This window comes from Tigriopus californicus, chromosome 6 (assembly GCF_007210705.1).
Source record: "Tigriopus californicus strain San Diego chromosome 6, Tcal_SD_v2.1, whole genome shotgun sequence".
In the NCBI taxonomy this organism is placed as follows: Eukaryota; Metazoa; Arthropoda; class Copepoda; order Harpacticoida; family Harpacticidae; genus Tigriopus; species Tigriopus californicus.
The window spans coordinates 8,051,717-8,120,487 of NC_081445.1; the positions used below are offsets into that span (position 1 = coordinate 8,051,717).

Consider the following 68,771-nt stretch of genomic DNA (forward strand, 5'->3'; position numbering starts at 1 on the left):
AATCTCGATTAGATACGGATACGGGTCACGTCTGGATAAACGTAGACCGAGAATGTAATCGAATTTCATGTACGTACACTCCCTACTTCATAGATCAAGCACCCAAATAACAAAAACAGTTACATGGTCAGGTACGTTCGGAGAAGAGGCAACAACTACAAGCTCTGTACTGTTTTTGTACATGGAAGAGAGCATTGAAAAACGAACTTGCAAGAGGTCTAAGAGGTAGCTCGAAGCATTGCCGGAATTGACAGATGGAAGGTAGTATCCTTCTCATTTCATGATTGGGCCACATCCACAACGAATAATCCACATCATAGGGACCATGTAAGGTACAAGGCCCTTCCGCAAGAGCAACAAAGCACAATTAGTATAGCTTTTTCTTTAGAGGACCGTCTGCTCAGGCAAGAATAAAATGACTGTTGCTCTATTTAAGAAAGCATTAGTATTGCCTTGAATAAGAAGTATTGTTCCAAAACAAGGCAATATAAGAACCATGTAGCTTAATTATTGCTCTTTAATATTGCCTTCATCTGTGCTCTTTTTCAGTCAAAACTAGACTGAAATAACTGCAGCGATAGAAGTTTATTGGTATAATTTATACACTGTCCTTGAGCATAACAATTTTTCTCATCAAATTTGAATAAGTTTGATTGGAGCTTTTTCACTTAGGGCAACTCTTGTGTGATCTACTGAAAACAAAATTGTGAAAAAGCCTTAACCAATTTCAAAAAGTACGGAGTATCTTAAGTAAGTAAAGCGTAGAGCGTATGGCGTTTCATTCAAGATCTGATGTAGCATTCTTAAATTGCTTGACATCATCCAATAAAACTAGATTACCAAAGAATCGTGTTATCTTCTAAAATTCTCAAAAAAGAAAGCAAGATCTGTCTCAAACCAAGCATGAAAATGCTTTTTGCAAACATAACTTTGAGGCATTGAATTTTGCATTTTCCCGAGGTAAGACAGGCCATTCTACGATAATGGCAATATCTTGAAACAAATTTAGAAATATTGCACCTTGCACCATCATTTTACGAGTTCCTACCTATAAATTTCAATCTAACAAAAAAGTTAGTAGATCTCGGTGTCTTGCACACTTTTGGCTATATTTATCCATCAGGCGTTGTTGCAACAACGTGAATATCGTGCACTAAAAGTTCAAGCATGCAAAAGCGGGCCAAACATAACATGTCAGTTTGCAAATGAACTTATTGTGGCTATCATGAATAGAATATTGATAAAAAGGTGATGAGCCCTTCATGTGTTTGTGAACAGTCTTGGTTGTAAGACTTTGAAAGCTATTCCTTGTGACAAAGCACAATGGAAAAATGTGGAATAGTCTACAGACATGAGAAATTTCCCATGACAACTGATTTCCCTTCAAAACTAAGAGAGCGTACTATTTCGTTATGTGTACCGCAAGTACCGTGTAAATAGGGCATGTGAAGCAAACGAAATTTCAAGAAAAATGTCGCGCGGCAACACTGATTTTCAGCATTTTGAGGAGGGAGAAATAAGACAAACGTTTTTTTTCGCGAGCTGATCATTGGGCCACCCTGGTTTTCTAGGGTACTCTTCCCCCCGTTACCTCTGATGGGCAAATAATCCCCGACTTATGCCATTGAATTTTTAATCATATTTTTGTGTAAGCTATGCTACAAAACTCAAAAATATGTCATTTTTGTGAAATCAGAATACTCTTTGCTTCAACAACCCGGCTAATTGAAATAAGCGACAAATTCAGTCTTTGTCTGGTACAGGTTGGCTGTAATGTTTGTCTTCCTTAAAATGCTCACAATTAGGGTGGCCGCACTACATTTTTCTTGAATTTCCTTCACTTAACATGCCCAAAGGGCCGTGCAAAGTACAGGCTCGGATATTGGGGTAGCCAATCTGTTCAGGAACTAACTTGATTGAAGCTCCTACAATTTCTCCCACACACCATTCAGCAATGATGACAGAAAAAAAAATGCTTCACTGGTCAAATAAAGGTAAATGAAAACGATATGGGCAAGGGAACAGGATGATTTGGAGTAACATATGGCCATAAGTAAAAGGTGTAGAGACACTTACTTGAGAGGACATTCTAGTATGAATTCCTGTAGCTTTACACCTTTTTATAGCCAAATAAAGACTATTAATCCGCTTTGAAATACAGTTTGCCGTCATTTGTCTATGTAAGAACCTGAATGGAATAAAATCCTTACCCTGTTGTAGTCTAAAGGATAATGAACGGCTATGTAGCGTTCAAGGGCAATTGCCACGGTCATAAAAATTGAGGCCGTAAGAGCAATGGAGTTGAGCGGGTATAAAAAGTAGGGAAACATCACAAGTTGAAGGTCACTCTCCACGTGGAACCGTTTCCGAAGGCTCTCCAAGATTGCCCCTACCAAATAGGTGGAGTCAATGAGCGCCAATGTCACCAACAGGAGATTAAACGAATTTCGCATGGACACGCGGGTTAACACCCGAATGGCTACTATGTTCCCGATGATGCCAAGGATGGCCACAATTGTTTTGGTGACGCCATCTGTCCAGAAAGCCCACTGTTTGATGAAATGATCATCACTTGGCTCAAACTTGGGACAGTCCAACTGGTTGAAGGACACATTGACTTCCATGTCTTGCGACCTTGCCGATCTGTTTAACACTGATCCGGGAGAGCCCCAGCGTTCCATTCGAAATGTTCTTTAGCGCTCTTCAGTGGTCCGCGGCACTTGTTCGTTCTCTTAACCTTAAACCGGCTTTTCTCCTTCGATAAAAGGCAAGGACGTACGTATCTTGCTTTATGACGGTTGTAAGCCGGACTTTTGAAATTTCATCCCTAGATGACATTGTAACAAGGGCAAATGATGATATGATGTCGAATCGACCAGAGCCTGGCTAAGATCTGATAGAGTTTAGGAGTCTCATATTCACTCTGGTTAGTTCATAAAATGAGCCGAGCCCAAAGCTTGTGTCAAAGAATTGATTTTTTTGCTGTTTGACCTGATTGGCATTACGAATATAGCTTTTTCAATTTCTAGACATGCCTGACTTTTCAATTAGTTTTAGATAATTTAAAACTCAAATCTTCCTTTAACTGTTTAAGGAGAAAAGCACTAGTTTTCACAAAAAAAAATTCCAATATTTTATTTCAAAGAAATTTAAAATCTTTTTGGTTGATTTTTACAACCCAAGTAATCTATAAGTAGAATACCGATTCCAATAAAATGGCGCTTTTACCAGGAGATACATATCAGGATGCTACTATAACTTAAGCATTGTAACGAGATTTCAATGTATTGGCCCATGAAGTAGACTCAAACCAAAAAAGGGTTTGCTCACCAAAATTGAACCAACATTTTAGCTAGTGTTTGATCCAAATCCACTAGAAGGAAAACGTCATGTACTTTTGGTTTCCTATGAAGAGGTGCTTACGGTAGAGAAGTTTCATCAAACTAGCTCAAATTTGAACCCAATTAATTTTTCTGCTACAGCAACTACAGAAAAAGTGCTCCTTTGTTGAAGCATATCCCAAAATAATTTTTGCTGATAGTGAAGAAAAGCAGGCATTTTCCGAAAAAAATAAAATTGACGGTCAGTGTCTCCAGTTCTTGACATCAAAAGAAACAAAGAGACAGGCTTTTCATATCATAAGCCCTTGCCAACGCGAATAGTTCCTTGAATGCCATGAATGGTTAGGAGATTGAGAGCCTGCTGGGGTCAAATCAAATTAGGCCCATTCCTTTTATGCCACCAATTCCTGTTCGGACCACATAGCTATGGCGGTTGGGGAAGAAACCTTTCCTCGGTTTTGGATGATTGATAAGTAAAGCCTATGAAACAAGGAAAATTTCCCTTGATATCATAGCTCACTCTTGCTCTAAGTGGAAACTTGCCAAAGGAAAATTATCATCAGTGAATTATGAATGTAATCCTTGGTACTATTATAATGGAAGATTGAGATTCGTCGAATTGTCATAAGTTTTATATAATATCGGTCTACCCACGAACTCGAATTTCAAATATTACTCCATGCTTTCTTTGCATTTGGAAAAAATAAGCAATAACAGGAACTCCAGTTGAGCTGGCCATAACTGCAATCATGGGTTTGATCCAATCAAAAACCAAAACTATTTAATGAATAAAAATGCCCTGAGCAATAACGCTGGGCCTCAGAAGATCAATAAAAGAAGGGTCCTTATGTCGAACATTGCAATAATGATTTTTTTAAGTAAAAAAAAGAAACTCAAAAAATACCTTGTAGATGCAGTTGTGTGCTTAGGATTTTGTAATTGAAACAGCTAAAGTTGCATCTTTTCAATTTTCTTACACCTTTTTTCGCATTTTTCCAAAATTAAAACAAATTATTTAGGCCAAAAAGGTATTTTTTTAGATCTATTCATCTGTTCTAATCATAATAATTTGCTTTGGGAGTTAATGTCACTTTCGGGCCACCGTGAGCTTCCCCGATTCGAGCATTTTGTCCAAAATGTTATTCTTGTAGTTAGTTGAGTGCCCAATTTTTATGTATCATTTAGAAGAGGGTTTGTTGCACAACAGGAGTTCATGCAGGCAATATTTTTCAAGACTATAAAACAAGTAAGCGCGATAAATTTAACTTTATTCTACATTCTATCGTGACATATAGGTCATTGGATTGTTAATATATTTGCAGGTTTGCATGATGGTATTTGCTACCTACGTACTACTCTCTCTTCTTTATTGAAGTGTTGGGTCATCCTAGGGATAGCTTAGATCTTCAAAGATTGAGGGTACATATTTTTCTTGTCCAATTTCGTAAAAAATGCCTCTTCCTGTAAACTTGATGGTTCATAAATATCCTAATATACAAAGGTCTCCTAATGATAAAAAGACCACCTCTGGGTATTATCCCGCTTTTATTGGCTCCATTTCCTACAATGTAGTTCGGGATCTTGAACATCACAAATTGGATTATGAAAGGGTAGGTTTGTGGGTATATTTGTGAAGCACAAAATCAAATATCATTTTAATGTGATCAAATAAGCCAGGAGAAACGTTGAAGCTTACAAAAAGGGTCCACATTATTCTAATTTAAGAGAGCTCATAAAACTTAAAGATGACGCAATTAGCATTTTTATTCGCTGAGATGCCGAAGATCGCAATTGAAGTTCATGTTTTGCTGGAAAGCTAACAAGAAAACGTTTTGAGTACTTGACTTGCCTTAAAGTAATATAAAGAGTGAAAAGCAGTTTTTCAAAAAAAATGTTCTTTGTGACCTTGCTTAGTATGTAAGTTCAAAATGTGTAGTACTGGAAATAAATACAAGGAATCCATCAGAAGATATAGAGTAATGGAAGATTATATGAAAAATCAGATTCCATTCTTCACCTCCGTCAAATTTGCCTTGTGATCGACTAATGCTACACGAAAAAACCTGTAACTAATATTTCTTTAATTTTACGACAAAATGCGTAAAGACCTTAAAAAGCAAACAACAACAATAGAATAGCGGTAAATAGTTACAAAACCACTTTAAAAGATATTATAATTGTTTTGATTTATCCAGGAGTGCGTAGGCTAAAACAAGTTTGTTCCTCATAACCCAGACTCTGAAAAATGTCCCCAAATACTTATAACAATAAACTTGATCCGCTAAGATTCTATCAAAACCATGTTGCTGTTGTTTTGTAGACATTGCGAAACCCATTCTCAAGAAACTCTGTCTTTTTGGTATCTAAAGAACTCGTTGTTGTCTAGAAACCCTCTCTCGGGATGAAGTTTGAAATGAAGGAACCTCGGCTTCCATCCATCCACTCGAAAGCAACCACCGCTCTCAAATCCAGCACCAAAACCGGATCTAAAAGAGACCTAATCTTGAAATGTTACTTTTGATCTTGATGTAGTTTCTTTACCCACTCCAGGATTTCGAACTCATTGGTAGACCAAATATTGTGTAAAGATTGAAAGGTAATAAATAAACGAATTGTAACCTTTCATTTTAAAAGTACTGGGGATTACATTCCCTGTGGCGGTTTAAAGAGCCCGTGAAAAAAACAAACAAAAAAAAAAGAAATCCAATTCTGTTTTCGAGAATTTTTTTTATAATGAACCGGAAAACATTGCACTAATGTTAAAAGTCTGACTTAAAAGCAAGTGAAAGATTTTCATACAAACCCCAAAGTTTGAGATTTTGAGTCTTGTTTTTCCTTAAATCCAAAATGCCAGCTTTTGTCGAATCATTTTGTTCCCATAAAGCATGCTTCACATTTTCTCACAACCAACAAAAAATTATTGTCCCAGTTGTGAACATGATATTCATAGAATGCAGTAAAAAGCTAGCTTGAACACTTCACTTCAGATTGATCTGTTTCTTTTTCTTCCTTGACAATCAAAAAATTGTCCACTAATACCCATTATTAATGCCTTGTTCTCTGGCTTCTCACACAAGCAAACGCTTTGGAATTATTAGACTCCCAAGACAAATGAATGTCTTGAAACAAAACGACAGATTTATGTGGCCTTTTCTGTAGTTACATGCTTTTGATCCACATTTGTTCTCGGTACAACGTTTGTGCAAGGTGGAATATGTCCCATGATCAATACCTTCGAATAGAAAACTTGTTAAAGTTTGCTCTGAGAACCACGTTTTTGAAGTTACCACATCACATCCAAAGTAGTGATTAGACCTTTTTGAAATAGAGGAAACTAGGGTAACAACATAGGTTTCTTCAAGGCTTTGCTGTTATCACGACATAGTGATAGTGTCAACGGGAAACACGATGTTCTGAGAACCTACTCAATATGGTATGGTATGCTAACGACTACAGGGTGTAAAGAAATTAAGGGCCTCCATGGCTGTTTTTCATAACATTTCTCCCTCCTCAAAGATTTTTTTGACATTAAACCACAAGCATTCATTAAGAGGAACTGTTAAGTACCTAGTGACATATTACAAATGGTCTAACGATATTCTGGAGGCGATGGGTAACCCTCTGATAAAGTGCCGTCAAAACAATGTCTGAAAATTCAAGTGAGCGCAGTCTGAAGGTCAGAACCAAGGNACCCTCATGGAAATGCCATAAATCCTTTTTGAACAGACCGGGCCGACGACCGAAATCTGGATTTTCAAGACTCAATCTTTAGGTAGCCAAACGTCAGAAGGTTACCAATCTCCTTTGGAGTAAAATCGGATCATTCGTGGTATGGTGTTAGGTTTTCCAATAATCCTTGTTAATGAAAACTGGAGATTCAATCTGACCAAATCATTCTTTGAATTAGGGGGTAGGATTTTCAGAAGCGACAAAGAGCGGCCCTTAATTTCTTTCCACCCTGTATGATGTATATTCATGATACATGCATCGACATTTCCAATTCCGCCGTTATTGCTCTTGTTGTTTACACCGTATATGCATACACCAAGCCATGAACCACTGGAGTATGGACGGGGATGGTAAGGTTGAAAATTAGCAACTCCAATTCGAGTCAATGAATTAAATTCTTCTTCAAATAAGGCTGGCCCCAGATCCCTGCGATTGCGTATTTCAAATGTCAGCTCGATCGAGCGACTGGGTCCAAAGTTATGCCCTCTCAAAGTGCAGTACATAACAAAGCACAGAATGAATGGCTTAGCCCTCTTCTGGTAATCAATTACCACAAGAGGGCTAGTTCGTTCATTCATTGAAGAGCTTTGTAGTGCCTTTTGAGACGGCATAACTTTTGATGCAGTGACTCGATCAAGCTGAAAATTGAAATGAGTAATTGTTGTAGCCTGGGATCATTCTCATTTGAAGAAGAATATAATGCATTAACTCAATCGCGAAAAGCTAATTCCCAAACCAAGCGTCCCCGTCCATATTCCAGTTGTTCATGACCAAGCTCATAGCCCCCTTACGTTACGCTGCACGAAATATGTTTTACGTTCTGCACTTCAGAGGGCGCTTTGTCATTCAGCCTCTACCGAAAAAAGGGCCAATTCCTTTTTATTGAATTATAATGCGTTTGTGTTGTTTTTGGCAATGGCAAATATTATCTATAATTAGTGCCCCGCGTCACATAATGTCCGGAAAAGAAATTGCTAAACTTCAATGGAAGGCAAGAGCAGTTTATTTAGCAATCTACCGTGCCTCTTCCCGTTTTCTTTGGGCCGTGTGACGTTGCAAATAAGGGCCCTTATTGAGGTCATGAATCAATAAACTGGATATGGTTACAGAGAATTATCTGACGACCTAACGATATTGTAATCTCTGGGTCTTTCATATATATGATAGTAACTGATATGTTAGGTAGAAATACAGTCTAAATGTCCTCTTCACTTTTCGTTTTACTCAACGCAGTCAAGATTTTGGCTTCGGTATGGTTCCTTAAACGGGAAAAATTAGCAAAAAACATGTGTGAATAAGGCAGAAGCAAAAGATGTTGAAGACACTCTTTCAACTTACACAAGCTGCACAAAAATCGGCCTTATTTTAAGAAACGTTCCTAATACTGTACTTAATCAGTTAATTTTCTGGAACTTTCAATTCGTTCTCATAGTATGAAAAACAAAGCAGCGAGTCAAAAAATAGAATTCTGTCCAAAACTGAAAATTACCTGTTTGGGCAAAAAAGAGATCAGTAATTCCAAGCCACGTCAATTATCAACGTACAATATCAAATAAAAAATTGACAAAGAAAAGTCCGAGGAAATTCAACCCCTAGCTCAATGCTGAATTTTCTATGAATGAGGCTTACCCTTAAATAAGATCTTCCGTTTCATAAAACTATATTCATATGTGTCATAATTACATAAACGAACTTTTATGATGCAGCAAACTCCAAAACCCTTCCAGTCATGAGGAGGGCTCGGAAAACGGTCATTCAAAATAACAAAAAAAAAACTTTAAAAAAATGTTTTTCCTTAAATCATATAACAACACATTTTTTCAATCAGTATGGCCTATTGTTTGGCTTTGCTTACTCTTGCACGTTAATGTAATCCCAAGAGTCGTTTCCAATAGTTTGGACTAAATTTGGATACTGTTTGCTAGTATCATTAATGTTACCAGCAAGAACAGACGATTTCGAGAAATATTGCCGTCGTGATGTCAGTAGCAACTATGGAGTCCAAAACTCAGTTAATTTTACTTTTAAATGATTAGGTAAGCTCTGACAAGCACGTTTGGTTGTTGATATCAATTATTAAAACTTTGCACTTCATTCAAACATAGTTTAAGAAGTTCACTTTTCTTCGTTAAACCTTAAAGGGTGGTCAGCTTCGAAAAATATGTTTCAACTATCAGTTCGCAACAAATTTTCATGTCAAAGCCTTCAGGAGGGTGGATTTGAAATTTTCTTCGTTTTAGAGAATAGTCGTATGGGCTAGCAACTCTCCAGACTGGTCTCCAATCGAAAAACTGTAAGTATACCTCAATAAGGATAGGAGTTAAATACTTTAAAACTTGAAATCAATCTCAATGCTCTGAAAAAAAAACGTTAAAAGGGTGGAGACCAATTTTGGCTCATATCAAAGTGCGACCAATCGCATCAGAAATCGGATTGAGCTTGGTGTGGCTACTTATGTATATGAAATCCTAACTTAGGGGACCTTTCCTGACAGTTTTAGACCAAATCAAACAGAAGGAACTCAATTTCTAGACACACTACTCGTTTTAAGTCAGACATGGACAAGTTTTTGACCAAAATTACAAGTCAACGCTATGTTCAATGCCTAGCCAGAGAACCACTTAAACACATATTTGTAAGCACAGTTTTTTGAATGCATCTCTTTCAAGTGCCCTTCCTAGCACTAAAATCTGATTTCATATATTTCTACACCCGTAGAATTTTGCTTCGACTTCAGATTGTCTAATCTACACTAACATACGTACATTACTTCAGTCATTAAAGGGCGACATTGACGAATTGGATGGGCTTTCTTTTTAAGACCAGCCCTACGATCGCGACATTTGGAGATGGACAAATAAAGCATGAAAATGCATAAGTACTTGAAACCCCAAGAAGAAGAATTTTATTTTGCATATACCCGTGGTCTATATCATTTATACGTGGCTTGTATCTTCTTAATGCTAAATACCAGGTAGTATTCAGCTATAGGTCAATTTATGCGACATACATAAAGCGTACGTTATTGGGACATTTTTCACCGAAATTCAAATTGACATGATTGACGTCATGAAAGTAAATTAGGGTAGTTCATTGAACCAAAAGTTTTTAAGTCTGCAATTCCATGCAAATGAGGAAGTTATGCATCACCAAATTTTTGTACGTTTATTCAACTTCTTCTTTTCGTACTGAACATCAGAAAATGGACAAAAAAATGGACAAAAGATTTTTTCTCTTTTAATCACAATGGAAAGATCCCATGGTAAGCTTGTATAAGAACGGTTTTTTTCTCTCTAGCTTTTCAAAACTTCAGTTGTTATCTTTAATACTCATTACATAACAGACGACTTAGATAATAGATAGTTCCCTCTCGATAATAAAAGTACCAGTGCTACACATATCTGGTCTCTAGAATACCCTCTGACCCTACGTTCATTGAAATTTCGCGTCGTCAAGAGCTCATTGCCATTGGAAGTTCTTGGAAGCAGAAAGTTTGAGTCATGTTCTAGGAACAATGAGTGCAATCTATCCACCTATTATGAGGGAAAGGTCCAGTGTCGATTTTCACAAACATCGATGGGATTCAAGAGAAGTACCTTCTCGTTGCTATTCAAAGTACCAAAAGATGTATTCTTTATAGAGATCTTCATCACGAAACCAAAACGTACTTGAGGGGAAAAGCTCCAACCCATATCATTATATGTCATTTCTCAACTAAAAGTAGGCCAAACACGCATTACTGTTGGTAGGTACATTACATGCATGGTTAAAACACAGCTTACGAAGTACTTATCGGTGTCATCATGCTAAGTTCTGTGACGAACATTATCTATTGCATGATTCAAAATACTCTATCTTGCGGGTTCCTCGTTCAATGCTCAATCTGAAAAACAATTGCTTGGATGAAAAAACACTCTAAAGCATTAAACCGTTTCATCCCCAATATGGCCGTCGCAAATTCGATAAGTGTGAGTTCTGTGGCCTTTATTTGCTTTTTGACCTTAGAGACTGGAAATGTTCACGCTCATGTGAAGGTAAGTGTTTGCAGAATCGCCCACAACCTAACCCTTCATTCCCCCCAAAGACCACGATTTAAACGGGTTTCTCCTCTACCTTAGTCTCCATACCTCCCCAAAAAGTAACTCCACATTCATAAAACACAATTTATGTTGTGTATAATGTTCCAACAGGGTACTTTAAAGATGTAATTAATGTGTGTTTATAGGTTCTTTCATCCACTTGCATGATCCAATTGGATACATTTGCTTCGTGGTTAAAATGTCCCAACGATGACTTAGCCCAAGGACATGATGGTCTTCGAAATTCGCTGGAAAAAGTATTTTGTTGTGGACCGTTGAGAAACAGGTAATCATGTTCTGATGAATCATTGCAGGCCTTTTTGGGAGGAAAGGTGCATATTTGGATCCAGCTTTGACAGCAAAATCCCATCGCAAAATGTTCACGTCACTCATTTCGTTCATTCCACCAAGTAATAGTACGTGGTACATTGATAATTAAACTAGTCCATTCTAGAGACCCTGGATTCAGAGCCGAGCGAGGTTTGACAAGTGGCTCCACTTCAAAAATGTAACCAATCAGCAGAACTAAAAAGTTTCCAAACAGATTTTGAACTGATGCGCTGTATAAGAAAGAGTTCTATCATGAGAAGGATCATTAAACATTTTCTTCAAGGTCAATGTCAAATTTTACTTGAAGACAAGTTGATTCATGGATATGGCATGTTAGATTGTTACTACTATTTTGCTACTTTCAAAATCCTTTCTGAACCCATTTTTTCGTAAGATGAGATTGCGATAATATCTCATTAGGTTATTCAGATTAACATTATCACACGTGAGCTTCCTGAGTCTATTAAGAAACAAGTCCCCTATACTTTACAACGTACTTTGTTGAATATGGATGTACTTTCTTTTTTTGAGGTGCTTTAGTCCAACTTGAGATTGGCAGCATGCAAAAGATCAGTGTGTCAACTACATTTTATTGAAAAATACCACACTAATACCATTGTCATGACAAAAGATACTCTTAGCCCTATGGAATGAGTTGATTAAATCCATGGTGGATCAAATTTGTCATAAATCATTCAAAGCTTTGCCCTATTATGCGATGCAAATGTGCAACCTCTTTTTAGAAGCAAGTGCCTCCCTGTTGAGAAGGTTTCCAAACAAAGCCCATGTTCGCTGATAATTGGCAGCCAATCAGATCGGTCGAATTTGATGACGTTAACTCAACCTCGCGTATCTATACTTAGAGCATCTATAGTCAATTCTTGTTTTTTCAAGTGGAAATGCTTTTTAAGGCATTAGATGCTTTCACTGTTAGTGCTCTAAATCTGAAACGATAAAAGATGTAAGTGATTGATAGGTAAGGCCAAAATGCCCTAAGAAATCCGTATAAGGACCTGTAATATCTGTTATTATTGGTCACTGCTTTAAAAATCAAAATTTTTATCAATTGCAAATAAAGAGCAGAATCAATGATCCAGGTCAGAGAGAATGATTGAGAATGCAATAAAAATGGCAAAAAGAGACAGGTACGCAACAGTACTAATCATATGTCCTAAAGTGTGGAATATAATTTACATCAAATGTTAAAAACACTTGTTCTTGAGAACACAGCAGATTACACATGTTTTATGTACATGTTATGAAATGCAGTTGAACCATCAGAAACTGCCATTTCATACCTTTTGCAAAAACGCAGTATAACTTCGTGTTTTCCATATTTTCATATTTGTACCGGGTGCAGTGAGTTAAAGCGGTACAGTCTTTTGATTCTTATATCTTAAGTATTCGAATTCAATAGTATGTGTGTAACTCACTCACTACATTGCTTTCAAACCTCCTGTTCAGTTTACTCCATCAAGATACAAAAAGATACATCAAGAAACTAAAAACCTTTTTGCTCCTCATTCAACCTTTAATCAGCCGAAACAACAATACCAAACCATAGTAAGAAAAGGTTTTCATTTGGCTAGCAATATTTCCTCGGTTTCTCCTCTTTGTGTTAAAATGACATGTTTACAAAAAGCTGCTTAAAACCATTCGTTCCAGCGTGTCACATGGAAAAGTTCTTTCCATACACTTTAATGGCCACGTTAAGGTGAATTGGGGCCCAAGGCTAATAGGTGTTGGTTTAAAGGTAGTCACTGGACCTTAGTGTTTTGAGCTAAATGTCCAAATAATAGGGCCAACGATATAAAGGTTGATTGTTCTGTAGGGTAAAAAATGAATGGCTGGCCTTCACCGCTTGTTCCAGAAACGAGTTGGGAGCGGCTTTTTGAATTAACATTTGGGTTTACTTATTTTGACTAGACTTTCAAACCCGTTGTCTATCAGCTTCAAATCTTTGGAGATGGTGACCATTTAAGAATGTTGGAAAGGCACAATTGCACGCAATTGAAGCCCAATGAATCGAGATTTATTGCGGAGGATCTGACATTAGCAGGCTGATGGTTCTGATGGCTTTTTTTCTCTAAAAGTTTCTAAAAATGAAAAAACTGTTGCCCAAAATTTAGTTAGATAGTTTGGCGAATCAAAGAGTCGCTCCGTATCGTTGATGTTTTCGTAGGTGTTGACTAAAGTAACTTGCTCCCTTGCAGGCATTGTTGCCCTTTGAGCGAGAAAATGTCAGAAGACCCACGATTTGATCCTCAGAACTATCGGGAAGACTTGGCCTTTGAAGACAAATATGACGTTTATGTGGACAAGAACCATGATGATATCCCCGTTGATCGCCGTGGGGGCAGATTTTGGATGTACCTATTGGCCTTTTCCCTCATCCTGTCTTTTACTGCCATAAGCATGTACTTCTTTGGGGCGGTTATTTGGATGGTGAGTATGAATACAAAATGGCTCTCAATTTGAATGGGAATTGAAATCTGCGGCAAAAAATATCCTTAGCCCAAATTTGCAACGTGTAACATATTTTTTATTGATCTCACCTTTTTGCCAGGGTGTTTTATATGCAGCTTATCCACTTATGTTTTAGGTAGCTTTTTTGCTTTCTTTAATGTTCTGCAAATACGTGTTACTTTAATGAGCTCGTGCCCATTCTCAATTTTTTTTGGTTGGAGTCACATATCTTAGAATAATGCCAGAGCAAATAATGCAAAAGTGTGCCAAAAGATGCAAGCTCTAATGAAACTGACCAAAAAAGAAAGATGAGTTTCGATAATATTTTTCATCTACTGTAGCAATACCTATTGGAAATCAAACTCAATCATCAGAAGTTAAAGATATGATTATGTAGTACTTATACCAACATATTTCAAGGGCTTTGTAACCTTTTTCGAATCAAAAATCTAAGTGCTGGGCTTCAAATATTCTGAGATTTGAAAAAAAACAGACAAAACTGTTTTTTGGTTCGCAATTGAAGTAAAGATATACAATATAAATATAAAAAAGACCAGTAAAAAAACACCAGTAACGCCAAAAAGTTTTTCTTGATATCTCTTTGACCTAATTTATGACCTCATTTTGTGACCAAACTGAGTGACTAAGATACTCCGAAACTTCATTGATTAAAGGCCAGGCCTCAGTCGATTCAAAATCCAATAGTGAATTGAGTTGAAACCATCAATGAGGAAGCAAAATCAAAATGTTCAATTCTATATTTGCGCATTTTTTTACCTTGTATGGAAGGATCAACCCCCTCGAATTTCTGCTCGACATGCAAATCACAGTTTTTGTCGTAGTCTAGTAATGAGTGTCTGCGGCAACACAAATCCATTCATTGCATGTCAAAAGAAGTGTATTTAGCATTGTGGCGTGGGTCTTCTTTTCTCTATTACTTTGAACTGCTCAATGAGCCATGTGAAATAACGAAGATGCAAGGAAAAATGTGGGTTGGCATACAATTTTTGGGCCTTTGTAGTAAAGCCAAAATGTCCCACTTTTAGTTTGAATTTCGCGCGCTTTTTTATACGTCGATTCTGAGCACATGTCCCAAAAATGCAAAGTCCAATGATGTAACCATTTTTATCATTTATGATATCAATTTCAATGACTATTGGTCTGGAAACTTCATCAATTTCATTATGAAATATGAGAAATGCATCATCTTTTCTTTGAAATATGTTGCTTTGAGAGAAAGGTACCTGCCTCAAAAAGAAAATTGGTTTTCCTAGCCACAGTTATTTTAATCATTGTAAGAAAAATAATTTCTGATGTTATCTAGTGGAGTCAAAAACTCATGTTTTGACATAATTATGGCTTGATGTAATTATTTCACAATTTTCAACTTTCGAAAAAGCAAAGAATGTTAAGTGTCTAGGAACTAAGTTAGAACGTAGGTCAAGGCGTTACTTGCTATTTTGAGTAACGCTTTCGCTAGCGCGTTAAACTTTGGCAAAAGTAACGGTATCCATAATGGAACGTTTTTTGAGCTCCTCCCGATACCGCTACTTTTTTCTTTTGAACGTGAGAAAATGAAAATATACAAAGGTTTCCTTCCCGATGAAATGTCATAGATTTTTGGAAAAAACAGAAAATATATGAAAACCAATGAACTCCTAGGATCTAGTAGTACTTTCTGACCCAAGGAAAACAATCAGGGACCAATCTCAGTAACACTGAATTCCAATCTACCTGCAATCTGCCTGCGCATTGTAGATTGGTTCCGAGACTTTAAAGATATGGACTTCAAACGAACTTCCCGCCAAATCTTGGTCATAGACTCTGAGCCACTTTTCGAACAAAGGAGAAAAATAAGAAACGTAGATCTCCTTAATCAGATCATTGGGTCATTTTTATATTATTTCATTGTAAAGTGCTCGTTTCAAACATATGGTGAAGCTGACCAAGAGCGGGCCAAAAAAATTAATTTCATAATGCATTTTTTCATGTAAGAAATTGAATTTGTCTATTCACTCCATGCAAACAGGAAGCTTTACTTTTTAAGGTATTTTTTACCAATTCAAATTGGCCCCCTAACAATAACAAACAATTCAAGTGTTTAACAGTTGCTTCAATAATGACTCATTCAAGAGAGAGTTAGGGGCCTATTTCTGACGTGTTTTAAGCAATTATCCAAGTACCGGATGCATAATAATTAATCCAACACTCAATTATTGATGACTAATGCCAAGCTCTTAGTCTCTATTGCTTTTTGGCTCTGCGCATGCGCTAGCTTTACCAATACGACAACTGTTTCTTATGAAATTTTTCAAATCGGATGAAGGATGGCTTTGCAATTGCAAAATTGAATCGAGGTGTCCACCTTTCTCCGTGCGGGTCAAACTTCCACCGAAATTGCAAAGATGACCAACATGAACAGGAGCACGGTTTACGACGTCAAGAAGAGGCTGGAAGTGGGCAGGGGCCTTGAGAGGAAGCTCAGTCAGAGTCCCAAGGGCATGATTACACCAGATGCCATCAAGAACACCATTGAGGCCGAGTTGCTCAAGTCCATGCGTGCCGACGCCAAGGACATTGGGGTCCCTGAAGGTATGGTGAGAAACGCTGTCAAGGCCATGGGCGGCAAGACCTTAGTGAGGGTGGAGAGCCCTCTGTTGACTCCAAAGATCAAGGAGACCCATCTCCAACGTTGCCAAGGACTTGTCAACAACCTGAAGTCGGCCCCACTGGCAGCATCATCATCTTCTCCAATGAGAAGACGTGGACCGTTGATCCAGTGAGAAACCGCAAGAATGACAGGTACATCAGCTTTAATGGAGACGTGGATGAAGACGTGCCTACTCTGGCGTCTACAAAGCACCCACTAAGTGTGATGTCATTGGGCTTTGTGGCCTCCAATGGCGCAATCATGCCTTTGATCTGGTTCCCAACGGGTTACCGCCTCACGGCTATGGATTACATCAACATCCTGGAGTCCAAGTTCACCCCGTGGGTCAGAGCCACATTACCTGGCAAGAATGTGGTTTACAGCAAGATGGCGCCCCGGCACACACAGCAAGAAGGCCCAGGAATTTCTCTTGGCCAACATTTCCTTCTGGGACAAGACCATGTGGCCGCCCTACTTGCCGGATGCAAATTTCCTTGATTGATTTTTTTGTCTGCATGTTGAGTCCAAAGCCTGTCGCGTCCGGCACCCAAAATTTAAGCTCTCAAGGCCGCCGTTAATGAGAACTGGGACTCCATGGATCCGGACTTCATCAGGAAGATCTGCAATGCCTTCTTGTTGCGGCTTAAGGCCATCGTGGTCGTTGGCGAGGGCTACATCGAAAATAAAGGGAGGTCAGACCTGACCAAATATCATCGTCAAATGTCAAATGTATGCAATAAATGGTTAGCAAATCATACGTTGCTAAACGCGGAAAATGTGTGTGTTGGATTGATTTTTACGCACCCGGTACTTCTTCCCTTTTTGAGGCTAGCATTGACAGTCAGAGGTACGAGAGGATAAACGGCTCCTTAATACATTGCCATGCTGCCGGCGTTTCACATGGCGTAGCTTAATATAGATTAAGCCCAGTGCCGGTTGGATGCAACGTTTGTCCGAATTCTTCCTCCACAAAAGGCCCAAAATCAGGGTCCCGCACTACATTTTCTCCGAATTTCCTTTACTTCTCTTGGCTAATGGGTTTACTGTGAGAGGTCATTTAGTCCCCATAGTGGACGTTCTAATTCATTCAAAGCTTGAGCTTACCAAGTGATGAGAGATTCGATGAGCAAAAATACATCCTATTATTATGGGCATGACCCATGTCAATCGATACTTTCCTTGTCTAACGAGGCGTATGAAAGATGTGAAATATCATGGCATTACTCAATTCTAACGGTATGATTGTAATGGAAAAGTAACCAATTACTCTGATGATTAAAGGAGAAATCTAAAATGTGAAATTTTACACCAAAGCTGTGCGAAGTAAAACAATTTGATTTTATTATAATATGCTCAAAGGCCAGATGTAAAAGTAGCAAGGAAATTCCTGACTTAGAAGAAACCTCCTGAATATTTTTGACAATAAGCCGGATCAAATAGATTTCATCTTTACCACTAAAACTGTACCTACAGCCTCAAATTCCTTGTCTCGCCTACTGAATATCTCTTTGAATATCTTTATTTCCAATATCTACCAGTGGAGTTTTCAATGGCATCGATCCCAAAGCCATTGAAAATTATTCCATTCCAACCATCGAGAACTCACTCGATTTGGTAGTATCCTTGATCACATGGTCATGTCTTTTTGACACGGAAGCTTTACGTGCTTTATAGAAATGGGGAACCATTAGTTGATCCGTCAGTTTCTTCTCACACTGCATAATATACCATCATGGTTTCGTTTAGGCTATAATTGAAGTTCGGAACAAGGTGTACTCGTACATAACGCCTGAGAAAGTTCACCCAAAACTAAAATTCCTCCAATACACTTGAGGTGCCATTTGCTAAAGTGAATTTTAGTTTTGGCCGCGAAAGGATATTTGTGACATCAGAGCCATAAGTTCGGCCTCTAAGTGGACATTATTGTGGCTCAATCGGGATGAAAAAAATCCTGGAATGCCTTTCTATGATTTGTCACTTACATAATGTCGATCATTGGTCTAAGTTTTGCCTTCAAAATGAATGACTTGAATCATAAGTAGAGTATTCCTATTGTAAAAACCAACCTGATTGTTTTTCCAGCTGTGTGTTAGACAAAACAAAATTTTTAATGTTTGAAGAATATTACGTCAAGTTTTTTTTTTCTATTTAATCGAAAAAGATCCTAATCAATATCTCCTATAAAGGGACATTTTCATAATGAAGAAAAGTTCAATGGCTTACTGCATCATATGGTAAAGATGATCTTTGTGCATTAGGCCAACCAAAATATGTGGTTTTCAGTGTAGGTTTGTGAATACGGAAGTATTTCCAGCATTGCTGCAATGTAAAAAATGTGGAAGAAGGTTTCATTTGCCATTGGCTCATTGCACAGTAGGCAGGCATGTTAATAACCTGTTCACGTGTTTAAAAACTGACACTGGTACTATAGTGACATAGGGGTGCAATACTCACAGTATAAGCTAGCAGGCGAAGGGTTAGATTTTAAGGGAGTAAATGTGGCTGTTTTTGAAAATAAAACGACCTCCAAATGGCTACATTGGAACACAAGCTTGGCAAGTTGTCATGTCACTGACCTCACAATTCTGCTCTAAGCTACATAAATCAAATGCGACCTTAATAAAAAAAAACCGTGGGTTTTTACAATCAATATATTCCCCATTTGTGAATAGAAGGTTTTCAATTCAACAAATCAGGATTACCAGATCTGACATGCTCTTGAAAATGGGGTGGTATATTACATTCAATCTAACTTTTCGTGTGTTTTTTCAGACCATCACAGCAGCTTTGTGGTGCTGCTTTGGGTGTAAAGAATCCTCGAAAATGGAGTCAAACGAAACTGGATTCAAACGAAACAAGCAAAGTAAGCAGGAGGAGGAGCAATTGGTCCACGTGGTTCCAAGGAAAACGTACAATACCATTCGAGCTACTTCCCACGTGGATTTGTACACTCAGGCTCCACCAAAGTACGAGTATCAAGTGTGATACGGGAAAAAACGAAGCCATGAGTTATGCTTTTATGTCCCTTATCTCTTTCTTATGCATGCTTTCAACAAAACTGATGAACATTAACTCAAAATAGGTACTGGGATCACTGCATCGGCAGGAAAATTAAGTCTCTCCCGTAGATCACCAGTTTTTATACCTGAGGAAACCTACTTTCTATTTATCCTGTTCATATCTCCTCTACAAACATTACCCCTTATATCGTCAATCTCGTCGTAGGCTGATGATACCAAGTTAGTTTTTGGAAGAAATTATGGTCACACATCAAGACATACAAAACGAATTAGACAAGGTTTATGATTGGGTGTCTGGAAAAAACACGAAGTTGAACGGTGAAAAGTATAAAGCCATGGCGTTTGATCCCAAGAGCATCAAACAACCGACCTATGGGGACATTTAGGCAAGCTCTGGCAGGTTCGTTTGTTTGCTGGTACCAGAGTCAGGGATGCAAGTTTGGGGCTTCAAACACGTTTTTGAGAAGCTGACCCTTCTTTCGCATTGCTATATGAGGAAAGGTCAGCTTCTTTAAAACCAGTTTGAAACGCCAATTTTGCATCACTGGCATTGACAGGCAAGTTTGTTTGCTGGTACCAACGCTTGCCTAAATGTCCGAATAGGAGGTCAGCAGCTTCGAAAATTCATTATTTTTTGCTTATGGCCAATTCTTTAGTGAAGTCATGTTAGGTAAAACATTCTCTTTTGGATTAATCTTAGCCACTAATTTTTGTTTGATAAATGATCATTCAATGAAAGAAGCGGCAATCTCTTGTGAAATCTAGCGTAGGGGCAATTTGGAGTTTTTTTTACATTCGGGCCATCATCAAGTTTACAGTATTTACACTACAGTATACAGTATAAGGGATTTGCCGACATTAGCTTGAGATTTATGTACTGGTCTGAAGGTTTTTTCCTTGTAGCCCAGAGTATGATGCAAAAAGGCTTCTAATTGTGATTGATTCTGAAACGGCTACAAAAATGTCGTGTTGTAGTAACATTTTTGGACAAAATTATTGACTGGAACATATGAAACTTCGACCATGAAAATGACGATTTTCGATCAGTTTGAATTTCCCGCCTTTTTACTTTGACAGGGATTGCTCTCATTGCTCCTTCGACTTTGCTTATCCGTATTTTCAACTAATGACAAACCTTGTTTACATTTTGCTGGCATTTTGTGACATAAGGCCGCAGAATGGTCGCCTTTGTCAAATATCTGGGAATAGTTGTTGCGAATGATGGAAAGTTCGAGGAACATATCCAAATTAAAGTGAGTAAGGCCTTTCAGACATGCTGATGGATATATTGCATCTTCAAATCCTGAGACCCATTTACTATGAAAACTTTATATAAATCAATTCTACAGTCGCAATTGGAGTATACATCCCCCGTTTGGGCCCCCATGACCGCAGCAGGTCTAAATGCGATTGAAAGAGTGCAGAGGAGTTTCACGCAAAATATTGCAGGCATGAGCCATTTAAGTTATTGGGATCGGCTCAAACCCTTGGAACTATACAGTACTCAAAGAAGATACAAGCGATATATGATTATCTACATGTTTAAATGCCTCCATGGTCTTTGCCACAACCTGGGAGTTGTACTCACATTGAGATTTGTACCATTCGACATCAAGTGAATTCGATGGACAATAAGATCTTGAAAACTCTTAAAGCCGGTTTTGTCTTGAACAGAGGCCCTGTCCTGTTTAACCTTTTACCAGTAACGCTTCGACGATTCTACGATTTAGATGAACCTTTGTTAAGTTTTAAGCGCGATCTTGATCAACTTTTGCAATCGATACCTGACCAACCTTACGTCCAAGTAAGTTTCAGAGCGGCATTATCGGACCATGTTTTTTGATCAAACATGACTTGATGGGAAATCACTTCCAAGCCTCGGTTAGAAACTCTTAAAGAAATTGATTTTTTTTTTCAAATCGACCTCAACTAATGCCATTCTTTGAAAGTGCTCAGTTGGCTGCTGATTGTGCGATTTTGTTTAATAGAATATGCTCATTCAATGTTTCAAGTGTGTCCTAGGAAAGAAATGGCAGGCGTCACCCTGAATTGTCAAGTGCACCTGGTCAAGTGCAGACTGCAGACATGCGTTATAGGTGCCGATTTTTCAAAATAGTGAAAGCATATTATTTGGGCCTAAACAAAATCAGCCAAAAAATACCTAAAACGCAGGAAAATGCGAAAACAGCCCAAAGATGAAAAAGCTGCAAATAAATGTCCAGGATGCAAATGATTATCATTTGCATAACTTTGAGAATACTAGTCATTATAATATATTCAAAATGAAGACCGTACATCAAATGTGGATATATGGTTTGGATGTGCCACTTAATTTGTGTTTGATTAATGCACCCAATCAACTCATTTACTAAGGCATTTCAAATCAAATCGTTAAACGACTGACGTTGAAGTTAGAAGGTCAAAATATTTCGATGCCACTGGTTGTGAACAGATCTAGTTTTTAAACACCAAATTAAAAGTATTGAAGGTATTGAAGGAAGTAGAGAAGGTAGGTCCTAAATTGGCTTAAGGTAAAATTTATAACTCTACATTGATCTTGGAATGAACTGATGGTGATTGCATTTGTTGGGCTCGTTCGTGATTGGTTAATCTTATGTTGAAAGTGTGCATCAATTCATACCGGATCAACATAGAGAACAGCACTGAGACAGACGGTCTCGAATCAAAATAGAAATGAATTCAATCCCAAATTTCTAGTTGGCCCAAGTTTGTTTTCCATAAGGTTTAGTGGCCTTGGTACCGTTCACCTCAAAAACTCTCCCTGCTCTGTGTTTCTGTAACATCAATCACGGATGAGGGGATTGATTCTGCTTGACCGCAATGGACTTACAAAATGCCATACTTGGGGGATTGATAGTAATCCACTGACCCTTTGTCATGGAGCCCGCTGACACGGCAGTTTCCAAACGTCAGTACACTCTTAATATACTTGCTTCTACGAGTCCTCGAAAGTTACGAGATCAAAAAAGAAAGAAAATTGTCGGCTTCAGTTTTTGTATGTTCTCGATGAAAAGACTGAAATGACTTTCTGGAAAGTTTGAATAACACTGCAAGAATTGGTCTTTTTCCATGTGAAGCAAACAGATTTCAAACAAGATGCCTAGTAGCATGTATATCATCACCTTTAACATTAGGACAAAATACCTTCCTCAAAAGCTGTAGATTTCGGTCAAAAATTAGCCTGAAAACGAAACAAAAAGTGGCAAATAGATTGACCAAAAACAACAAAAGTGGTAAATGAGTTGGAAAATGTAAACAAAAGAGGTAGAAAATTGGCAAATGATATTTGAAAAAGTCTCGAGAAATTATGCAAGCAAGAAAATCAACAAGCTTGACTGATCTAGTAAAGTCTTCATGGACTAGTTTTGAATAAGTCAAATACATTTTACTTAATGTCTCTTTGCCCTGAATATTTTATCAACTGAGTTGCGTTACAGCGAAAACATCTCTAAGATCTGTAAACTAAGGTAGAGGGTAAGGATGATGCAAACTTAAGCAGAATCGAATTTAAAAATGGAGGTTCGCTGATTCGAAGCTCTTAGAAACACCATTGTAACGCAAAGCTCAGATCTTAGATCGAGAAAAGATCCAACCTAAGTAGTATAGTACTCTCTTTTCTCGATCCAAGATTCACTCTTTCACTTAAAAAGATTGGGCTCAGATTCGTTCTTTGAAGGATCCTGAAGTCATGACCAACGACGTGTACGAGAAGTCGGACTGGTACGAATCTTCTGATTTTCTCAAGTTTTTGCTGGACTCGAATCCGGCAGAGAACTCGAGTCTTTTATTAGTCAGGTTAGGCAAAATATATCGTCTTGCGAAATTTAAAAAAAAAATCAATATTTTTTTTTTTTGAAGACAGCCAATTCTTCCAAAATCGAGTAAAAGACTCGAGTCCGGACTCGTCCCAGCATTAGTTTTAGGCCTGTCAGGTAAAGTGTATTTTAACTTGATATGCCAATCAATATCAAGTGACACCCATCACATGTTTCTATAATGGCCTTTACTTCTTCTCTTTTCACTAGCTCAAAGAGAGCAAAAATAACGTTGGAGCCTGGTCGACGTCAGTCTCATCAGCCTTAATCGAAAAAGTCTCAAGCATATCACAAATAATGAATACTGAAGTAAAAATGAAGCATGTTTTCTGGGGTGTTTATGTCAAAGGCTGACAACAAAAATATTTTGAGTGGATCATTACTGGTCGTCCATGTTAGGCTCATTGGGAAGCAAGGTAAAGAGCGTCATGAAACATATGCGTATAGTCGTAAGACGAAAATATTAGAGAATCATTAATTTTCAATGGTATATACTTGTGGCGTGTTGGAAAGCCGTTGGTTAGCCTCAAAATGTAATTCTGATTTTGCTTACGTCAAACCAGGGTTGCCTTTTGGCTTAAACTTAAAATTTTGCGTTACGTTGGAATCCGTTGGTGCACTTACTTCCCAAGTTTTTTAACAACTTTGATTTTGGAAATTCATGTGATCCCATCACTACAATGAACTTTTCAAGTACAATGGAATTATGCCTTTGAGTTTCCTTATTTTCAAAAGTGCTCTCATTTGTCTGGTGTAGCAAAAGGCTACAAATCGAGCTTTTGCTCGGATGGATTTAGAACGCGTTTACTAAATATGTTCGGTTTTGAAATGAGATGGATATGCTCTACTTCAACTGGAATGATAAACAATACTATACAAGTTACACTGGGCATTTTTTTGGCAAAATACAGTCAGGACTTCCCTTGTACACCCACACACTTTTTGTTTGCCTGTTTCTTTAGATTTGAATTTGAAACCTTGATTTATGTTTGCCTTGAGAACTTAAACTACAACGGCAGGTGAATCACCCTAGTAACCGTACAGGATGATCTACATAGCCTGAATATGACGTAGAAAGATACAATACTTCAAGCTATCCTTCACCTGAAGACAAATGAGATAGTGTCAAAAGTCTTTATTTCTTTTCTTGGATCTCGCAAAAGAAAAGTTTCATTATACCTGAGGACTGCATTCTTAGTAGCGCTGAAGAAGTCGCCAAATAATTGAAGAAGAGAGGAAGATATGTCTACATTGAAAGTAAATGCTGTTGTGCAGACGCAGCTTGAACACAGTTTTAATAAAATTTCATGAGATGCACATGAATTCATTCCAAAAGAAACACTAAGAACTAAAAGTTCTTAATGGGCAAAAAAGTAGCTCTTACTTGGCACATTGATACAACATGGCCTTTAAGTGTTGTTAGGAATGCCTCAACTATGCTCTCGAGACTTATGATGATGCATTTTGATATCAGTTGCTACTTAGTTACTGCAATGTGTCATTTTAAAGGCACTAGAAAATTACACAGTTAAAAAAGATTCGGGGCGAGAATATTTCCGTTTTAAGGCCAAATACGAACACGGTGCTTTTAACATAAAAATGTATTAGTTATACATTTTTTAAATCATTATCACAACTTAGGTCCTTAAACCTAAGAAATCAGCAGGTTTGCAAAAGGTCGAACAAGTCAAAAGATGTTTCTCTAGAAACGTCTCAGGAATGAGAGAGCTCTCGTATTGGGAGAGACTAAAAAAGTTGGGACTGTACAGTGTTCAGAGAAGGTACGAAAGGTATCTGATACTGTACGTCTCCAAAAGCATCCACGAGCTTTGTTCCAACCCAGGATTTAGGGTCAATTCTAGTGACCGTAGAGGCTTAAGGTGCGTTTTGAGAGCACCTTCAAGCCCTCGAGAATCCAGGCTAGTTCAAACAATGAAGTCCAACTCTCTTCTTTCTCGGGCTCCTTCATTGTTCAATTTGCTGCCCTCAAATATTCGTAGGGCTCATGTAGGCGTTGATCCAATAGCAGGATTTAAGTCAGACTTGGACAAATTTTTGACTAAAATTCCTGATCAACCTTATATTCAAGGATTAGCCAGATCAGCCAACTCCAATTCGTTGGTCGATCGAATATAATATATAAGTAAAAGTCAAGAAAAATGAATAATCTTCTCGTCTTGAACTGCTGGGATTCCAATCCTGGTAGCGGTAAGGAAGTCCCTCGAGAATCCAGGCTAGTTAAAACGATGAAGTCCAGCTCTCTTCTTTCTCGGACTCCTTCATTGTTTAATTTGCTTCCCTCTAATATTCGTTGGGAATACGTAGGCCTTATTGTTCCGGTAGCATCTTTCAAGTTAGACTCGGATTTTGATTTTTAAATAGCATTCCAGATCAACCCTACATTTAAGGACTGGCTCGGTCTGCCAACTCAAACTCGTTGGTAGACCAAATATTACATAAAGATTGAAAGGTTATAAACAGACGAATTAAAACCTTTCATCTAACAGTACTGGGAATTATATTCCCTTTAGCGGTTAAAAAAGCACGTGAAAAAAAACAACACACAAATATGGTGCTTTTTTGAGTAGCTTTTTACTAGCTCCATTTCTAATGCAACTGACAATATCAAAACAATTCCATTTCGCCTACGCATGTTAACAACACTCGTGTCAGTTCAAAGTGGGGTGAAGAACGCCGAGTAGATCAAAAAGCTTCTACATGGCGACTTTTGCCAACATAATTTTTAAACAACGTGAAACAACAATCGACCAAGACGTTGTAAGGTAAAAAATAAGAAGAATGCTTACATTAGTGCCTGGCCGAGTTCGAGCTCGAATCCGAGTGCACTTGAGTCTGTTACACAATTTTGGAGAAATTGGCCGGACTCGTCAAAAAAATCATTATCCTATAATTTTTGTCAAAAAATGGGCGTTTCTTCGTCATGAAATGACCATGTAAGAAAGCAGCCCTTGAATGATGATTTCATTAGCTTTGTTTGGCTTGATAAAAACAAGATGTGTCTGTTTGTTTGACTTGAGTCCAGTAAAAGACTCGAGTTTTCGGCCGGACCCGAGTCTTTTGTCGGACTCGATTCCGGACTGAGTGAGTCCGACAAAAAGTTAGAAAATCAAAGGACTCGCACGAGTCTTACTTTTGCGGGACTCGCCCCAGCACTAGCTTGTACATTTATCAGTTCATGATTTTTTCTTGAAGACCTCTGTGATTTCTATTTTGGATTTACATCTCAAGGTGGACTTTGCAGTGCCTTGAATAGCACCCTCTGTATCTTCAAGGTTTCAAGGAACGAATTTTGTGGGATTTGATATTTCATTTATGTTTGTCAATATTCTTAACATCTTGGTCTTTTGGCTCATCTTTTTATTGTCATCAATCTATTTCATCATACTGAAACGCCCAAAAACCTGAACATCATCAAAAAGTTGAATCAATCACTGAAATAGTGCGATGAATGTCCTTGTCAACACTGTCACTGCAATTGCACATTGGCTCTTCGTAGTGTGAGATACCCACCCACAATGTCACCTGGAAGTTTACGTATCACTTTGAACTCATCGGTCGTGGCATAATGCATTTTGGTTTGAGGGTCGGTGTAGGTTGCTTCCAAGCCAGATATATCGGAGTACTTCTTCGCAGGTCTGAATGATGGCGGCGCATCAATGGATCCATACGTCAATGCCTCTTCTGGCCAGGACAAGGATTGCTCTTGGTTGATAATTTGTTTCAAATTCTTCCACTGTTTCTTATTTTTCACATCCTCCCGAGACGAAAGCTAAAAAAATATTTCAACTTGAAAATGAATACCAATGTGATTTGCTCTATTAAATCACAATAGGTCAAAAGACATCCGATTGGTCCTTCTTATATTGAAATATCTTCATCTTTTCCACATTCCATTTTTCGGTTAAGCTTTTCTTGAGCGGACCAAGGTGAGAACCATTAAGGGCGATCAAGGCCGTCTTCTAATATGGTCGTGGAGTAAATCACAGACTTCTAGAAATATGGACTGTGAACGACCTTCATGCCAAATCGGCCTGCTCTTGGTCATAGCAACTCTGAGCCACTTTTCGAAATAAAGTAAAGAAATGAGAAATGCAGATCTCCTCAATTAAAGGTAGGTCATTTTTTATATCATTTACTTGTAAAGTAGATCGTTTCAAAGTTATGTTGTCAAAAGTTTATGTATCTGACTCAGAGCAAGCCGAAAATTCGAATTTTGTATATAGTGTTTACTACATAACTTTGACCATGTCTCCTGAGTTCCCTAAGCATGGATTTGAGCTCAAATTTGGCCAAATTCATCTATTCAACCATATCTTGCGGTCGCATGAAGTGCTTATTTGGAATAAGATGAACGGTTTAGGAGATCCGAAATTTTGGCCACCGTTCACAGTCCACATCTCTAGAACTCCATGAGTAAATGTAAGCAGTTTAGGTGAGAGGCTTTCAACGCGTTCAATGTCATAAAGACTTGATTGATACGCTGGATTCAATAGAACTAAGACTTCTAACCTAATTTGTTAGCTGGTCAATTAGGTTGGCAACGTAAATGCGATTATTAGAGACGGCCAAAATATGCATTATTCGCTTTATGTCATAAAACATGTTTATTGGCATAAATTGCACATTGAGTGCTTTCATGCATATTCTTGTGGATACTTTCGTTTTTTGGCGAAAGCAAATTTGCGTTTGTTCTAATGATTGAAATGTGATTGTTAAACGGAAAAATCAGTGGCCGACTCCCTGCATAGGCTTGCCAAAATGGCCCAGTACAATTACCCTCTCGTCAATCAGGGTCACAATCTTCTCTTTCATTGTTTATTACTTAGAGTGAGTTTGAATTTTTGCTATTGGCCTGGCACTGCAAGTTTCTAGCAAGTTCTTTTAGCTTTGGCTTTTCTATGCAAAACCATATTTCTTTGAAATCACCGCACACTCGAATACAAGCTCAGAATTGCTCAAAAATGAGTTGCGAATATATTCAAAAGTTTTGCTAATAATGGCTTGGCATATTTTTCCTGCATCTCATTTTTGGACAACCTTGGTTGGTCACAGAATAGGGCAAGATGTCTGAGCCAATCAGAGCCTGGGACCCAAGAAGGACAGACTAATCAGTGCAAAGTAACTGAGAGGTAACTTTGCCAATAATGTTATTTATAAAGCATCTTCAGATCGATTTTTAACGTTTCCTCAATCCCATGTTTTGATTTGAATGCATACTGAAGTGTATATTTTGGTTTTAAATGCATATTTAAGTGCATACTTTTATCAGTTTTCATTCATAATATGTGGCGTAAAATGGATCCATTAAATCCATATTTTGGCCGTCTTTAGTGATTATTAGAGCGGGTAAAAACATTTAATTTCAATAAAAAATATTTCTTTAAATATTTTGGCCATTTTCTCAAATAGTAAATATTTAGACGTTTTCAATCCTGTGGGTAAGATTTTGCACATTTTTATCATATTTTGGTAATTCAAGGAACCAAACACGCAAATTCGTAGATTTTCAATCCAACTCTAAAGTCCTATATAAAACATGATTGCCTTTAGCAGAAATATGGCGGGTTCATCAAGAGGGATGACCATTGATCAGAATAAGAAGGGCAAAAATGAGTTGTGCTTTTTTACTGCGACTTGGGCATCAATGAACATTACTAACTAACTAACCATAGTAACTATGGTGCAGTGGAATTTTTGACTATGGCAGGTTGATAGCTGCACTATCAACCAAGTATTTCATAATGATCTGGCTGGTCTCAGGATAACCCGCTGCAGGTTAGACAACAACATCGAATCTAGCTTTTAGAATTTCACAGATTTTTAAAAAAAATCAGAATGTGCATGAGGAATTAGGACCATTATTGTCAAAGAGAAATACATATTTGTTTAAGAACATAGGAAAATTCCTGAAAGCCACTCTAAGTGATCCTCAAACAAGAGGAAAAGTTGAACATTGATTGATTGGTGAAAAATCTATTAAGCAAGCTGGGCGTTGATTAACCAGCTTCTTCTTAGGTCAAATCAATCCCATCCTGAGGGAGCTAACACACTGATGATATTTTGTTTTCCATCTTGAGAACTTGAGTACGCAAAATGAAGCAATAAATACTGTCAGACCAAACTCAAAGGCAAATGTGTATTTCTAAAAACAAATTCGAAGTCCTACTTGTATGTTTATATATTTCAGTAATAAATATGTTTCAAATATTTGCAGCTTTTTCGATAAAATATGATTTAAATTTTTGGTGCATTGCATTTACCCGCCCTAGTGATTATTATTCTTGGAATCCAAAATTTTATTTCATACCCATCCAATTCTTATAAAGTTGGTGATAACCTGAATGAACATCCACCTAATATTGCCTGAGTTTCTTCAACGACCCTTTTTAAAGACGTCCTGGATGATGCTTAAGTGTTTGCCTAGGTCTGTTCAAGTAAAGATTTACCATATTCTTTTTTAAAGCTTATTTAAGTTTGATAATAACTGGAAATTACCTCAAAATTAGGTTTTTTGAATGGCACATGAACTTTATTCCAATCCACGATTTCTGAAATTTGCCCAGTGCTTTCCACGTTTTCTTCAGGTACCATAGTAATCGTCTTCCCCCTAAAACTAACAATTTTAGAGTCACTTAAAATTTGTCAGAGGGTTCGAGCGATTTGATGCCCTGCTTGTTTATTTCTTATTTCCAACTGACGAAAATGGCGCCACGTTTGATTTTTGTTATTATGTAGGAAAGTCGGTTCAACGGCGAGTTCACATATAAGTCTGTAAACAACATTGGCTCCAAAGTTTTCCCCGGCAAATCAAAGCCTTTTAAGGCATGGGCTTTCTTGTGAACCTGACGATGAAGAAGCCGATTGTGTCTTGGTTACAGTCCCCACTGGATTCCATGTCAAACCGCTGCATTTGGGCCAAATCTTGGGGTTTTAATCCGCTCACCAGTCGACCAGGCCGCCCAAGGATTACTGGACTGGGGCTTAATCTTAGATCTGGAAAGGTTTGCAAGGCCCAGGCCACGATTTCTTCGTTTTCCTTGACGTTGAAGGTACATGTACTATATACCAAGTGACCCTTGGGACTCAGAAGTTGATATGCCGAGTGAAACAATTGCTTTTGGAGTTTGGGATAGGAGTGCAGTTCTTGGAGCCCCATGGGATTGACGAACTGAGGTCGTTGTCCAAGAGCACTACAAGGGGCGTCTAGAAGAACTTTGTGAAAGGATCCGGGAGAAAATGGAGGCGTGGAATTCGAATTCAAGTCAGACCCGTTCCCTGGGGAAGCTGGCTCGACAGCTTTACGGCCATCCATTACGAAGGCTCGAACATTCTTAGCACCCATCCGTAGTGAATTTCCCACGATCTGGTCAATTTTAGGTTGACTTTTGTCCAAAGCGAACACGAGTCCAGACGGACTTACCAAATCTGCTAAGTGCATGGTTTTTCCACCGGGTGCCGCACACATGTCAAGGACAAAATCTCCCGGGTCCGGAGCTAAAACTCGTCCCACCTGGATTGAGGGCAGGTTTTGAAGCATGAAATTACCTGTAAGTTCCAATTCATTCATGCTGGGACAGCCACTGGAAGTTTCTGTCATCTTGATAGCAACACCAACTGGTTTTTCTGTTTTGAAGATCTCATGCCTGGACATGACACTTGTTCCATTTCCCACAAAAAGTTTGGGCCCTTTGAAGTCTTGCGTGGAACCTTTGAGGCACTTGCATTGTAAATCAACATACACTGCAACTTTGTCATTTCTGCTCAGATGATTGGGGGCGCCCAAGACCCCGACCGCAAAAATGTTTGCACCTCTGAGAACGGCTGCGCCGCAGAACTTGTCCACAATCACTTCTTTACTGTCACTTGGAATTTGAATGTCATTATCAAGTTTCAGCGATTCCAATATTATTGCCTCAGATATTTTAGGATGAACTGATACCTTGAAATCATTGGGATTGGCGTTCTAAAGGAAGTAATAAGAGTTCCACGAAAATTCAGTTGTTCCATCATTCAAATGGTGCCCATATCATCGATGGCGTTAAACGTGGAAAACCTTCTTACTTTGATCAAGGCCTCGCTCATTTTTTCAAGCGCATCCTCGGTGGATATTTGGATTTGATTCACCCTTAAGATCGTATACCTTGGTGGTGATTGTAATCGCCGCTCCAGTTCATTCAGTGTCGAGGCAACCTAGTGATATCGCACCAAAAAACACCATTTTTGGAGCTTCTGAAAAGCCCCATAACTTCAATTGAGTTTTCTACTTTATTTACTCACGTGTTGTTGGTTCAAAAATTTCCTGACCTCAGGATCGGAGAAAACATTTAGAGCCATGATAATCCTGAAAATTAAAACGGTCAAAAGTAATGATTTGTACATTTAGGAAAACTGAATCACATTTATTGAGGGTGCAAAGGAGGAATGAATCGTTATCACAGATATTTACAGAGATGTCCTCGTAGTATACCTATATGTTGAATTACTTTTATTTGTCCTTCTTTGTTTCAGTTGAGGCCATATCAGGACTTGAATCCGGACTCTCTTCAATCATGCCACTCATATCTAGCCTGGTCTTGTCCACTGGATAAAGATAACGTTGGTACAAATAGACCAGGAACACGATATCGTCCCTGAAACAGGCCACCCGATGAGCCGTGGGCATAGTGATGATGAACGCGAAAAGATCATCGATGAAGGTGTTGAAGGCCTTGTACATGAATGACCGCCAAGGGAGGTGGGCCACCGATTTGAGTTTGTAATTGACGAACAATTGTGGTAACATGAAGAGGAAACCGAAGGCGTAGACGCCATTCACCATGCTCTGAATGGTCCAGGACCACCAAGATTTGTGGGGAGTGTACATAAGTGAGTAGACTGCACCGCCCAAGCATAGAGGGTATAGAACGTATGACAGATATCGCATGGATTGAGAGTCGAATTCCTCGGTACTCTTTTCATTGTCCGTGGCCGATCCGTAGGAAATTCTGGGAATCCATCCCTGTAAGTTGATCGTCACTTTAAAAGCTTTGGTTACTTTCCAAATTTCGATCAGAGCAGCCAAGCCTGATGGGACGAGGACTAGAAGGGAGGTCTCCTCATCCATTAGGTACAGATAAACGATAACTTGGCTGAAAGCCCGCCAAAGCAACGTCCGGATGGAGAGTCCGACCATAGATTTCTTGTTCCGCCAGAAACTGATGTCGTTTTTGAAGGCTAAGAAATCAAAGAGCATGTGGACGGCCGAGACCGAGAAGGTCACCAAGAGCAGGACCAGATTTGTGTCGGCAAAAATTCCCTTGACCTCGTCAATGTCTTTGAAGGTGAAGCCCAATTGAACCATGGAACTGAGAGCACTGGTGAATTGGAGGAATAATCGGAGTTTCCCCAAGGAGATGGGTCGATACTTGAACGCTACAGTGCTTGATGGGTCCGTGGCGTTGACTTCCCGTAAGTCCCTTATTCTCAAGCTGAGCTCGTCTATGTACAAGATGGGCAGGTAGTGCTTCTTATCCGGACCTTGCCGCATCAAATAGTAAATCTCCGGAGGAATATCCGACTTGGGCATATCCAATAGATCCGTCATCAAACTTAACGTGATCTTGGACCTCAGATGAGACACGGGTCGAAACTCCCGGACTGTCTTGGCCTTCTCTTCCTCGGACTTGGGCTCCTCCAACTTCTCATCCCCAAGAAGATTGAATGTTTCCGCCTCTGGCACCTGGTAAACCGTCCAAGGGATCATCATGTAAGTCGTTTCAGGATCGTGAATCATCTTGAACCAATCCTTCTCAACCGAGCGTTTCGGCTTATGTGGAACTGTGAAAACGCAGAGAAACATGGTTCCATTTTTCTTCACCTTATCCGCCAAAGGAACTTGAACATCCAGCTCAGACTCCTCATTCGGATCTTCAATGCTCATGGCGGCTAAGAAGCTCATATCCCGATCCATATCCGGTCGGGCCTTCAAGGAACTGAAAATCAAAATATCTCGGGCCGGGTTCTTGAGCAAAGAGCTCTTCAGGCATTCATTTGGGTCGGATAAACCCGAGCAATCCGGGGGGAAAAACAGCTTGGCCATGGTCCACATAGAGTTGGCCATGTAGGCCAAGAAGGCCACGGACAACATGGTCGTCAGAGATGGTCGATACATGATCAAAAAGGTCCCCGGAATCCGGTAGTAGCACCCACCCGGTCGTATTCTTTTTCAGCTTCAGAATCAGGTAACCAAACCACGTCACAGATTGTGGAGTAAGCGTTGAAGAAGAAGCCCGGATTATTACTGACCGACCGAAAGAACGACTGACTGGCTCGAACCTATCCCAAAACTGAGGCCATGGAAACTATGATTTTATTCCAAGTGGAAGTATGTAGGAACGTGTTTTAATCTATTGTTGAATTCTTAACTACGTAAAATTTATGACTATTCTCCCTCTGAAGTGATGCTGGTCTTTGACGATATTTTGACAGAGGTCTGAAAATGCAATTGGAGGAACAGGATTGTACGCGCTTTGAAAAGTTCGTCGAATGTGAAGGTTAGGGGTGACGTTTCTAAGTCGATTGTAATGGTTTACTACAAATCTGAGTTATCCTAGAAATGAACCCTGATCCCCAGCAACTCTGTAACAATATTTAAGTCTTTATACCTATTCAGGGTGATAATCTTGACAAACCCAAATTCCATGCCTAATGAGACGTTCTTTCATTGAAAAGGAACAGGTTTTTTCTTCACTTTACACGTGATTGCTGAAATTTTGAAATTGCTAAAATGCGTTCTTTCCCCAACTCTTCCTTGCTCATCAAAACCAAAGATTGTGTATGTCAAATTAAATGCTTGATCTGTAGAAGAACTTGTCTCAGCAAATATTTCGTAGATGAAGAGTGTTATAAAACATCAGACCTTAATACGTTAGATGCTCTATGCCGAGGCTCTATGCATTCATTGAGGGATCCCCTCACAATCAGGTAATCTCTGTCAATTTAAGTGGCCCTATGACCTGTAACCATACACTTCAGTGCTAATCGCATAACCTAGCCCCGGAAAATGCCGTTAAATCATAGCCAGGCTCCGGCCAATTAGAAATCGAATTATAGATCTCCAGTCCCATGACTAAAGCGTCAAACTTGAAGCAAAATGACCAATATTCACACGGTTGTTTTGCCAATGTCTGCCCTTAATTGGGAGTCATCGAGCAGTGAAAGTATTAGAACAAAATTTACCATCGCCATATGAACGTCATGATACCAAATGATTTCATTATTACGGCACCAAGATAAAGTCTGCTTTCTTTCACTAACATTTCTTGCAAATTTGGGTGTGACTAAGTACCCTAAGTACCTAACAGCTTTCTGGAGAGTGTTCGGCAACGAGCATCGAACCAGGGATTTTCCCCAAATCAGGAAACTACACTAACCACTACGCCAAGTATCTTCTCGTTACATCTTCGTTACTCGATTTAGCATTGAAATACTTCATGTCATATCAAGTCATTCGAGTACCAATAGAGCATGAGCAAGTTAAAAGAGTCATTTTACTGCAGATTCGACACCGTGTCACATGATAAAACTAAAGGTTTTCGTCACCCTGTTGTGAAATGGCCGCGAAAAATTGCGGGAAATTACTGACTGAAATATTGGTATGTTTCATTAAGGCCGTGAACTAGAAACAGACCTTTATGATGTCGACTTTGACCGCGTTGTCTCAATTGGAAACACTCTTTCATTGCGATCAATGCGACTCTGTTATGAAAGGAGGTGTGGCTTTCGTGTTGAGTCAATGCCGTCATTCTTTGTGTGAGGCGTGTCAATCGAGCTTCGTGGGCGGTAACTGTCCCGTGGGTGGATGTGATCGACCCAATCATGGCAAGGATATTATTAAGGACCGTCTCATGAAGGAAAGGTATGGTATGACTAAATCTCTTGGGATGCTGAAGCTGTGCTTTCGTAATAATAAGCGCTTGCTTTAGGTCCGTAATACTGTAGCTCTACCGAATTTGAAAATTTATGATAAAAAAAACCAGTTTATATCTCAATATCTCGCCTTTGCCGTATTGTGATTTAGCTACTGAGTTTCTATTTGACTAATTTTGCCCTGGACGGAATTCAATTCATTATGACGCTTTAAAAAGTGCAAAGCTGGAGAAGAGGAAATGTGTTCGAAATCTTTCAACAGTACTTCCAGTCGGAAAGTGCTATTATTTTAAACCAACATAGTCGAATTTTTGTCAGCTTTCGTTGCAAAACTTAATCGATGGTTCCTTTGATTACGAACTAACGCATTCTTTAAAGATTGGAGGCCTTGTTGGAAATGCGTCAAGCCTTAGAATCGATCGAAAATATCGGCTCACATCACGATGAGCCCTTCGCCAAAACGGTCAGTCCACATCCACCCTCACTTCAATCCGTTCCCGTTCTCCGGGAAATCAAGGAGAAGGTTACAAACCAGAAGGTCGTCAAGCCAAAGCCCAAGGCTAGATCTAAAGCGCCCGCGAAAATCCAACAGAAGCGTTCCATTTTAAAAGCTATTCCATCGGAAGGTGCGAATAAGTCTCCCTCTTCAGAAACTGAGGAAAATATCCGGATGGCTCCTCCAACAAAGATGCCCAGCTCCAAACCTGAACGTCTACTCAACAAAAAGAATGCCAAAGGAGAAACAAAGCTCCACGTGGCTTGTATCAAAGTATGTCTTCAGGCCACTTTGATATCCAACAGATTTGATTTTGTTGCTTTCTTGCTTTATCCCAGGGCCAAGTGGATGAGGTCAAACGTTTGCTGGACCTGGGGGCCAACCCCAACACTCAGGATCATGCGGGTTGGACCCCGTTGCACGAGGTGGCCCAAAATGGCCATGTTGAGATTTTGCGCTTGCTTTTGGATAGTGGAGCGGCGCCCAATGTGCCTGGAACCGATAATGTCACTCCACTTCACGACGCAGTAGTCTCTAAAGATGTCCAATCGGTGGAAATATTGGTCAAGTATGGAGCTAAAAAAGACGCCATCAACGCCAAAGGCCAAACCCCTCGGTGTGTCAGGATAAGGGAATGAGACCTTTTTGAAGATCAGCACGTTATTTACGAACTTTTCGTATTTACAGTGATTTAGCGTCGAATGAAGCATTACGAGAGACGATTGACCGTACCGAATGTGATATGACGGCTTCCGAGCAACTGGAAACATCCTTGATTCATTTCGCGGCCTCGGCTCAAGATGGTCAAGTCAAGGTTTTGCCCCTGGATTTGAGTGCTGGCGAAATTGTAGCCCTCAAAGGAGCCCAATCCTCATTGGGATTCAAAATTGACTCCAAATTGAACCCAAGCATCACACATGTTCTCTTTACGGGATCTTCAGATCTGGCAGTGGATGGAAATGCAGTCTACTACAGAGCCCTACTCTCAGGCAAATTGCTCCTGCGCTTCAATTGTGAGTTGAATTATCCCATTTAGATTCCTTCCTTGAATTGTGATATTTTTATGAAAGATCCTCAATGGTTTAGGGTTGGAAACCAGCGTTAAAACGGGTGAACTGGTCTTCGATGAAGACGACATGGAGACCTACCTCATCAAAGGCACCAAGACCTATCCGTTTGGGGCTCCAGCCAAAGCATGGGCCAATGGTCTGCAGAAGTTGCCCGAGCTCTTTGACAACTGCCATTTCTTCTTCAAAGGTGATTTCAAGCCCAATGATTGTTATCCAGATAAATCTCAGTTGGTTGGCATTGCACAAGCCGGGGGTGGGACAGTCTTGACCAGAGAACCAGATCCGGAAAGTATTCCCGCCAATGAGCAAAAGATTCCATTCCATGCGGATCAAAATGGTCCGTTGGCCAAGTGCTCTCATTTTATCATTTACCAAGAAGGCAGGACTTTGCCAAAGATGAGGTACAATATGCCCCACATCAAGACCTTGTCTCTGGCTTGGTTCTTTGAATGCATCAATAACTTTCGACTTGTGGATCCGTTCGAATGAACGCGTTATATTTCATGAAAAATGATGCTTTACAACAAACACCCAGGTGGCTTTCTTGTTCTTTCCGTTTCTTCCGTTCAAACATCGCAAGCGAATCGAAGAGCCTGGTCCAAATCCTTGATGAGGTCCTCGGGGTTCTCCAGACCCACAGATACTCGAATGAGATTCTCGGTGACGCCCAAAGCCACTCGTTCCTTTTCAGCAATGGAGGCGTGGGTCATTAAATATGGTAGCTCGGCCAAAGATTCGTACCCGCCCAAACTCTCTGCCAGAGTCACCAATTGCAATTGAGACAGGAACTTTCGCGATTCGGGCAATTTACCCTTCAAGTAGAACGAGATCATTCCGGAGTGTCCGTATTGTTGCTTCTTCACCAAATCGTGTTGGGGATGAGACGGCAGACCCGGATGACGGATGGATTCCACGCACGGGTGTTTTTCCAGGAACTCTCCAACCACGAGGGCATTCTTTTGATGCTCCTCCATACGGATATTCAAGGTTTTCAGACTCCGGTTCACGAGATAGCAATCGAAGGGTGATGGCACGGGTCCAATGGCATTTTGCAGGAATCTGATCCGATCGTGGAGATCGGAATCGTTCAAGGCGATTGATCCCATGATAACGTCGCTATGACCGTTCATGTATTTGGTCAAGGAATAGTACGTGATGTCGGCCCCCAACTCCAGAGGTCGCTGTGGAAATCGGTACCAATATTAGTTATTCGTTTGCCTCTTGAAACATAACATTGGATGTTTTTAAGAGCTCTTACCTGGAAATAAGCCGACTCGAAGGTGTTATCAACCACCAAGAACACTCCAGGTTGAGCGTGGACAATATCTGCCACGGCCTTGATATCGGTCACTTTCAAAGTAGGATTGGACGGGGTCTCCACCCAGACCTGAAATGAAAATTCGACTTTATCCAATGGAAATCCCGAGGTAAACCCGCTTCGTTGGTGAAACACTGACCATCTTGGTGTTGGGTCGCAGAGCCTCTTTGATCTTTTGGGGGTCAGTGGCATCAACAAAAGACGTCTCGATGTTCATCCTGGCCGCCACTTGCCGGAAATATCGGTTGGTTCCGCCATACAAATCGTTCATGGACACAATATGGTCTCCAGCATTCAACAAGTGGGTCAAGGAAGTGGTGGCAGCCAAACCCGAGGAAAAGGTCACGGCATACTTAGCCCCATCCAAACTCGCCAAGCACGCTTCCAAGCAATCGCGGGTGGGATTTCCCGATCGTCCGTACTCATACCTAAACACGAGGAGTCCAATTCGTCATTCGTGTCCATGGGAAGAACTAACAAATCTATCAGGAATACATACTTCTTGAAATCAGCCGGTCCCTGTTGCTTGAACGTGGTAGACATGGAGATATGAGGCACCACGGCCATAGAGTTCCATTGCTCGGGCTCTTGACCTTCGTGAAGGGCCTTGGTCGAGAAGCTCGGATCGTTGGGGCGGAAAGCGGACATGATGAGGATATCTGATGGGAAGAGCACAAATTTAAGGTGTGAGATTGACTGTACGGTTCCCGGGATTTCACGAGTGAAGCGTGTCAGTGAAGAGGAAAGCTCTGCAGATCTGTCCAGTTGGCACAGCTGTTCTCTTGAGGTAAACTCGCTTTTTTTCCCTCTCTTCCTTGCTGAGTGTATGTGTTCATGTTCCAAAACTGCTTTATTTTGACACGTAATTGAACATACCTTTTACATGAGTATCTGGAGACACTTTTGAAATGTGTTAAGTCTAGTTATGACAGGTGTGTCCTGCTTTAGGTAGGTTAAATCCAGTACTACATGCCACAAATTTCGTTTTTTTTAATGTTCCTTACAGTTACAGGAATTGTCTAGGTTGATAACATGTAACCAAAAATGAACCAAAGCTAAGATTCCCCAAAGCAATTGGTAATATTTGAGTAGCCAATTGACGGACCGATGAAGGAAGTTATTTACTGCAATAGCAAATATAAAGCACCAGAAGTGTATCGGGTGTAAGAAACCGGTATCAGCAGTTACTTACTTAAGTGGTTGCATCATCATTTGTGCACAGAATGTGTAAGTATCAATCATCCTACGTATTATACTTCTCTGGATACTTCATAATGTCTTTGCTGCATGTGGTTAACTGATATGAAAAAATCAAGCTGTCTGCATCGGCAAATTGTAAACCAGTGCGGCAATGTTTGATCACTTTGGTTTTTAGGTCCGAAATTTTTACTAGCTTAAAAAAAAACAAACGAAATCAACTACTACACAAAAGTGCCTTGGAATCCACCATTACATGCAAATAGTTCCCATTAATGGCGTTGAGAATAGCTATTAGTTCGATGACAGTTGCTTTCTTTGTATGAAATTTATAAAAATGAGGCTTGAAGAAAGTCGACATGGTCAAGACAGACTTGACAAGTTCGCCTTTTCATACAAATGAGGCTTGCCCGAGATTCTCTTCCTACAAGAAGGCATTAAAAAACAAATAAGATTAAGGTGTTGACCTTGTTCACTTTTGAAGTCCATGCTTTCATAAAATTCACTCAAAGAGAGTTATGGCCTTTGAATACCCTGTCTTCTTTTGTGATGACATATTTTCAAGGCATAATCTTGACTGAAAACAATTAGATGCCAACACTTAATTATTTCAACTTACTTTTCAGCCACTCGTGAACAGATAGGCATAGAATACAGTTCCTAACGGTCAGTTGTCATTTCGTGGTTGATAGTCAAGATTTTACCTAAGGAAAACCGGTTATCATAGAAGAAAAATGTTTTCTTGTGTGTTTCACTTTTACGACGGTTGTGACGACAAAATACACCTCTAGTTATGTTCCTTTTTTCCGTTGAGGTACAGAGAGTGGATTGGGCGGCCTCTCTTCATGTCAAATAGAGCATGCCACCCACAACAAAGCTGGTCGTGCAAAACATATTTATCTTTTCCATAACTTTAAGTCTACATGCATGCAATGATATCGCACGGTGGACAAGTGTTCACACCAAACTTCTTGGTTAAAGGTACTTACTGGCTCAACTCTCAGGATTCACTGCGGGGCAAGAGTCGAAGCTTTTCTCATAAATGGCCGAGAATGCCACTCGTTTCCCAGCTTCTCAAGCTTCACCCGTTACAAGCGTACTTTCAAAATCAATCCTTCTAGAACACCTTGACCTCTGAGCCGTGTAAATGAACGTGTAGCGACTCAACGAAATTACCCTGAGACATTGAAATCGATCCGTCGAGTCGAGTGAACGGATACTTTGGTGCGAGATCTCAGGCTTTTGGGTGCCATTGATGGCAGGGGTCATGTACTAAGTTTCACAAACCGGTTTACAAGCCTCTAACTTTCAGATGGCTTCAGATCTTCTTCTCAACTTCCATACATGAACATATTTTGGGGGCTTGGAGGATTTTTTTTTCTCCGCATTTCCCTCACCATAACGTGATCTTTTTTGTTTTCAGAGATTCAAGAGTATTTTTTCCCGACTGAGCCAAGTAAGAACTGGATTTGTTTGGATTAAATCAAATGCCGGTCAAAACATGATTTCAGTGACAACAGAAAAAGTGTTGCATAAGTAACGAAGCCTGAGTGTAATTTTGGCGGAGGGTAAAGGCTTAACCACATATGCACTTCAGTGTAACTCACGAATGTTACGGCATAGAACTTTGCTTTTTATATTGTTTGAATCTCAAAATCTATCATTCATTACAACCATAGTCCGGCAATGGAAACGGAAAGGCACGACCAAGAGTATATCAAAAAATTACCCATGCATCTATTTTCGAAATATGGCCATTTCAACCATTTGGTGGAAAACCAATCTACCACGAAAAGTTTAAATTCCATTTCTGGATTCAATTCACTAAAAACTGACGACCATGCCTTTCTTTGCTAGTGTTTATTTGTGTTGAAATCTGATGGTGGTAGTGAAATTGAATTATACAACATTGATTTTTGATAATAAAATCAATTCAAAATAACAATTTGAGATGCAAACCAGATTGATCTAAATTGGCATAACTACAGAAAAAACTATAATGGAGGTGAGCGTCAATAATGAAGCATAGCGGAAGAAGAGTTTATGATCTTCTTGGTATAGGCTGTGAATGTTAACCAAATAAGTTACGAAAACGTGGAGATCAGTTAAAAAAAGATAAAAAGTTACATCTGATTGGTTATTCGAGAAATGTCTGAATATGCATTTGCTCATTGGGAGAAAAAAAAAGTGATTTTTTTTTCTTGCGTTTTGATTAACGAAAAATGAAATTGAGGTTCATACATAACTCTCATGCTTCGGTTCAAATTTTGAAGTGCCCTAAAATCGTAAGATACAAAGTAAAGCTTCAATGAAAGGGCTAATACATTCGCTCTCAATTACATGGCGCACCAGCAAAACATGACCTTTTGTAAAAATATGATCAAAGCCATGAACCACTGGAACATGGACGGGGATGCGAGGGTCCAGAATTGAAATTTTGAAATCGAGTCAGTGCCCTGCTTTCTTCTTCAGATAAAAATGGCACCAGGTCGATGTCGATACAACTTTGTACTTCAATTTTCTGCTCAATCAAATAACCGAGTCAAAAGACATGTCTATTCAAAGTTCACAACATACAGTAGTTCTACACAAAATGAATAAAATGGAAAATAGGGTACTCGTGTATTGAAGGAGACCAACCATTGTTTGTTTAAATTTCACATCACCTGAGTGACCACCTTGTACTATGCACCCATTGGGTGACACTTTTAGAGGTGACTCCAAAGGTATCCCTGATTGAAACTAATAGAAGTATCATGGCCCACATCCATGCAAGGGTCATGCAAGGATCACAATTGTACTCAGAGGCAATCTGCACTTGCCCCAGAAGGATCAAAATCTTTGCCTCATCTTCTGCCCTTTGTGAGTTGGGCATCGCCAAGTCTTGCCCAGTTTTTTGGCAAATGATCCAAACCATATCCTTCACATGCTGGTGCCTCCCTGCAAATGGCTCCGTATGATAAACGTTATTCTCCACCGATTAATTGGCGGTGCTCATTTTTCAATTTGTGGCAAAATGTTAAAAGGTTTAGATAGAGACTTTGAGGGTTATTAATATCAAGTTAGGTTAGGTTAGGTTAGATTAGGTCAGGTTAAGATTTGAAAAAGTAGCACCGCCAACTAATTGGTGGAGAATAACGGTTACCGCTCTGTACCTCCTCCAACATCCAATGCGGCAATTTCAGTTGACATAATTGTTGCTATATCACTCAACACTCATCCTTGCAATGAAAATGAGTTGACTGAATAGTGGTATAGCAATGGTTTTTGAGGTGAATGATCATAATGGAAAGGAGTCCCCCTAATTTATATGCAGAGTTTGGGAAGGAACAATGAGCATTCACTTTCACTAAATATTTGCTTCCTATTACATTTGGACCGTTGTACCTCTGTCCTTGGAGACAATCCCAGTGATACCTACAATTGTCGTACAAGAATATATTATAAGATTATTTATATGCCTTGTTATGTACTGGGGTTAGAGAGGGCTAACTTTTATTAAGTTTTTCTATCAAGCTGAACTTGAATATGGTTTACATTCTACACTTCAGAGGGCGCTTTGTGACTCAGCCTCTAACAAATAAAGGACCAATTGGGCCGATTCGTCTTTATTGAATTATAATGTGTTTGTGTTGTTTTTAGCTAATTCTATCAAAATCTTATGTACAATTAGTGACCCGGGTCACATAATGTCCGGAAAAAAAAATCTATATTATGACATGTCACTAGCCCATTAGCAATCTACTGTACCTCTTCCCGTATAGTTTGGGCTATCTGACGTTGCAAATAAGGGCCCTTATTGATTGACAACATTGTCCATGGACTCGCTCATGTGATTGCGGCAAGGCGTTAATTGAACACTGGCAATTGTCAATTTTCACAAGGAGCTTGGTGCTGAAAATATGGACATGGGCCCTGTCCATCGTCAAGTTGTTCTATTTGAATAGTTTTCCCACAGTTCAGTGAAAATTGAGTCGAATCAGTGATTAGAAACGCTAATCAGAATGTCGTTCTTGAGAGAGCGAGATTGAAAAATGAGCGAAAATCGTTGTCCTTTGGCCACGAGAAGCGTTTATACTCAAATTTCTTCAGACATACCAAAAGGAGATCTGCGTAACTTTTCCACTCTGTGTACCACTTCAGTTACCAAAGTTGGAAACTCCTCAACTAGAAACTGTCAAATGGAGTTACGAGTATAATCGCCAAAAGTTGGATTATTCCTTTTCATTCTACGATCCTTAAATTACGTCACAGATCCCAAAAGTTTCATTCTCGAAGAGCAATGAATATTCCCAAATATAACAAAAGTGCCCCCATACATAGTTACAGACAAAATGCAACCAAAATGTATATGAATATATTTTTTACGGACTTGCTTGCCACGACGGAGTCGAGTTTATTAAAAGCTTTTACGCCGGAGATAAGGCTTGGACGTTACCCAGAATGAGCATACGGTCACCCCTTAGACCAGTGTATTTTCAGACCGGTTAACGTCCAAGTCCCTAACTCCGAGGTGCAATACAATCCCCAGCACTTCACAATAGAAAATTTGCAATCATTTTCTAATTCTGTATTCATAGAATCAATTGCAACGACTGCAGAGGCTTCATGTGCGTTTTGAGAGCACCTTCAAGCCCTCGTGAATCCAGAGGCCTTTTTGAGAGTACTTCGACACCCACGATGACCCAATGATCAGCTCGCGAAAACCACAGACATGGGAATGGTTTGATTGCTCATGGACACTTTTGAAGACGTGCTAGAAATGATGAACCTGTTGTTTATAAGTGTCGTACCTTTTGTACCTCTTTTAAATATGGTACAGTCCCAACTTTTCTAGTCCCTCCCACTTGAATCAAGTTTTTGGAACAAAATCAAAAGGCACTGACCAACAAGATAAACACAGTATTTGTGGAACTCTTACTCATTTATTTCGTTCATAATGTCATTCAAACAAGATCCTTAAAATCGAATAGCGAAAGTATCCTCTCATTGCGTTCCAAAGCACTCTGTTCCCGTCGATCGTGAGCGTGCATGGTATTCAAATAATATTCTGACATACTCCCATTTTTGGTCCGAGTCTCTTCCTCCTTTGGAACAAAGGTCGAAATCGTGGAAGCATTCGAGCAAGTCCCACTTCGATTGGTCGCGGGTACGTCTTGGTCCTGGAACTTGCTCACTTTCAACGTGGAAATCTCTGGCGAATCGTAAGTAGACAATGACGAGGTGGATGAGGCTGATTGAGGCCCCGTGGCGGATGAAGTCGGATCCTCAAATATCGATGGGAGATGAATTATCACTTGCGAGGCTGTCGAGGACGATCCAACCAGTGTGCCACCACAATGAACATGATGAGCACCCACCCTGGTCCTCCAAGTTGGGAAAGAAGAGGAGGAAGATGTAGGAACAGGAGCCGCCGAGGACGAAGATGACGCAGAGGAAAAGGATGATGATGAAGATGAACGAGCGGATGAATGCTCGTGAATTGGCAAGCTCTCGGCTGTCAAAAATCGTGAGGATCGGGGTTCGAAGACGTGCTCAGACGGAGAGGGAATTTGTTTTGTTCTCAAGAATGGAAGGGCTAACATGAACACCAAAGTTAGACCGATGGCCATGTAGATCAGGACCTCAATCAGAGTGGTGAGCACTTGGGCCATGTGAAGATTCGGGTGAATTTGAGGCGGGGATCTAGGCGTGGGATGGGCCACGGGAGTGACCAACGGGGTGAGTGGTCTCGTGGGTGTGGTATTCAGGGCCGGGACTCGATGGTCACCGAGTTGACGAAGGGCGTGGTCGAACTTTTTCATACATTTGTCCCGTAAGGCCGCGTTGGTGCTTTGGTTTCGCGGCATGGTCAACAGTTCCTCAACTGGAAGTGTAAAAGCAGAAAAAAAGAGAACCTGGTTATAATTGTTAGTGAAACGATTTATGTAGCCTTGGTTTGGATTTTTGTAGATTTTAGAAAAAGTGAACTATAGAATTTTAAAATGTAGGCCCTTTGAAGTATCTTTTACTTGATCTGAAGATTATTGATGGAATCTTCGTAGTCAAGAATGAGCCACGCTTCTGGCCAATATTTTCGATTGCCAAATGTTGCTGGTAGGACCGATTACAACTAAGGGCGGCTTTACTTGTACACTAGGCTGGAAAACCAGAATTGAATCCGGTTTGAGGATGGAAGTCGGACCAGTCGTGGGGTAAGTCCAGACTCGAGTCCAAGTCCTTTCTAAAAGACTCAAGTCCGGGTTCATGAAAAAAAATCTCAATTTTTGGTTTAGATTTCGCAATATAAATCTTTTTGTTCGACTTGAGGTCAGTGAAAGACTCGAGTCCTCTGCTGGACTCGCCCCAACACTAATCCCACTTCAATCCGAAACATCATTTGAAACATCTATTGAATACCAAAGGAATTCTTGACGAAAAAGTCATTCGGATAAACCTCCTGTGCTCTGAATAACAAGACGGAAAATCCGCACAGACATCATTTTTTTCGGACTTCCCTACCGTTAATGCGAATGGGATCCTCAGCAATTCAAGACGGAAAAAGATATTCATCTTATATTCATATAATATTTGATCCACCAATGGATAAGAGTTGGCAGATCTGATTTCAATTGAGGATCAAAATTATCCCAAGCAATTTAAGACTTTAACGGAATGCTAAATTTGTGCCCTCATCATTCTCCTGAGAATTGATGAAAAAGAAAATTCTTTAGTATTCAGTTAGATCGGAAAAGAATGGTGGCTATTGTACTTTGAATCATCAAATAAAAAAAAAATATCCCCAAGCCATCTTGCTTAGACTTGTTGCCAAACTCTCACTCTCACAAATTACTTGTGACTTCAGCACATCCAGATTTAATCTACGATAGCTTGATGTACTCGTACAGTGCACTTCATTGTTAATGAAAATTAAAGGAGATTTTCGCACGTTATAAGTAACGACACTCCTGACCATTATGGAGGCAGAAAGAGATCTTCTAAAATACATTTTTTTATTGACATATGCCGTGCTGAAGTGGTTTTTTGGCAAAAAATATTACGATGGTTATACTTAGGTGTCGGACTGAGTAAATAAGATTTTGGTTTTTTTACGGCAAAACATCTTTTTCGCGAATTTTAACCGTAAAATAATCTAAAACCAAGGATTTGAGTATGTTTAGGCAAAGTTTCGAAAAACTACGAACGTTTAGGTACGCAATATTAAAGGAAGCGTAAAAGTAGGAAGGTTTATTATTCTTATGACTACGTCAGAATCTCGTCCAATGTTAACAAAATAAAAAATGGAGCGATATTTTACTGGATTAGAATCTGAAAGGCTTTAAGATAATTGCTGGCAACTTTTGGTGGACCTTGTAAATATTGTTGACGAAATAGCCATATTTCAAGGGTTGGAAGGTCAAAAATGAATTTAATTAGTCAAAAAACTACTGAAACCGGTTATTGCCGTAATTTGAATCGACAAGACATGCCAAACAAGTTAGGGAACTGCAATCCGTAATGTGCAATTGCACGTTCTACTACTGGTTCCACTTAAGGGTTGTAGAACATCAACGTCAAGATGACTTGAGACTCGAGATCCATTTTCAACTTTTATCCCAAATACTCACTTCACTGTACATACTCGTACAAGTGGAATGCACTTTTCCGCCTGATATTTTCAAGATCAGATGGACTGAGAAGTCCTTGTGGTCTTTCCAGTAAGGAAACAGGACTGGTAGACAAGTGGTTTTGCATGTCCCAAATCAAGACAACTCCAGAAAAAGGAAAGTCAAGGAGTCCATTTGGCAAAGAGCCCTTGAAGAACGAGAGGAAAATTGGTTTTCGTTATGAAAGATTTTTAAAGCTTTTTAAGTTCTATTACCGAATTCAATCCTTTGACTTCAAACTGACCACTTTGCATTAAATTAATCTTCGTTCCTTGGGTTGTGTATGTTAATCTTCATTCTAGTTAATTCTATTCAACTTTTTTATGATTCTGACCAATTAATTCTATTATCAATCACTGTGTAAAATATGAATACACAAACTTTTATACATTTTGACAATTGACACGACCTCAGAGTCGTAATACAGATTGTTATTTTTTTTTTAAGAAATCTTATTGCGACTCTTGTTCAGGCTATAAAGGATAATACAACTATTTTGAACATAAATTAATATCTTGCTTCTGCATTCATATTTTAAATCGGTCGTTTCCTGTCTCATGGTGAGCATTTTATTTATTTATTTTTTGGTTTTTGGGTGCTAGGGTCGGAGGGGTTGGCCTCGCCCGGCCAGCAAAGCCAGCCGACACATCGTCCACTTCCAAATTCTATTAGGCAGGTTCGTACCTATGTCCGGTATCAGTTTTTGGTTCGCCGTCTGTGTGGTTAGCGTCTAAATGTTTCCTTTGGAGAAAGGTCAGGGAGGATATTTGAACCAAGTACCTTCCTCACTTTGGGAACCCGCGCTAACCACTACACCACATATCCTCCCATTATTTGCATTGAGAACAAGGTAGCCTTATAAAGAAGGCAACTACTGTTTATGGAAGGCATTTTTAGGACTCCAAAGGAAAAAGTTTGTTGTTGGTGATGATTTGATTTGATGTATTTTATTTCAAAAATGTTTTTCCTACCATTGTTGATGGTGAAAGCAGAATCACCAGTACAAGAGAGATCAGTGAAGGCGAAGAGGAAGAATGTACTTGCATTTTTAGAGTTCTATTGACACGCTAGCTTCTATGAATTATAAAATTATACAAATCAAATATCGGTTCATAGAGCACCTTTTCGTGCTTGATAGACTTTCTTCCTTCAGGGTTTGTTGGTCCGTTCCTTTTAAAGCACCTTCTCCATTTCCCCATTATCTGTAAATGNTGAGAAGTCCTTGTGGTCTTTCCAGTAAGGAAACAGGACTGGTAGACAAGTGGTTTTGCATGTCCCAAATCAAGACAACTCCAGAAAAAGGAAAGTCAAGGAGTCCATTTGGCAAAGAGCCCTTGAAGAACGAGAGGAAAATTGGTTTTCGTTATGAAAGATTTTTAAAGCTTTTTAAGTTCTATTACCGAATTCAATCCTTTGACTTCAAACTGACCACTTTGCATTAAATTAATCTTCGTTCCTTGGGTTGTGTATGTTAATCTTCATTCTAGTTAATTCTATTCAACTTTTTTATGATTCTGACCAATTAATTCTACTATCGATCACTGTGTAAAATATGAATACACAAACTTTTATACATTTTGACAATTGACACGACCTCAGAGTCGTAATACAGATTGTTATTTTTTTTTTAAGAAATCTTATTGCGACTCTTGTTCAGGCTATAAAGGATAATACAACTATTTTGAACATAAATTAATATCTTGCTTCTGCATTCATATTTTAAATCGGTCGTTTCCTGTCTCATGGTGAGCATTTTATTTATTTATTTTTTGGTTTTTGGGTGCTAGGGTCGGAGGGGTTGGCCTCGCCCGGCCAGCAAAGCCAGCCGACACATCGTCCACTTCCAAATTCTATTAGGCAGGTTCGTACCTATGTCCGGTATCAGTTTTTGGTTCGCCGTCTGTGTGGTTAGCGTCTAAATGTTTCCTTTGGAGAAAGGTCAGGGAGGATATTTGAACCAAGTACCTTCCTCACTTTGGGAACCCGCGCTAACCACTACACCACATATCCTCCCATTATTTGCATTGAGAACAAGGTAGCCTTATAAAGAAGGCAACTACTGTTTATGGAAGGCATTTTTAGGACTCCAAAGGAAAAAGTTTGTTGTTGGTGATGATTTGATTTGATGTATTTTATTTCAAAAATGTTTTTCCTACCATTGTTGATGGTGAAAGCAGAATCACCAGTACAAGAGAGATCAGTGAAGGCGAAGAGGAAGAATGTACTTGCATTTTTAGAGTTCTATTGACACGCTAGCTTCTATGAATTATAAAATTATACAAATCAAATATCGGTTCATAGAGCACCTTTTCGTGCTTGATAGACTTTCTTCCTTCAGGGTTTGTTGGTCCGTTCCTTTTAAAGCACCTTCTCCATTTCCCCATTATCTGTAAATGGATTACTCAGTGGCGTCAACCCAAAGGTCAATGAACAAAACGTCAAGTTATTCAAGATTCTTGAATTGACCCATTCATATGCTATGACTGCGACTCACGCAATTGACAATGATCAGTTGATTGGATTTGGAATTCAAAGATTTAGCGTCTACTTGTATTCTTGAGAAAGGTCGGAGACAAGAATCTCTCATAACATAAAAATGCGCATACTACTACGTCACGTTATCGTCCTGAGTTGCCATTGGTAAAATCTCTCAGCATGCTCTATGAAAATGAGATTTTATATCGAACATAAAATCATCAATTGGGTAGTTGCCTCGGTTATGGCATCGTCAATTCCGGCGAAAAGCGACTTACTCGAGAGTGAGATGTTGTGATAGATTTGCCCGTCGTTGGAGAGGCAATCAAAGGGGCAATTACAAAATCGCAAGATGGATCTGTCTTGGCCCCATCTCATCGAACTCGAGAAGCCCACGGAACCCTCTCTTCCCCATCCCTCCTGGGCATTTGAGAGCAAAAGTCCCATTACCCATAACACCACCCACTCCATCGAGACCTAATGCAATCACTGAGTCTTGGACTTGGAACACCACACTTTAATCGAGGAAATGGATCACTTGATCTGTTGGTCCCGACGAAGCCCGGTTGTTTCCCACCGACCAATGCATTAGCAATGATGGCTTTTTGATACGCTCGCCCAGATCCACTGACTGATAAGTCGAGTCCGGTCCTTTCGTCGAGCGCGAATGAACCGCAACGCTGGAGCGTTTTTTTCTGACTCTGCTCACTTTTTTCGGGGTGGGTTTCGGGCCCGAGAAAGTGGAACAGTTCTCCCGCCAGCGATTATGGGCTGGATTCTTGTCTCAGGATCGAGAAGAAATGGCTCGAAAAAAAAAGAATACCGAGTGATGTGAAGCAAGAAGAATAGACGGATGAACGGAAGCATTGCCATGTAAAAGAGGGCCCTTAAAAATAGTGTTCAGTGGAGTCTTTTGTCACTTTTTGGATGATAGCTTGAACTAGATGTCGCTTTAAGGTCTAAAACGTGGGCCGGGCCGATCTTCTTCCTTACTACGGAAACTGGAAAAAACATTGGGTCGGGCAAGAAGGAATTGAAAGAGTTTGCGTCATCCATGCCAATCCGTCCCATCTCCCTCAATGAGTGATATCGGAATTGAACCAGTTCCATTCATATGTATATTAGGGTCCAATCCAAAAGCTCAATTAGCAAAAAAGACGACAACGGAGAAGGATGAATGGAACGAACAACATGCGAGAACGGAATCGGGGCCCACTCTCTCGTTTTCTCAAGGTTTTGCTTCGACCTTATTCAAGCGGGGTAGTGTGACGAGTATCACTAGGAAAAATAACCATAACAACAACAACAACAACAGCAGCATGGTTAGAACTCAAACGGAGTTGCCACATAAAGAATTGATGTAGAAATAATTTGCCCTCAGGCACATACTAATGATCCTTCAGGGATCTGGATGGAACACTTGAGCCGAGCATACTCGTACGTACGCGTACGTATGTTCGTCTAGTACAATCAGCACCTTCTTGGTCCGTTTGGTATGCTATCGTATAGTATTTTTGTTTCTCCCTCCAGAAGTCGTCCAAGATAAAAAGGATGCCAACAGAAGGTGTCTGAGAGTGACTCTTGAGAACCCAGAATTGATCCCACTTGTTCCAAGTTCTCCAAGTTGGAGAGAAAAGGAGGCAACTCTGAGACGATCCAACCATTAGCGAGACCCTTGGGCCGAATGCATTTTTCTGTCGATTCTCGAACCAAGAACAAAGTCCAGCAAATCATTGACGGATGTTCTGGTCCCGAAATATCTGTTCCGGCTCATTTAATTGACGTTGACCAAAGGTCCGATTACACACGCGATTAGTGTGAACTTAACCCTTGATAGAACTACTTTTGCTGTATGATGTTTTATATGGATTTAAGGCTAAAATACGAATCTGGATTGACTATGACCTACAAAAGATTTTCGAATTTTCAAAACTGGGTGGCGAACTTCATTTTGGACAAAGAGACACGGTTTATTCATCAATATTGGCCAATTTTCACCGATGATTTACCTATTTGATGCTAATGATGCGTCTGAGTTGCAATAAAAATATGTATGATATGCATTGAGAGGTTAGTTGCAAATCGGCATCGTTTCATTTTTGCAATGAAAAAAAAGTCGTTTTCCTTTTGTTTTTGAATATCGATGCGGCATAGCCGTGTTCTATTACCAAAATCAAATCATTTTTCATATCATAGTCATAGTTGGTATAAGAAATTATGGCCGTTCCTTTTCAAAAAGTTTCACCGGATTTAGTTTTAATTCGATCGGTTTTTATCTTTTCCTGTTCTAGCATTCTCTTTGAGATAGACAACTTCACATCTAGTTTAGTTGAGTTTGTACTGGGTTTATTGACATTCATTAAAGAAATTGTAAAATATAAATAGCACTGGCCCAAGTGCTATCTACGATAAGGTTAACATGGTAGTCCTGGAATGGAAAGTTCCTGTGAAACGTGCAAAGAACTTCTACAACAGGACGTGACTCGTTGTCAAGGTCTCCTGATTGAACGTGATAAGGCCAGTAGTAATCTCATTACCACACCTCCATGGTCCATCCACTATGTGCTAGACGCACACTACCAATGTTCTTGCTCTAGTTAAAGCTCACGGAAATCAGACACAGTCCAACTATCTGCAAAGGCGCACATATTTTGTCCAAGAAAAGAAATATCTGTATTTCGTAGAAGGTGGCCATGATGTGTATTTCAATCCTTAACCACGGCCAGAGTTTTCTTTAAGCCACAAAGAAGGCCTGGTTCAAACTAAGATAATACAACGCATGTATGATGCACACTCCAATTCGAGTTTCGAATTTTGAAGTGTCGTATTTAATATTTATGACACATTTAAAGGCCAAGTTCAGCGAAGGAAAACGATGAAAAAATGTGGCATATCACCCTGATTTTGGGCATTTTGTGGAGGGAGAACTTAGAGAAACGTCTCAGACAACTCTCAGCATCAGCCCATTGAATTCTCAATAATTGAATGATTTTAAGTGAGTTGTATCACAAAGCTCAGGAAAATGCCGTGCTTGGTATAGTTCGGTCAACGTATTATAATCTTGGCTCAACATTAGAGTACCGTTTACCTAGACAACCCGGTAAATTGAAATAGATGACTAAATTCGGGGCTCCATGCAATGATGTGAACTGTTTCACTTGTCAAGTGGACCTCCCAATTGTGCAGAGGTTGCGTGAACGGGACCTTATTTTGATCCCCTTACAGGAGTCTCGCTCTAGGAGTGGCCTCAATGCTGAGAAGCGGAATTTAAAACAGCTTCCATTGAAAATTAATATTTTGTTTAACAGACATCTAAAACAGGAATGAATGATGCGATAGAATAAATAACCACGGGAGGTTGCAACCTGAGGTTAGCAATTTACCTTTTCGCTTGTGCTTGACATTGCTAGCAACAACTGGGAGGCTCTTTAAATAGCTTCAAGGTTTAACCGTGACTTTTCTTACGTCAAACCAGTGTTGATTCTTGGCTCAAACCTGTCTTATTTCGTTACGTTGCGATCTACCAGTCCCTTTACTTTCTAAGATTTCTGTCAACCCCATTTTCTGAACATTTATTTGAACTCATGAGTGTCAAACAGCCGCTTGAAATTATGAACTATCTTCTATTTGTGCTGGTGTCGCAATGGGTTTTGTTCGTTTTGTTACCAGAATTGAACACTCGCGTTGTGTTCTGCAGGCATTCAAAAGGGAAATCATAACTAGTCATGAACTAACACATTTCTCCGCAACGTCTCACCTTCGGATGTAATGTTGGTTTAGACGTTTATTAGAGGGATCTATTTAAAAGTTTAAACAGTTTAAAAGAGAAAAATATTTATGAGATATCAATATGGTCATGTAGGTCTGGAAATGTCAAAGCAAAGTAACCATCGGAACATTTCGAGATTTGAAGTCAAAGGCGCAAAAAGACGCAAACATTTCAGAAACCTTGTAGAATTTATTTAAAACCAAATAGTTCTACGAAGTCCTCACTCAATTTCATCCACATCACACCAGACCAAATGCTTCTCAAGTTTCTTCTCTTTGCTTTCAGAAGACAGATGCAAATGGCAAAGCGATTAATGTGTCGTGAGATTCAACATCCCTCTTCTTCTGCAAATTGCTTTGTTCTAGTCGTCTTTATCCATGAAGCCCCGAAGGCCCGAATCCAAGTCCGTCCCTGAGGGTTTCAAGGCAATCCAAAGAGGAACAACAGACTGTTTGTTGTTCCACGTGCGGACGAGCGGCCTTTTCCCTTGGGCCTCTGAGTGTGACTTCACTGCATCAAAAAGGACGGGTGGACATTTTGCGTCGTTGCTTAGACTTTAAGCACCTCGTGTTGAACTTGTTTCTTCCTTCTAGAGCAACAGGGTGGTTTTGAATGAGAAAACAACGACAAGGGGCCCATCCAGAAATCTCGAAGACTTAGGTATCCTGTAGATGTCTAGAACTGAGTCAGGCTTACTAAACAATACTTGCCAGTCATTTTTCGTGATACTGGATATTGTTCGAGTTTCTTTCCTGTTCCGAACGGTTTTTTTGAATCTCTAAAGCTGTTTCTAAAATTTGTAGGGGTTCAAAAATCCTTCTCGCAAAAAGTTACTTGATTAGTTTTAAGGAACCGTGAATTGCGTTTTCCAGTTTTCCAGTCCTTGAATTACTGTCTCCGTCCCTGATTCGAGGAATCCTCTTAAGATAGTAGTACTCGGCTCAAGTTTGCTCAAACAACAAGACATCCCGGCCACATTTGTGCGAGACGTTTTGAGTTATTTGCAGCCGGATTTTGACGAGCGAATTCTTCCCCTCATCTGCTTCCATGTTGAATGTTTCATTACAAAATATGACGAATGAAACTTGGGAGTAGGGAATGACGATGATCATCATGCTCAAAGACAGGACCCAATCCCTATCTCTGGAAGTTGATGGACTCGAGAGAATGGGATCTTCTTGGACTTGCAGTGAGCATAAAGATGGACAGAGGGAAGTCTCCCATTAAGCCTGCTTGCTTGTGCCTAAATAGCCTCTCGTGGTCAGGCTTGGTCTTGAGAGGTCCCATATGGGGCAGGATATCCCTCATTGTGTTCTCTCCCGATTTATCCGCAATTGTCCCACTGGGGAATTTGACCTTCCTCGAGGAGGCCCCACCAAAGCGGATCCAATCCCCGGGGGAAAATTGAAAGACGATTTATGAAGCGGATTGTTCCAAGTTGGAATCCCGTTGTGGTCCAAGACCCAATTGGGAACAGCCTGAAACAACATTAGTCCCCTCCCCATCGGCCATGCCTTGTAGATATAGACTAACGACTTCAAATAACAATCCCATGCCTCCTTGGCCAGAGGATTTCGGAGTTATTGCGGCTTAGCTCAGTTGCTCCACCCGGGATTGGACCACTGAAGTTGGCTACACCACAGCCCCTCTAGCTCTTAACAATTTTAACGGACTTAGTGACATGACATGGTGAGGCTGAGAACATCACAATTGTACTCTAATGTATGCCAAACTTCTGTTAGTCATTAACATGTTCAATCCAGTTTCCAATTGCAACGACGGATTCGTTTGAGACAGAAACGAATGTCTCGGTTGGTCAGGCAATAAAGAAAGAAATTGATCGAGTAATTCACTCCACACATCGCATCTGAGATGCTTTCAAAGAGAATCCGATTCTCCACTTTGTTCCAAGAGTCCGGGAAAAGGGTCCACCAGAAGTACGTGATATTCTGAGGCAGAGTGAGGAACACGTGGGAAAACACCATCGTCACCAATTGAAGGGCCAATCTGGTTTCCTTATTCATTAGCTGGTATCCATGATGCCGTCCGTACAAAGATTTCCTGGTCATTTCGCTCGGAGTCGGAGCTCTGAAAAGAAGTGAACGAGAATCATATTATTATTATTATTATTATTATTGATGAGGGTTAGCAAGTCTTATTCATTGCTTGATTGGTAACTAATAAGAGGCAATCCGTCCTCGAGCATCTTTCATCGGCATGATCCTTCCTCGAAAGAAAATATTAAGCAACGTTTGGAATGAGATATCTCACGATCGACATTACCATTAGCTTGAAAAAATCGGTTGTTGTAATGAAAAGCTTTAAATGCGAATTAAAATATGAAATAAAGTAACTTGACCGTAGTCGCTCTCTTCCTTGTTTAAGGCATATCGCACTTTATTGGATTATTTGTAACAGCATTGGATTTCGATAAAGAGGTCACTTCTTAGTTAGCCAAAACCATTTTTTGTGGACTTCCTTACCGCTGCTGGGATTGGAATCCCAGCAGTTCAACCCGAGAAATTTATTCATTTTACTTAAACTTTTATTTATATATATGATTTGATCAACCAGCGAATCAGAGTTGGCTGATTTGGCTAACCCTGGAATATAAGGTTGATCGGGAATTTTTGGGAGTTGAATTTTTGATCCTTTTTTTTATTAGTTTTTATTGAAAATAATAATTCTTGCCACAAGATAACGCCATGACAAGAAAAACTGTTGTCCAAAGCAAAACCTAAATAATTTCATCTAGATCCCTGGACCAAATTTATCGCTGGATTATAGTTGACAGAAGCCTGACCACGAATTTATGGAGTTTTGAAGTCACAGTTTCCCTGGTTAGTCATGTAACGAGGTAAAAAATGCGGCCATTAAAAAATCGGACGATCTCCGCTCTAGGTTCGTTCATAGGATTCAACACAATTGACAAAGGGAACCGGGCACTTGGAATTAACAAAGATATTAAGGCTTAACTTTGGAGTGTGAAATGGCGCTTCTTCAAGGGAGTGGAGCTTTCGACGCAAATATTCAGGAATGGTTTCTCGAGTCCAACAGAAAGTACTGAGACTTGTTTAATGTTGGGAAATTGTTATTAAGATGAGGGACCACAAAACTCATAGCGTTGGGTACCAAACAATAACTACCGGATCTTGCAAATCAAAATTTTTCTTAATGTAGACGAAAATACGGAAGCCAGTTTTTAAGGCTTGTTATAAGATATTAAAACTTCCGCCAAAACCCACAGCTCACTTAATGGCCACAAAATGGAGACAATGTTACCCTCAAACTAGACTTTACGTACATTGATGGAATTGGAATTTTTCGAAATTAGATTTTTCGATCTAGATTGTTTGTGTCATCAATATTCAGAAATTAAGTCACTTAATAGTACGATATACAATTTCGCCAAAACCTCAAATTTCCTTATTTTTGCTACACAACCGAGCCCAAAATTGAAAATTTATCTGCATCCCATTGCGCGTTGGTCGTGGTGTGCTCAAATTCAAGGGGCCAAATTTGATATTTTTTCACCGCCTTTCTTTTACATAAACAATACTAATTCAATGAACCTTGAGACCATGGGAATAAAGTAAAATTTCATTAAAGTGCATAAAAGCCGAAGATCCCCACCATTCGTTTGTCAATAGTTTTGCTCCCCTCATTAGTATTATCAGTGTATCACGTGGCAATAACCAAAGCAATAATGAAATGTCAATACAAACCTACTTTTGCTCACCTCGGGTCCAAATTTTGTGATAGTTCCTCCTCATTATTCGTTCCAGGGGCATTTAGAGTGTTTCCCACCCACGTATCCAACTCTAAACCTGAGTCACTTTTTGACGAGCTCACCGTTTTGATGGGCAGCTTATTGTTCCTCTTTGAGATGTCCGCTAATGGTGGCGGGTTTAATTGGTCATTATGGGCGTTCCGCATTTTTTTCAATTTCACCAAAATCAAAACATTGAGAGTTGTCACCAAGGCATAGGGCACCAATTTCATGGCCAATAGATTCAGAATGCAGAACACAACCCACAAACTGGTTTGGGCAAATTTCGAGGGAATTGGGGACCAACAATTCGTATTCTCAGGATCAGCCAAAGTCTCATTGAAATTCAGTTCCAGGTCTATTTTGGATGGATAAACGTAATGAATCATATGACTTGTTTCGATGTCCTGAGTCATTCTTCTTACCGAATCCGTTGCAAGGAACAACTTTAAATTGGAAGCAGTATGGAAAATGGAACAAGGCACACACTATGACGGCCATTGGGACGAGGATTTTGGGCTTGAGGGATCGGTTGTTCATAGGTTTTAGGGACCGGCAGGGCTTCTTTATCATGCCGACTAAGGTGAAGTATCGATCTATAGTCATCAGAGTGATAATGGCATCTGATGAGGAGCCAAAGATGTTCCATAGTGGGGAGAATACGTTCCACACATAAATGGTTAAGGCTTGAGATTCGGGATTGCGATATTCTAGGGCCAGGAATAAGTGTTCAGATACCAAAAAAGAAGCCTAAAAAAACAGATGACTGAATTGAGATTGGACCCGGTCGTAAGCATTTGGAGCAACAAAAACTTCAGACGGGAATAAAAAAAGAAAAAAAAAAGTGTAAAAGAAATCGAATGCTAAGTTGAGAGAGCTTGCAACAATGAAGTTCCGTGAATTTATGGAGGAGGATATTCTTTGTTGTTGCCCAAAAATATTTGGCAATCAGACTGAAGACTGTGAAACTGTCAGACGTACAGACCTTCAGCAAATTGATTTTTTTGTGACCAACATTTGGCAAATTTGGTTAATAAAAATGACACATTAATTGGCAAATAATTCAAAATGTCCCCCCAAAAATGGCAGAAAGCAAGTAAAATGGCAAATTAATCATACTTTGTCAATAGTAATAATCAAGGAATTGATGAAAGTTGAAGAATGTTGACTGAGATGTGATTTATCTTATATGGCCTGCCATATGTTTAGTACGCAAAATAGAAAAGTTACATTCAAATTCTCATTAACATGGCAAATGTTTAACCTTAAGATGTGTATCCTCAGAATCAACAAAACCTTTCGGTTTACATATGAAACGTTTTTGAACACGCGTCATCAATTTATTTTGCCTTTTCATCATTGTTCAGTGGTACTACTAGTATGAGTCTTCAACACGTTATTTTTTCAAACTTAATGTGTTCTCTTATATTGAACCTTTCTGGACCAAACTTTCCGGATGCATGCAATTCAATCAAGCGCTTGATTGTTCCCATTCAATTATGAGCAACATGACTATAGCCTATTTCGTACGAATACATTCGCCATTTGGATTAGATTAAGCTATGATATATATATAGTTTGAAAAATGCATGATTCTAACATAAAGTGTTTTTCAAGCGGCTTTACTTTATACAGTTTTACATTTATGAGAGGCAATCAAGTATCTGAAAAAACAAATTTAATTTGATATTTTGTGAAGTTGAATTCTTGGCTTTTACGAGAAACTTTAATCGCCTGTTTTATAAAACATGCTTGGGCAACAAGAAAGTAGTGCTGGGGCGAATCTGGCAGAAAAGTCTCGCTTGTTTTCGCAAAATTAAACAAGGCTAATCCAATCCAATTTCAAAGACTGCTTGCTTATATGGTCAAATCACATCAAAATCAGGTCCATTTCCTGAGCAAACTTAATGAGAAATTGAAAGTTCATTTTGACGAGTCTGGACTCGAGTTTGGCCAATTTCTTAAATTCGACTAAAAGACTCGAGTGCACGCAGATTCGTCCTAGCACTAGAAAAAAAGCAATTGATGTAGTAGATGCAGTTAATGTAATGTAAAAGAATGATACACTAAGTGAACATTGCACAAGCAACCATGGTAGTCTACCCTTTCTGGACACATTTGGTTGGTTTTAATTGGAGTCTTGAATTTGTCTTGCTTCTGTTCCAAATCTGGGTTGGAAACTCTAGAATTGAATTTCCAATAAAAAATAATAATAAATAAGTAGGTGATACCTGGAGAGTGAAGAGGAGATAGCCAAGATCCGTGATGGCCAAGCCTTTCATATAAGTGAAGAAGAATCGATTGTTGAATTTGAACCAGAACAAGATAATGACGGCGGAAATATTGCCCAAGATCCCAATGGAAGCCGTAATGGGCAGAATTATCTGATAGGTGGTTTCGATGATCTTCTGTCCTTCCGGAGTGACCGAGGGTTGAGTGACATTCGCTTGAGGAGGGATGATTTGGGTGGGGAAAATGGGAAAAAACCGAAATTGGATGTCCTCCAGGTTCCCTTCTCGACTTGCCTCCATGATTGACTGAATAAAGATCACTTGCAGGGCAACATTAATGTCACCTTGCTATCTTGCCTGCCAAAGTTCACTTCCCTACCAAAGAGTGTTATCTACCTTGTTCTCCATTACTTAAGTCAATTAACAGAGAACACGAGTAAACAACCAACTCATTCCCCTTCTTCTAATTTTACCCTATGACATATGAACCCCTAGAAACGACGAGGATCTTCAGAAGAACGAGCTCATGATTTAGATGTCGTCATGTCGAGCTCAGGAATGAAAATCACTACCCCCCCAAAAGCCCATCCATGTTTTTATGTTTTGGGCAGTCGGTGGATTGGTGTTGTTTTAAAGGTGCCGTCCCACCCCGTTAATGTACCCCAAATTGAAGGGCGCCTTCCTAACCTTCATTCGATGAGCGCTAGCTTGAGTGATACATGACTGGCCTGAGGCCAGAACAAAACACTTTTGATATCAAGGAATCGTCGTCGACGTCGGCGGCGGCATCATCATCAACATCATCTTCTTTATGATCAACAGTCACAAGCACCATCAAGATTCAGCTTGTGAGAAGACCACCTAAAAGTTGGCCAAACCTCTGACATCAACTTGGGGAGTCCGTTTTTTGGAAGCGAGGCGAGGGTGGTGTTTAACCTCTGACAAAGAAGATGATCGAACCCAAATTGGATAGAGTAACACGGAGGCCTTTCTGGCTAATTAAGTCTCATTAATATGTGGTAAAACTTTCCCTCGAGCCGATTCAATGCGACCTAATTGGCTATGGGCCAAAGAGCGCAAAGGTCAAATCATCGGGTTAAAAAACGCTTCTTCCGATTATGAAAAAAAGTGTTCGCGGATGCCTCCACTTTGAGTGGGCTTGCAAGTGTTGAAATCCCAATTTTCTGCCCGTTTACTCCACTTTAACAAACATGGTCATTAGGTATTGTGTGGCTTTGTGTCGTTCGGGTTGGCTTGAATGCCATCATGTTCTTCTGGAGGGATTCTGGGTTGGCTTCCTTGGTTGTTGAGCTCAGCAGCTACCGACAAAAAGGGATTGCCGCCAACATAACTGGACTCACTTAGAAGAGTTCTAGTGACTAAAGACCACGAGAGATTATCTCCTTTTTAGTTCCAACTCAAAGAGATGTGTAGAGGCGCTTACCTCAAGGAATTGGGTTTCCTTAAGCCTGGGAATAGTGTTGAATTTGAAAACCGATGTCAAATTGTTACAATTATAAAGCCTGTTCCTCAATTTGTAGTAAAATAATGACCACATATGTAGTATGTCATTTGAACTGAACACATGGTGTCATGTTGATTCAACATATTTGCGATTTGTTTTAACCTTGTAATATTGACATGAACGGCAATATCTTAAAATATTGTCAGGCTAACGTCACCCCGAATAAATCACACAAACCTCAATATTTCTTCAACACGAGTGATTTCTTATCTTCCAACATGTGGGCACAACTTTATACGCGTGAGCGACTGTCTCCTCTATCATCCTCTCTGAGGCCTACCGATTAGTAACCTCTGCTTCGGCATTCCGAAGTCCCAAGCATAACAACAAACCAACTACCACCATAACGACAAGTACTCCTCCGATTCGTGCTTTCAGTGCTCCAGAAAGTGTGCAAAGTCAATTTGGCTGGTCGTGCTCAAAGATGCCGACAAAGGCTCACTGCTTGATGTCAGCCAGAGGCATCACCAGGACATCGTGTTTTACACAGTACTTGCCCTCTAATACGATAAGTCGGTACACAACCCTGATTCTGTGGCGAAAGAGTGGGATGGGAAATTGCTGCCCTCAGCGGGCTTCTTTTTCGCTTGGAGATTGACGCCGATTTGTCTGTCCGAGTTGGGAAATTGGGAAATACCTTTGTCCTGGATGTGACTCCATCGCCCACCGCCATCACCTTAGGTTGAACCAATCTGGAATTGTGGCACAGGAGCTTGGAACATCACCAAGGAATTTCTGTCGAAGTTGTCGAACCGTTTCAATGAATTACCGTGGTTGGGACATGGGGTGTTTATATGGATTAAAAGCCCATTTAAGACCATCTTTGGTTGAACCGTAGAGCTGGAATGGACAGAGACGCATTTTCAACGAAAACACGAGACCTAAAAGGGTCGTCGGAGTCTGTACATTCAAAAAGATGTTCACAATTCTAGTATTTGAGCAACGGATAAACCATCTGTCCAAATATGACTTGGAGGTTGCCATTGAAGTAGGATATTCTTTTGACGGATTTTTTAGGGGGTGTGAACCCCATGAGTTACCACCACCACCCAAGCGATCAACCCCAATCGAGCATCTCTCTCTCTAAATCATTAAGCTAAATCCACAAAAACCTACCTACTTTACTACGGACTTCCTTTCACTTCACTCGCGGTAAATGTCCACAAGCAGCTGCCTTTTCACCTTCATCCATTTCAAAAACCCTTTCCTAATCCGATTAGGCATGTCCAGACGGATGCTAACCATGTTCACTTTGAACACTGCCCGGTGTATCATAGCGAGGAAATCAATTTCCAGATGATTTTTCGGCGCACACGCCGCCATTTGAAGCTCCTCCCTCCTGCATCGACCATCGAGGCGGCAATTTCCAGGGCGAAGAGCGCTCCGCTCTCCCTCCTTCTCGCTCTCCTTCCCCTTCCTTTGGATCGCCGTCAAGCATCGCCATTGGCTGACTGGGGCGAGCTTCGATGGTTTATGGTGCAAGCTTGATTCCTTGTCGGACACCATCGGTGAAAACATCTCACCCATCTCGGGATTTCTCCAAATCAGCAATCATCAATTGTGGGTCGTCTCAGTGAGTTTGTCAATGACCAGAGTGTGTCTTCTTCGTTGCTAAACTGGCCATAGACCATCGACCGGTTTTGACCATAGGCAGTCGAAACCCGAGTTTGACTCTGAAGAATAACAACGAGGAGAGCAGCGAACCCTTTGAAGACCTGGCTCATGGTCAGTTGCAATTTGAGACTCAGGTGTCAAGGAGGTCTACAAGAAAATCAGTGCCAACGTGACCTCAAATCAGTGGCTTCAAGGAAAATTAGGACTTGAAGTGAACCTTTCTTTTCAATTCAATCCGTGGAAGTTGCTTTGTGCGTGATTATGACAATGACTCCTCTATTTACTGGATATCCCTTTCAAGGTACGAGTTAAAAATATATAGATATATAGATATAGATAGATATATCGATTTAGAGAGTCACGGTTCATACTTGCGATGCACTCTTCAAGCATTTACGGACAGTTGTAAATTACAATGACGAAATGTTTTTTACATTTGGTTTGGTTTGAAACAACAGAGAGCCCTTGTCTAACTACTAATTTTGCCGTCTCATACAAGTTATCTCCAGAGTTCAGTTCAAATTAAAAGTAACTACGCAAGTGCTAAGAAGTCAGACTAGCTAATAAGGTAAATGAATAGTGTTTGGCCTGAGGCTTCATTCAGATTCAAAAATTGATCCCATTGCTAGGAGCTTGAGATCAATTCGATCAAAAGAGAAACAATGATATCTCTAGCTCCTTGGTGGTCGAGATTAAAAAATCTCATTTGAAACGAGGATGGAGGGGAGTTTGAAGATGATTCATCATTTTGACCCCATCATCATTAATTACTGAATTTACGACCCCCTCCTGATAATACCCCTCTCAGTATTGCCATGTATCTTGAAAGCCCATTCAGACGCCAGACATGTTTCTAAAACAGATCCAGGATCGAAGAGCAGTAGTTCTCCCAAAGCTTCACGGGAAAATATTTCCCTGCAAGAATTGTCTTTTACTAAAAACATACTAAACCATGCAAAAGTAGACCTGCATGTATTATACAATAAATGTAAGGCGAGTGTGCTCAGATTGTTGCCTTTATTTACGATTCAAAATAAATGTATGAATGATGCAAATAATCCTGGTTTCGTTATCACCTGATACACTAAATTCTTCAATGACCTGACCACCTCAGTCAACCAAATTTTTCTAGGATATCCATTAAGGTGTTAAACACACCTTTTAAGAAAAATTGTTAAATACAATACAGTGAATAGGGGCTTCGATGAGTTTGCTTTTAGCTAAAATCGAAATACCCTATCAACCACCGGTTTACCATGATCAAGTAGGGAAAAAAGTGAACCATCCCCCTAGTCAAATTCATTTTTTACGTGCCGAACTAAGCCACACGTCTAGGTTACAAATGACTCCCAAAGATTGCCTCTAAGATGACCATGTCTTGAGACACTCGGAATTTGTACCCTCAGGTCAAGGTCGCGTGAATCAGTTGGGTGGAGTATTCATCAATGGCCGCCCCTTGCCCAATCACATCCGATTGAAGATCATCGAGATGGCAGCCGCAGGGGTCAGACCCTGTGTCATCTCACGGCAACTTCGAGTCAGTCATGGCTGTGTGTCCAAGATCTTGAATAGATACCAGGAAACGGGTTCCATTCGACCGGGGGTGATCGGGGGTTCGAAGCCCCGCGTGGCCACGCCCGAGGTTGAGAAGAGGATTGAGGACTACAAGAAAGAGAATCCAGGAATGTTCAGCTGGGAGATCAGGGAGAATCTGATTAAGGTACTAGCAATTGAGTCGTTGTCATGTTGTGTGTTTTACCCTCTGATGAAGTCTGATTCATTCCAGGAGGGGATTTGCGACAAGAATAGCGCTCCTAGTGTCAGTAGTATCTCTCGGGTTCTCCGCGGAAGTACGGGTCCTCTGACCCCGACGGAACTGGACGATGTCCGGACCAACCATAGCATCGATGGAATACTTGGTAAGCCTCACTTTGATCCATTGGCAAGCTGACATCGATGTTCTCGTCATCATCACAACCGCACCACCAACATCTTCTTCATCCGATGATCATGGTGATCATCATCACCTCGCATGTTTTGAGTAGGATCAAAACGATTCTAACTTTCTGTCTTGTTCGTGGAATTCTGTCGTCGCCCAGTTCGTTTCTGATCCTCCTCAGCCTCAGCCAATACGTTGGTGGTACTTGTACGGGTGCTGCTTCACGTTCTGATGATGATGATGTCTTACCTAAAACATATCTCAATCTTCTTGTCGTTCTCCTCCCATTCCTCGTCTCCTGACAATCAAACTTCAAGAGCTCCCCAAGCACAGTGCTGCCGTTGGTTGCTTGCTGGTGTCCAATCCACTCATGGTGGGCCCTTCAACCCAGTAACCACCTCTTTTTGACCCTTGAACATGTCATGCCAACCCGGGTGGACCCTTTCCCACCACGAACATGCTGTAGCTCACAGCCTGTTCAAAATGTTTCAAGCCTTATCTCTTCCCTAAAGTTACTTCGAACAGTACAGTAGTATGTGCAGTCGAGTACATAGAGTACTATACTATGTGCTCGGCGCTCTCTCCAAGCTAGGGTGTGCTAATGGGATCCGAAACCCGGCACTTTGGTCCTCTAATAACATAAGCCCATTTTGTTCTTGGCACGCCAATCCAGAAAAACACATCAATAGACCTCTGAAGCGGACCACATGTCATCGAATAGCAAATCGAATGGAATGAGGGCCCCTGGAACTATTGATTGCTTGAAATCTGGTCATCGCAAACTTGGCTTTGAGTCTCAGAACTTATTCGGTCTGTTCGTCAAGAAAGACATGATTCCATTATTACAGTCGGTCAAAAGTCCTTTGGAAGGAGTAGAAGTATTGGCTTTAGGTTGCATGTGTATTGGAAGTCATGGGGTGGCGACATGAATAGGAGGATCCCTTTCTTCTTTTCACATTTGGCATCCTTTGACAATTGGAATGAAGGCGACCTAACCGAACAAATGACTGTTCGGACACAGGCAGACCCAAGTCGAAAACGAAGATGTCCTCACCTTCTAAATTCTTTTGTTTGAGAAACGGTTCATTTGGAAAGAGAGAAAAATGTCACCGAGAGAATGAAGATTGAGGGGTTGTCGAGGGTCCAGCCCAGATCAGTATGGCCTTTTGTTTCAACATCAACGTCTCTTTTACAAACCTCTTAATGAACATACTCAAAACGCTCTCAGGACCATTGCAACAAAAACGAGGCTTCAAGACGAGGATGCACACCTGGATGCATTCCCAAACATTCTTGAACAACCCATCTTGCACCTAAATCGAACTATATCCGGCCAAGGGAAACGGGAGTGACCTTATTTCATGTACATGGTGAATGGTCATGTCTGGTCTACGAGATCATTGAGATTGGCATCGCAATCAAGACCAAGGAAAACGATCTTAGCCCTCTGGCTGGCAAGAGTTGAGCTAATTTCTTTCTGAATAACTACTAGCAGCCACTGGTTGTTGATAACCATAATAGAGGTGGTGGTGGGTCGGTTTCTTGGCGTTGGGTAGGTTGGCATTCATACTTCCCCATTCGATGACAGGGATCACCGCCATCCATCTTATGGTCCTACTTGTACAGTGAGTGCCAGTCGGTCGGTCGGTCTGTTGGTTGGTGGGTTGGTGGGTTGGTTGGTCCGGTGGTGTATGTACGGACTCTGTACAAGTTGTATTCGGTCTCAAGTCATGTTTTCCACCCAGTCGTCTCACTTGGAGTCGAACAGCCCACACACGGCGTCTGTCCCAGCGGGATATCTTACACCTTTAATTCGAAAATATGCTCTGGCCATGATTCAAGCGCTTTTTTTCGACTCATACTGTACTCCATCGTAGTAATAGAAGAACAACTTCTGCACAGGAGAAGAAAAGGGGAAAACTCACGTCTCACGTCTTGGTTTACCAATTATGCACCATCACACTTTGAATACCATTCAGCGATCCTCTGAATGAAACCACAACCCAATTATGTAGTCTTTCGCACCTGAAACATCGAAGGTGGAGAAATTCCTGGCTTTCGTTATGAGATTTGTGAGCTCATCTCATTCATAGAGCCTGCCAGACGCTCCTGATGCTTATGGACGATCCGTCCTGTAAGTAGTGAGGAGGCTGAAAGAATATGAAGAACGGGGGCACCCTTTGGTGTCCTCCCAATCCAATGGCCCCGAAGTCGGCATGAGGTTGCCACTTTAAAATGATTGAAACAGATCGACTCATTCCATTCGCCAGGCATGTACCTTGGAATTTGTTCATTTTCCAACGTGACCATGAATCCATCCAAGATAGGAGGAGTGCGTGGATACACGCACCGTAGTCATTTGATTTCCCGTTCATTTAAATATCGATGATTGAACACAAAGAACGGGAGAAAAAAGTGTCATGATGATGTCACGTCACAAAAGCCGACATCCAGCCGTGAAAGAGCGTAAAGAGGAGCCCCCGAAATTCCTGAGCTACTAAATTGAAGTGGCTCAAAAGACTTCTTTTCTTGCCCCCTTAAGACGAACGAGAAGGAAGAGGCAAGCTTGAACAGGGCCTTGTGTGCTTCTTCCTTGGTTTCATTGCTGGCGAGGTTCTCTGTCTTTTATCAAAGGGACTCCTTTTTGGAGGCGCCTCAATAGAAAAATCTCGGTATTTAGCCTATGGGACCCGCTTTGAAAGCGACAATCAACAAATACTTGAGATCATCCCTCCAACGACGACGACTGGGACCATCATGATGATGATGATGATGATGATGATGATGAGCATTCCAGCCAACAAACAAGAATCAATGACTTCTCAATTACCCAAAGACTTGCCGAAGATTCGCCGATCAATACCGGGATCAAGTTGATGTCATGTATGTGGGTGTCTTTTGCTTCCAGGTGGTCACATGTCGGATGATTCGGATTGCGATTCCGAGCCCGGGATCAAAATCAGTCGCAAGCAACGCAGAGCGCGCACCACGTTCACGGCCGAGCAAATGGAGGTCTTGGAGAGGTATTTCGAGAAGACACAATACCCTGATGTCTACACCAGAGAAGAATTAGCCCAAAGGTAAGACCAGTTTCTTTTACACATACTTTGCGAGACTTGTTGTTATCAGTAATGTACTTTTGGGACCTCTTGGGCGGGTCGGGGACTGGATTCTCGTTTGTGTATCAAGACTCGTCACTCTGCACCTTTCAACTTGTTCTGCCAATTCTTTTTAAGCTGAATCCGCAGAAGAACAGCCTTGCCATAGCAAAGCTCGAGAAGGGGAAAATTTCCAGCAAATTTCTCTCGCACACACTCGTTCGTAGTATGTGTATGGTTGGAATATGGCTTGATGGCGAGCAATGCACTTTTCTTGAAGCAATTACACATCATTTGTGCAATTTCCGATTCGCTTCACCTCGAAGTTTTCGTCTGAAAACGGTTTCTGATCTGGAGTCTTCTATTCCCTTCATCTCGCTTCTAGAACAAAGCTGACGGAGGCAAGGGTCCAGGTTTGGTTCAGCAACCGGCGGGCTCGACTCAGAAAGACTCTGAACTCGGCCACCAGCGCAGCGGCTGCCGCTGCGGCATCTCAACAGTTGGGTTTTGCGGCGGCCAGCTCGGCCATGGCCGCTGCTGCTACTTACGGGTCCAGCTCTCATGGTCATTATCAGGACCAAGGCCAATGGGGCCAACAATATTCGGGGTTAGGATACAATCCCTACTCGGCGGCCATGAATGTTCCCATAGCGTCCGACAACAATTCGCGGGGTGAGAGTCATTCGTCGAATAGTACTCCCACAACCACAACCAATGATACCTCGAATCTCGCGGCCACCCTGAGCTCCGGGTCCAATTTCGGGAACTATGGTCAGTGGATGAGAGGAGGAGCCGGGGGCAACGGGGGCGGCGGTAAACTGGACATGAGTGCTGCCATGTCTGCCGGAGTGGCCGCTTCCTGGGCAGCCACCGCTGGAACCATGAACATGACGTCACCAGGACTACCGCCTGATTACAACACGTGAGTTTTTACCAATATAGTAAAAGTTCGTCATCTAAAACTAGTTTGTTGCTGTTGTTGTTTTGGTCTGCTTTGGAAGTGCTTCGGTTATGAACTAAGTATTGACCCCCAATGACGAAGCAAGTTCAATGTTCAAACAATTGTTGTCCTGACGTCTTTTTAAAAATTGGTACAAGCCAGATCGAGTTGCCTTACTTGCCTGAGCGACTCCAAAAAGGTGTAAACACTATCATTTTCCAGGCATTTAGGGTACTGAAAAAGTGGCACGAAATTTTTGCGTGCGTCATTCCCCTGACTCTCAGACCCGCTTATTTTGATGGTAA

The 68,771-nt window shown here is 40.3% G+C and overlaps 10 protein-coding genes and 1 long non-coding RNA gene across 16 annotated transcripts in view; 3 read left to right on the top strand and 8 right to left on the bottom strand.

The window, feature by feature from the left end:
- LOC131882498 (tyramine receptor Ser-2-like) overlaps nt 1-2,690 on the bottom strand; it is a 23,848-nt gene extending 21,158 nt beyond the window's left edge. For both annotated transcript variants that reach the window (XR_009373489.1, XM_059229652.1), the window contains exon 1: nt 2,211-2,690. Coding sequence is in view for 1 of the 2 variants with exons in the window: in XM_059229652.1 (XP_059085635.1) it covers nt 2,211-2,681 (471 nt within the window). In the remaining variant the exon portion in view is untranslated. The remainder of the gene's footprint in view (nt 1-2,210) is intronic.
- Nucleotides 2,691-10,933: 8,243 nt separating this feature from the next.
- LOC131882499 (uncharacterized) lies at nt 10,934-19,680 on the top strand. Its single transcript, XM_059229653.1, has 4 exons — nt 10,934-11,104; nt 11,296-11,435; nt 13,693-13,924; nt 19,368-19,680. The coding sequence occupies exons 1-4, from the start codon at nt 10,973-10,975 to the stop codon at nt 19,578-19,580; spliced, it is 717 nt and encodes a 238-aa protein (XP_059085636.1). The 5' UTR covers nt 10,934-10,972; the 3' UTR covers nt 19,581-19,680.
- A 7,132-nt stretch (nt 19,681-26,812) lies between these two features.
- Nucleotides 26,813-30,104, bottom strand: LOC131881510 (INO80 complex subunit C-like). Its single transcript, XM_059228397.1, has 2 exons — nt 29,968-30,104; nt 26,813-27,241 (listed from the first exon to the last, which is right to left on the bottom strand). Exons 1-2 carry the CDS (start codon nt 30,061-30,063, stop codon nt 26,939-26,941), a joined length of 399 nt encoding a protein of 132 aa, XP_059084380.1. The 5' UTR covers nt 30,064-30,104; the 3' UTR covers nt 26,813-26,938.
- On the bottom strand, nt 30,086-35,231 carry LOC131881507 (tRNA (cytosine(72)-C(5))-methyltransferase NSUN6-like). The gene is made up of 4 exons (XM_059228392.1): nt 35,141-35,231; nt 31,750-31,813; nt 31,534-31,662; nt 30,086-31,435 (listed from the first exon to the last, which is right to left on the bottom strand). The coding sequence occupies exons 2-4, from the start codon at nt 31,804-31,806 to the stop codon at nt 30,290-30,292; spliced, it is 1,332 nt and encodes a 443-aa protein (XP_059084375.1). The 5' UTR covers nt 31,807-31,813; nt 35,141-35,231; the 3' UTR covers nt 30,086-30,289.
- LOC131881506 (lipid scramblase CLPTM1L-like) lies at nt 31,814-34,006 on the bottom strand. Its single transcript, XM_059228391.1, has one exon. The coding sequence runs from the start codon at nt 33,620-33,622 to the stop codon at nt 31,958-31,960; it is 1,665 nt and encodes a 554-aa protein (XP_059084374.1). The 5' UTR covers nt 33,623-34,006; the 3' UTR covers nt 31,814-31,957.
- On the top strand, nt 35,044-40,258 carry LOC131881505 (BRCA1-associated RING domain protein 1-like). The gene is made up of 6 exons (XM_059228390.1): nt 35,044-35,368; nt 35,758-36,148; nt 36,214-36,491; nt 36,563-36,888; nt 36,962-39,050; nt 40,087-40,258. Exons 1-5 carry the CDS (start codon nt 35,145-35,147, stop codon nt 37,432-37,434), a joined length of 1,692 nt encoding a protein of 563 aa, XP_059084373.1. The 5' UTR covers nt 35,044-35,144; the 3' UTR covers nt 37,435-39,050; nt 40,087-40,258.
- Nucleotides 37,422-38,911, bottom strand: LOC131881508 (cystathionine gamma-lyase-like). Its single transcript, XM_059228393.1, has 4 exons — nt 38,763-38,911; nt 38,403-38,691; nt 38,204-38,332; nt 37,422-38,126 (listed from the first exon to the last, which is right to left on the bottom strand). Exons 1-4 carry the CDS (start codon nt 38,909-38,911, stop codon nt 37,512-37,514), a joined length of 1,182 nt encoding a protein of 393 aa, XP_059084376.1. The 3' UTR covers nt 37,422-37,511.
- A 4,101-nt stretch (nt 40,259-44,359) lies between the features above and the next one.
- On the bottom strand, nt 44,360-50,828 carry LOC131881509 (uncharacterized). 3 transcript variants are annotated; one of them, XM_059228394.1, is made up of 2 exons: nt 49,860-50,828; nt 44,360-45,326 (listed from the first exon to the last, which is right to left on the bottom strand). In XM_059228394.1, the coding sequence occupies exons 1-2, from the start codon at nt 50,050-50,052 to the stop codon at nt 44,407-44,409; spliced, it is 1,113 nt and encodes a 370-aa protein (XP_059084377.1). In that variant the 5' UTR covers nt 50,053-50,828; the 3' UTR covers nt 44,360-44,406. The 3 variants fall into 3 exon arrangements, with proteins under 3 accessions (XP_059084377.1, XP_059084379.1, XP_059084378.1); XM_059228396.1 differs by lacking the exon at nt 49,860-50,828 and adding an exon at nt 48,228-48,292; XM_059228395.1 differs by lacking the exon at nt 49,860-50,828 and adding an exon at nt 45,472-45,917.
- A 3,703-nt stretch (nt 50,829-54,531) lies between these two features.
- Nucleotides 54,532-60,080, bottom strand: LOC131882035 (uncharacterized). Its single transcript, XM_059229054.1, has 4 exons — nt 59,351-60,080; nt 57,545-57,869; nt 57,090-57,477; nt 54,532-55,438 (listed from the first exon to the last, which is right to left on the bottom strand). The coding sequence occupies exons 1-4, from the start codon at nt 59,648-59,650 to the stop codon at nt 55,105-55,107; spliced, it is 1,347 nt and encodes a 448-aa protein (XP_059085037.1). The 5' UTR covers nt 59,651-60,080; the 3' UTR covers nt 54,532-55,104.
- Nucleotides 60,081-62,282: 2,202 nt separating this feature from the next.
- The window catches only part of LOC131882348 (protein gooseberry-like), a 7,099-nt gene continuing 610 nt past the window's right edge, over nt 62,283-68,771 (top strand). The window contains exons 1-5 of one of the 3 annotated variants that reach the window (XM_059229468.1): nt 62,285-62,790; nt 63,896-64,209; nt 64,261-64,408; nt 67,337-67,508; nt 67,912-68,448. In XM_059229468.1, the coding sequence (XP_059085451.1) occupies nt 62,751-62,790; nt 63,896-64,209; nt 64,261-64,408; nt 67,337-67,508; nt 67,912-68,448 (1,211 nt within the window). In that variant the 5' untranslated portion in view covers nt 62,285-62,750. Of the gene's footprint in view, nt 62,791-63,895; nt 64,409-67,336; nt 67,509-67,911; nt 68,449-68,771 lie in introns of all 3 variants that reach the window. The other 2 variants (XM_059229470.1, XM_059229467.1) reach the window with 2 other exon arrangements.
- LOC131882349 (uncharacterized) lies at nt 63,488-67,352 on the bottom strand. Its single transcript, XR_009373480.1, has 2 exons — nt 64,249-67,352; nt 63,488-64,181 (listed from the first exon to the last, which is right to left on the bottom strand). It is a non-coding gene; the product is annotated as an uncharacterized LOC131882349 (long non-coding RNA).

Coding starts and splice junctions, on each gene's coding strand:
- LOC131882499 (XM_059229653.1), top strand. CDS start 10,973: ATGAAAAAACACTCTAAAGCATTAAACCGTTTCATCCCCAATATGGCC. Junction 11,105..11,295: donor ATGTTCACGCTCATGTGAAG/GTAAGTGTTTGC, acceptor GTGTGTTTATAG/GTTCTTTCATCCACTTGCAT. Junction 13,925..19,367: donor TTGGGGCGGTTATTTGGATG/GTGAGTATGAAT, acceptor GTGTTTTTTCAG/ACCATCACAGCAGCTTTGTG.
- LOC131881507 (XM_059228392.1), bottom strand. CDS start 31,806: ATGGCTCTAAATGTTTTCTCCGATCCTGAGGTCAGGAAATTTTTGAAC. Junction 31,663..31,749: donor AATTTTTGAACCAACAACAC/GTGAGTAAATAA, acceptor CGATATCACTAG/GTTGCCTCGACACTGAATGA. Junction 31,436..31,533: donor TGAGCGAGGCCTTGATCAAA/GTAAGAAGGTTT, acceptor TACTTCCTTTAG/AACGCCAATCCCAATGATTT.
- LOC131881510 (XM_059228397.1), bottom strand. CDS start 30,063: ATGGTACCTGAAGAAAACGTGGAAAGCACTGGGCAAATTTCAGAAATC. Junction 27,242..29,967: donor TCAAAAAACCTAATTTTGAG/GTAATTTCCAGT, acceptor ATATTTTTTTAG/CTTTCGTCTCGGGAGGATGT.
- LOC131881506 (XM_059228391.1), bottom strand. CDS start 33,622: ATGTATCGACCATCTCTGACGACCATGTTGTCCGTGGCCTTCTTGGCC.
- LOC131881508 (XM_059228393.1), bottom strand. CDS start 38,911: ATGTCCGCTTTCCGCCCCAACGATCCGAGCTTCTCGACCAAGGCCCTT. Junction 38,333..38,402: donor TGCGACCCAACACCAAGATG/GTCAGTGTTTCA, acceptor TTTTCATTTCAG/GTCTGGGTGGAGACCCCGTC. Junction 38,127..38,203: donor TCGAGTCGGCTTATTTCCAG/GTAAGAGCTCTT, acceptor CGATTTCCACAG/CGACCTCTGGAGTTGGGGGC.
- LOC131881505 (XM_059228390.1), top strand. CDS start 35,145: ATGATGTCGACTTTGACCGCGTTGTCTCAATTGGAAACACTCTTTCAT. Junction 36,149..36,213: donor TCCACGTGGCTTGTATCAAA/GTATGTCTTCAG, acceptor GCTTTATCCCAG/GGCCAAGTGGATGAGGTCAA. Junction 36,889..36,961: donor ATTGCTCCTGCGCTTCAATT/GTGAGTTGAATT, acceptor TCAATGGTTTAG/GGTTGGAAACCAGCGTTAAA.
- LOC131882035 (XM_059229054.1), bottom strand. CDS start 59,650: ATGGAGGCAAGTCGAGAAGGGAACCTGGAGGACATCCAATTTCGGTTT. Junction 57,870..59,350: donor ATCTCCTCTTCACTCTCCAG/GTATCACCTACT, acceptor CTGTTTTTTTAG/GCTTCTTTTTTGGTATCTGA. Junction 55,439..57,089: donor TCACAAAATTTGGACCCGAG/GTGAGCAAAAGT, acceptor ACTTCTTTTCAG/AGCTCCGACTCCGAGCGAAA.
- LOC131881509 (XM_059228394.1), bottom strand. CDS start 50,052: ATGGAGTGGGTGGTGTTATGGGTAATGGGACTTTTGCTCTCAAATGCC. Junction 45,327..49,859: donor TCACAACATCTCACTCTCGA/GTAAGTCGCTTT, acceptor TTACACTTCCAG/TTGAGGAACTGTTGACCATG.